Source organism: Xyrauchen texanus, chromosome 12 (genome assembly GCF_025860055.1).
Source record: "Xyrauchen texanus isolate HMW12.3.18 chromosome 12, RBS_HiC_50CHRs, whole genome shotgun sequence".
Classification (NCBI taxonomy): Eukaryota; Metazoa; Chordata; class Actinopteri; order Cypriniformes; family Catostomidae; genus Xyrauchen; species Xyrauchen texanus.
In genome coordinates this window covers 9,330,730-9,402,818 of record NC_068287.1, presented here as the reverse complement: position 1 = coordinate 9,402,818, position 72,089 = coordinate 9,330,730, and the positions used below count along the sequence as shown (strand labels likewise).

The following is a 72,089-nucleotide window of genomic DNA, read 5'->3' as shown; positions in this document are numbered from 1 at the left end:
GACTGAGCAACTGATCCTGTTGATAGATTGAATTTATTGTTCTTGTATAGGAAATAACAATGAATTAGCAGCCACACAATAGACTGTACTGTACAAAAAGAACTACATGCAATACATATAAACATATTTATTTGGACATACATTATAAACAATGTGCACAAAAGTTAAATGTTCTCTGTAAAGCAACTATAAAACAGTATGTATTATTAAAAGCACTGTACAAACACATTCAATTGATACTCAATTAATGTCCACACTGTTTTCCAAATCACCTTTTCCCCTTAAGAGAAGACAAGCAGATTCTGCAAAGGCACTCTAAAGAAAGTGAATTGCAGGCAGGAAAAATGCAGGAAAGAGGAAAATCAAAATGCCATTTCAAAGCACATGAATCATTCACACAAAAAAAAGATGCTATCAATATTATAAAATAGATTTAATAATTAAATAAAAATGTGAGTCTTTAATCATCTCTGTGTTTTATAAAAGTTATAAGGCAGCTTTTGAACTTCACTCTTGAAGTGAAGTTCAAGAGTGAAATCTTTGTCCTTAAATGTGTTGTTGTTCTAATTCTGAATTAGATCCACCTGTTAGCATACTTTGATATGCATTGTCAGATACAGAGAAGATGTGTGGTGGGGCTTCAATACGCTTTTTGCCTCTGTAAGCCACCACCACTTCTGAATTATACACCGGGTGTCACTTGCAAGGGGTAACAGTCACACAGACACAATCCTGAGTAGGACTGCAGAGAGAAATCACAGAGATTCGCTAAAGTGATATTGAGCGTTCCTGCCAGATCATTTTTAAAGAACTAGCAATTACTTACATAACTCATCCATGCCGCTTAGCAATCTTTGAGGTTAAACAGCACCAAGGGCTCATTGTTCATCATGGCCATGTCCTCAATTTGATCATACTTGGGTGGATTCATGGAGTGACAGTCCTCATCCTTCACTGTCACTATATGTAGAAAACAATGTCATGTCACTCTTTAGAGCAGTAGTTCTCGACTGGTTTAACTTCAGGGTCTACATAGATTATAATTAAAAAATAAACAAAATGTCCTTGCAATCAAACATAAAAATGTGTTAATATGACCATGAACTGCACTGGCCGAACAATTATTAACAAATTATTATTCTTTGAGAAAAATTGGTTTCCATTCCACAGTGTAATGCTGTAATGAAGTATTTTTCTGCCATCTGATCAATTCAAGCTTAAAGTTCATGTAACTTCATGTTTAACAAGCCGAGTTAGCAGGGGGCAGTCAGAGCGTCTCTACAAATCTTTACAAGCAGCGCTGCAACAGAAAGAGAGCCGCTCACACCAAGTAGGTATTGCTGCAGCCCAGAGATCTCCAAATGGGGGTGCAATCTCAAAAAGAAGGCAGGGTTACTCCATAAGGGGGCTGGGCCAGCTCCAAAAGTGGGTGACACTTCCATACATGGTTAGGGTTAGGGAAAGAGTAAGGTTAAGGGCTCTTTATATCTTTGCTAGCGATTTGGAGCTCAGCCTGCAGCTATCCTTCTCGCTCAATCAGGAAGCATTCTTGATAGGTAGACCAAGCACAACAGAATGCAGGGATCTCGAGACGTGACTTGACACAGTGTCATTTCTGATGCCCAAAAACACTGAGAGCCTCCAAAAGTATCCGTCTGACTAAATGTACCTACAGAGACATGTAACAATGGTGCAGATTGAAAGCAAGAACGCATCCTGTAAGAACAAGACAGATTGTTAATTTGTAAAATGGATTGCTGTTGACTCTAGGCTTATGTTCAATGATATAAGAATAAAACAAACAATATACTGACTTCTAAAGCCACTTTTTGTTTTGTCTAATCAATGCTTTACTCATTTGCCACATCAATGCAACATTAATGCAACATATTTCAATTATGAATATTTAAATATTTAAAATATTATGGATTATTTGTATTGAATTATCTTTTTTGGGGGGGCCTTTTTCAGCAAATATTGCTATATGATTAATTGTAATTAATCTGATTAATAAATAAGCATGTCATGTAGTTCATTTTATAAAAAATTTGGATCGACTGACAGCTGTGCAAATTATTTAATGGGTCTCACCTCATCAGTTTCAGTCTCCACTGTGACCTTGCCTTGCCTTCTCTACACTGGATGACACTTTTAATGTACAGTTCTTTTGCGTCAGGAACAAAGAAGGTTGTTTTTTGCTTCAAAATGAAGATTTTGAGCCTCAATTCGCTCCTTCTCAGGTTTGTGGAGGTAGATCGCAGCTGGGTAGACCCAATACTGGGCCATCTCTACATCACTTCACATGACGTCACAAAACTGTAAAACAATATTGGCAATATGAAAATGTTATGATACAAATTAAATAAAAATAAAGAGGAAAAACAGAACAGAATGTCAGTGGGAAAAGAGTTGGTGCTGAATTGCCTGAAGTAATTCAGGCGGAGGACAGCGGTTCCACCAAAACACTTTCAGAGGTTCCTAGGGCATATCAAGTCAAGTCAAGTCAAGCTTTATTAAGATCCCTTATGGGCAATTTGGGTGCAGCACAGATAAACAGACACAAACTGACACATACAATACATCATAATAGCAATAACAATACACATTAAGAATTTCAAATACAATAAATACATAAAATATAGAATAAAAAATATAAAAACCCTTAATAAATACCTTTAAGACTTATTTAGTAGTCTAATTGCACTCGGAACAAAGGAGAATTTATATCGATTATTTTTAATCTTTGGTAATCGATAACGACGAACTGAGGGCAGCATGGAGAACTCTGGGTATAAGAAGTGTTCACTGTCTAAAATCACAGAGTGTGCTCGACTCAAAACATTTCTGTTGAACAGACCTGTCAAGCATCTTTGCTCTTTGCCTATGATCTTCCCACTGTTTCTGACTAATTTATTTAGTGCATTTTTGTATTTCACACTAAGATTTCCAAACCAGCAGCTAATGGAAAAGGACAACACTGGCTCTATATAAGACTTATAGAACAGTTCCATCAGTGTCTTGTCTATATTAAATTATCTCAATTTTCTAAGACAATAAATGCGCTGCTGTCCCTTTTTACACAGGGCTTCTGTGTTCAAGTCAAACCGCAATCTTTTATCAATAATTGTCCCCAGATATTTATAGCTTTCCACACATTCCACCTTCTTGTTCTTAATAAATGTGTCTTGGGAAGGATGTGTTTGTGTTCTGAAGTCAATACTCATGTCTTTTGTCTTGGATACATTGAGCTGCAAACAGGCATCATCACACCATTTTACGAAATCATCAACCACTGGACCATGGCAGATTTCATTGTCTTCTAGAAGACTCACAATGACTGTGTCGTCTGCGAATTTTAAAAAATGCCTATTTTTATGTTTACTTATACAATCATTTGTATATAAAATATACAATAAAGGAGACAAGACACATCCTTGAGGAGAACCTGTAGATGTTATCAGGGGGGCTGAGAGACTACCATTTACTCGCACTCTTTGAGTTCGTTCAGTTAAAAAATCTAAGACCCAACCTACCAAGTTAAGATCAAGACCAAAATTAGTAATTAACTTATCTGCTAAAATATGTGGTTGTAGAGAATTAAAAGCAGATGAGAAATCAATAAATAAGAGCTTGGCGTGTGTTTTACTACCCTCTAGATGCTGCAATACTATATTTAGTAGAGTTGCTGTTGCGTCCTCAACACCTCGCTTAGTTCTGTAGGCAAACTGAAGAGGGTCTAACAGATTCTTAGTTTTACCTAACAATTCTTCTTTTACTAATTTCTCAAAGCATTTCATTATAAGGGATGTTAATGCTATTGGCCTAAGGTCATTTAATGTTACAGCATGTGTAATTTTCGGCACTGGCACTACAGTGGCTTCCTTCCAAAGTTTTGGAACTCTCTGGAGGGCAAGTGATATTTGAAAGATATTACAAAACACTGGTGCCAATTGTTCTGCACAGACCTTAATCAAACGCCCTCCAATTTTATCTGGACCAGGGCTTTTTCTCACATTACAACCCTTGAAGACTTCCATCACAGACAATTCATCAAAAAAGTTATAAGCACAACCATAACTCATTTTAGATTTCATAGACTCTGTCACAGGACCAAATTCAGGCACATCAAATCGTAAATAAAACTTATTTAAGTCCTCTGCCAACTGACTACTAGAGTCATACCCAGGTAATTGAACTTTCTTGATCTCACACCCTTTAATTCCGGTTATGAGCGTCATCCCCTTCCAGACAGACCCCAAATTGTTCATGCTTAACTTTTTCTCAAGATTTATTTTGTAATTTAACTTTGCTTTTCTCGTTTCTATTTTTATTTCCTTCTGCAGTTCAAGTTTTTTGTCCAGATTACCCTCATGAAATGCTCTACATCTTTCATTCATAAGTACTTTGAGGGAATTTGTGAACCATGGCTTATTGTTTGAGAATATTTTAACAGTCTTACGGGGATAAGCATCTCTTCACAAAAGGAGATATAATTACTAATGACATCTGTAAGCTCATCTATATTCAAGCAAGAGTCATAAAAAACATCCCAGTCCGTACACTCCAAACATCCCTGCAAGGATGCAGTAGACTCCTCAGACCACAAGCTGATGTTCTTAGTCTGTGGCCGTACTCTTTTTAAAACAGTTTTATACACAGGAACAAGTAGGACAGTATTATGGTCCGATATGGCTTCCATATGGCAGTCACGCCGCTTGGGTTGATGCATATGAGACCGCTTCAGCACTGGCTTCAGACTCGAGTCCCGAGATGGGCATGGCACCGTGGTACACATCGCGTAGCTATCACGGTGCTCTGCCACCACTTTTTCACCCCTTGGACAGACCTTGCATTTCTACTGGCAGGAAATCCCCTATAGCCAAGTGTCAAGACGTGTCGTGGTTGAGTTGCTGGCTGTACTACTCGCCCTGCGGAGGCTATTGCCATTGATCCAGGGCAAGCATGTGTTGGTCCGGTCTGACAACGCAGTGGCAGTAGCACATATAAATTGCCAAGGCGATGTGCGCTGTCATCGCATGTCGCAAATCTCCTCTGGAGTCAGCAGCAGCTGCGATCATTGCAGACAACTCATATCCCCGGCAGCCACAACGCTGCAGCAGATGCACTGTCATGGCAGGCAATGCTCAGCGGAGAGTGGAGACTCCACCCCAGGTGGTCCAGCTGATTTGGAGTCAATTCGGCAAAGCACAGGTAGACCTGTTCGCTTTCCGGGATCCTCCCACTGCCAGCACTGGTATATCCTGATGGGAGCCCTCCTCGGAACAGATGCGCTGGCACACAGCTGACCCCGGGGGCTGCGCGAATACGCATTCCCCCCAGTGAGCCTTCTTGCACAGACCCTGTGCAATGTCAGGGAGGACGAGGAACAAGTCACCCTCGTGGCCCCATACTGGCCCATTCACACTTGGTTCTCGGACCTCACGCTCCTCGCGGCAGCACCTCCCTGGCAGATTCCTCTGAGGAAGGACCTTCTTTCTCAGGGATGGGGTAATATCTGGCACCTGCATCCAGACATCTGGAACCCCCATATCTGGCCCTTGGACCTAAGATCTAAGTAGCCTACCACCAGCAGTCATAGACATGATCACGCAAGCCAGAGCTCCCTCTACCAAGCAGCTTTATGCCCTGAAGTGGTGTTTGTTCACAAATTGGTTTTCTTCCCAAGCCGAAGACCCCCAGAGATGCACAGTTGGATCAGTGCTTTCCTTCCTGCAGGAGAGGCTGTAGGGGTGGCTGTCCCACCTGGAAGGTATACGTAGCCGCAATAGCCGCACACCACGACACAGTGGATGGTAAGTCCCTAGGGAAACACAACCTGATCATCAGGTTCCTCAGAGGTTCCCGGAGGCTGAATCCTACCAGTCCATCCCTCTTCCCCTCATGGAATCTCACCGTGGTCCTCTTGGGCCTTCAGAGAGTCCCATTTGAGCCACTAGAGTCAGTCCAGCTGAAAGCCCTCTCCTTAAAGACGGCCCTCCTGATTGCACCCACCTCCATCAAGAGGGTAGGAGACCTCTGTCATCGACTCTTGCCTGGAGTTTGGTCCGGCAGATTCTCACGTGATCCTGAGACCCCGACAGGGCCATGTGCCCAAGGTTACCACGACCACCTTCAGGGATTAGGTGGTGAATCTGCAAGCTCTGCCCCGGGAGGAGGCAGACCCAGCCCTGTCATTGCTGTGTCCGGTGCATGCATTGCACACCTACTTGGATCTCACGCAGAGCTTTAGACGCTCTGAACAGCTCTTTGTCTGCTTTGGTAGACAGCGGAAAGGGAACACTGTCTCTAAACAGAGGCTTGCCCACTGGATCGTGGACACAATTGCATTGGCCTACCAGACCCAGGCCGTGCCCACCCCCTTGCTGGTTTGAGCACACTCTACAAGGAATGTGGCATCCTCGTGGGCACTTGCCAATGCACCTCTCTAGCAGACATCTGCAGAGCAGCGGGCTGGGTAACACCTGTGATGTATGTTCCGTGGTACAGTCTCCCAGTCAGCGGGCCTCTTCCACGTGTCGAGCCCATGTGTTGTATTGCCAAATATTGAGCTCTCCTTTTGGGCAAGATGTGGTCTCCGCGGTGTCTTTTCCCCCTGGAAAAAGGAAAGGAAAAGAACACCTTCCCTGATAAGTATGATAGTGTTAGATGACCCCAGCCGAGACCCCAGTTGTTACTCGTGCGGTTGCCAGTCTCCAGTTGGACTGGCCACGCAAAAAAGAGACCCCCAAACCCTCCAAATTAGGGGATAGATTTTATCTTCCAGTCTAAGAAAGGGAACACGTCATAAGTCCCTTCCCTTCTTTGATAACCTCCATGAAGAGCTTTCTCACTCATGGAGGAACCCCTAAAAAAAATGTCTTCCCGTGTTCACATACCCTTGACGTCATTATATTCGACTATCGTGGGTGCTGAGGCACGGGGGTATTCAGTGATGCCGCCGGTCGGAGAGACGCTTGCTGGCTATCTCTTGCCGGGCTCGGCATCGTCACTTAAGATGCTCTCTCTCCCCTCAAAGCCTTGTAGGACAACCTCCACTTTAGTGGGAAGGGCTTATCAAGCAACAGGTCAGGCTGGTGCTGTTCTGCACACTATGCTGTTTTACAGGCGTCCTGGATGACCTGAGTGTGGGTTCTGTGCTTGACGAGCAAGCCTCAGACCCGCCTCGGTCCTGTCTGAAGGGAGGCTCAAAAGCAAAGCATGGCGAGTCGTGCACCTCCTCCCAGGGATTGGGGACAGTCTCGCCGCCCTCGCCAGCCCCCGAAGCAAGACCTCAGAACTATCATTTCTAGTAAGAGAAAACCCTGATGGTCTTGCGCCTAGATTAGGGGGATAGCTCCCCTCGGGACGGGGCGCGTGCTTCACTTCACCCCTCCCGGTACCCCCTCGAATCCCCTCTATTCCCTCCACCTCTTGGTGTTTCAGGTTGCAGAGGCTTCCGTCAAAATTGGGTGTTTACGCTGTTCCTGCATTTTATTCAGGACGCAAAACACTCGACAACCACTCAACAGGAAGTGTTAAAATCTAATACCCATCTCAGAGATCCTGGCAGCGTGGAAACTTCTGCCAAATATATTCTTTTCTGTGGGTCTTATAAGGGCGTCAGGATTTAATTCACTCACCGCTTTTCCGTGTTTCAACGGAGTGTTCTCACTACCGTAAACCGGATTTCTTTTTTATGTAAAAAAAATTAAATAAATTCAAATCTCCTGGTTAAAGGGGCCATGGTATGTGATCCCCTTCCAGAGAGAGAGTTAGGTTATTACACTAAATACTTCCCGTTTCCCATGGAGGGTGAGGGGTGGCGTCTGGCTTAGATCTTAAAGCTTGAACTGCCCGTGGGTGTTCAAGTCCTAGATGATGCCTATCAAGACGGTCGTGTCTCAAGCCCTACAACTCATTTGGCTGGTCACCATCGATCTTATGACGCACTTCTATACTTCATTTAGAAGTTCTGCCACAACATGGAAAGTTCCTGAGGTTCGCTTCCGGGGGCGAAGTCTTCCAGTGTCAGGTTCTTTCACTCGGCCTAGCCCTTTTTACCTGCACATTCACAATGCATGATGCAGCGCTGGCTCCTTGCGACTCCAGGGCATCTGCATTCTGAATTATGTTGACGACTGGCTGATCCTAGCGCAGTTCCAGGAACTGGCAGTTCAGCACAGGGTCATTGTCTTAGCTCATCTGTTTCTCTGGGGTTGAGGCTCAACGCCAAGAAAAGCGTCCTCTCTCCCACTCAGAACACTGTCTATCGGGGCATCATATGGAGTTCAATCACAATGCGGGCACAACTGTCTCCCGCTAGGATTGAGTCCATTAAGATCACCCTCAGCAAAGTCAGGCTAGGTCAAGGTTGTACTGTTATCAGTATCAACGATTTCCAGGTCTCAGGGCGACCGCGTCCTCTGTGATCCCTCTGGACCTTCTGCTCATGAGACCATTTATGTTGTGGCCCAAAGCCAGGGGATTTCTTTCAAGGGCCAAAACACCTAGGCTAATAAGGGTTATGCGCCTCAGGCTTCGTTCCCTTTCTATGTGGTTCAGACCCCGGTTTTCTGCCTTGGGTCCCACTCTAGGTGCGTCTTGTTGTTGCAGGCTGCTAACGACAGACGCCTCCCTGACGGGCGGGGTAGCGGCCTTAAGTGGTCGTCCAGCTTAAGGGGATAGGAGGGTCATCAGCTCGGTTGTCACAGTCACTGTCTCGGGTTGATGGCTGTATTTCTGGCCCTGAAATACCTCCTCTTGAGGCTGCCATGTCTTGGTGCGGGTGGACAATACAGCGGTAGCCTCTTACATAAATCATCAAGGAGACCCACGTTCTTGTCAGCTGTATTTCTGACGCATCGGATTCTCCTTCAGATTTACTCTCCAGACAGAAAATACCAATGGGGGGGTTAAGAACTCCACCCTAAGGTAGTAGTTGCCCAGAGTTTGCCAGCAAGGTTTTTTGCCTCTTACTGATAGCACCACGCTGGCCGAACAGGGCTTGGTTCTCAGAGCTAATCTCTTCCCTCGATGGCTCGCTTTGGGCGATTCCAAACAGGAAGGATCTTCTATCTCAGGCACAGGGCAATATTTCATCCCTGCCCCGAATTGTGGAAACTTTCATGTTTGGCCCCTAAGGGTACCAACTGAAGGACACAGGGCTTTCTCCTGAGGTTATCGAGACCTTTTTAAATGCCTGACTTTTTCCACTTGGAACGAGTTTGGGTGAGATCTTAGGGCAGAAGAGGACCTCTTTGCCTCTATGAATAGCGCAATGTCTCCTCTACTTCTCCCTGAAATCACCTATCCCCTTGGGTCTGGACGTTAAGACATATACATGACCCAGAATTTTCACTTGCCTCCTTTTAATGGCGCTGCGCTGGCCGAACAAGATATGTTTCTCGGAGTTAATACCTCTCCTCGATGGCTCGCCGAACAGGGAGGACCTTCTCATCCTTGGCCCTAATTGTGAAACCTTTCATGTCTGGCCTTTAAGGGTACCAAATGAGGTTCACAGGGTTTTATCTAGATTTTTCAGGGCAGAAGAGGTCCTCTTCGCCTCTGTTGATAGCGCAATGTCTCCTCTACTTCTCCCCGAGTCGCCCAGTCCCCCCCCCACCGATCGTGGTGATGCATACATAGCACAAATGCACCTGCATGTGTTTCCTTCTACTAAAGTTCATATTACAGAACCAGCTAACTGCCAGTTTGCTTCAGTTCTGGATTTTCTGTAGAAAGAACTGTCAACTTTCGGTTTGCCACGGCTTGGTGGGCGGGGTGCCCTCTAAGAGGCATCCTCATTATTGCCCGGGCCTACGAGGCGCGCGGTCAAGCTTCGCCAGTATGTTTTAGGGCGCACTCTACCAGAGGGCTCTCCACCTCTAAAACCTTGACTAGAGTCTCCCTCTGCAGCAAGTTTGTGATGCGGCAGGTTGTCCTCTCCGCACACATTCATTGGACTTTTATAGTTTGGATATTATGCACTCCGGGCTCTTATGCCCTTGAGTCGACATCTCAGCTCATGCCTGAACAAGATTGTGATGCGGCAGGCTGGTCCTCTCCGCACACATTCATCAAAATTTTATGGTTTAGATGTTTATGCTACTCCGGGCTCTTATGCCCTTGAGTCGACATCTCAAGGTCATGTCTGAGACCTCTTGCGTTTTTGTGAGTACACTGCACAACAGTAGGGGTCCGGACAGCCCAGGACTGCTCTTCAAAAAGAATTATCTGACGACACCTGGTGACACATCCATTTATAGCCTGGCCTCAGGTGCATCTAATGATTACATCAGCCGAGGCTATAAATTCCGGTCAATGTTCATTGACGTGTTACACACATTATTCACAGCTCGGTCACAACTAGGATTGTTCCCCATAGCGCTTAGCAGCGCAGCATCTCGTTTCGGCTAAAAAAACTGTTAGGCTCACAAAAAACATCTGGCAGACTATATATACATAGCCCCACAATATAATTTTAGGAACACAACCTGTGAGAAAGACTGATAAACTCAATTAGAAAATGTAATTGCTGTCAACTGTAGGTTTATGTTTAATGATATGTAAATAAAACCAACAATATTTTGACTTTTAAAGCCACTTTTTGCGTTCAATGCAAAAATAATGCAAAATATTTCAATTTAAATTGTGTGTATATATAAATTAATATACTGTATATTGTGTATATACATTCACTTTATTAGAAACACTATGGTCCTAATGAAGTTCCTGATGTGGTATTCTGCTGTTGTAGCCCATCCGTCTCAAGGTTTGACGTGTTGAGCATTCTTAAAGGCTATTTTGCTCACGACAGTGTTTATCTGCATTACCGTAGCCTTTCTGTCAGCTCGAAGCAGTCTGGGCAGCACAAAACCATTATAAGCCTTTTCAACAATCTACTTAGGCTTACGATGCTTTTGGGAGACACAGCCCTGGCCATTCTCCATTGACATCTCTCATCAACAAGGTATTTCTGTCTGCAGAACTGCTGCTCACTAGATGTTTTTTGCTTTTGGCACTATTCTTAGTAAATTCTAGAGACTGCTGTGTGTGAAAATCCCAGGAGATCTGCAGTTATAGAAATAATCAAACCAGTCCGTCTGGCACCAACTATCATGCTACAGTCAAAATCACTAAGATCAATGAGACAATTTTTCCCTATTCTGATGGTTGATGTGAAAAGTAACTGAAGTTTCTTACCCCTATCTGCATGATTTTATGCATTGCACTGCTGCAATACGAATGGCTGATTAGATAATTGCATAAATAAGCAGGTGTACAAGTGTTCGTAATAAAGTTATCTATATGCAAGCGTCTTCTAATTAACTAAATGTAAATGTAATTAATCAGCATGTCATGTAATTCATTATATTTATTTAAACAATAGGAAGCCCTACTGAAATAACATTATAGTGGGCTACAGTAAATGTACACAAGGTCAACAATTGTTTTTTTAATTGTTTACAATAATTCCATTATTGAATTAATATCCTCTCATCCTGATCTTTTTATCTTGATCGAAATCTTGATCCATAAGCCTTATAAATTACACCAAAAGCAGCACAAGATTACAATTGAGACCTTGATTGTGATTTGGTCACATGACATGGGACGCCTCAATCCATCTCTAAGTCATTCCTTTCTGCACCTAGGAACAAGTGCCTAAGTAAGTTGTTACCCCTGAACTTACCCCAGACCTAACAATACCACCTAAAAAGCTCAGTTTGACATAATATATATCATTCTTCATCTGTGTTAATCTGTGAGATCTTTTGTTTGACATTATGTGAAGAAGCCTAGGTGGAGGACACCAACTGTAAGTCCTCTAAACCTTTGAGTAGTCTACATTTGTACAATTTCACAGATATTTTAGATCTGTTAAACCTGCCCCAACCTCTAAATTTAACCTAATTTCCAAATTCAATCAACATAACTGGGAGATAAATGTATTCACAATAATTTATTATTTTTTTTCCCCTCTGTTTCGGCTGCTGGGACAGATGGAAATGAAGATAAATGAATAAAGGCTTAAATTTTGGTCTGTTCCTCATACAGATCCATCATACAGCTTCTGAAGACTTGAATTACAGTATAGCACACAAATAAAATAAATTACTGTAAAGAGGTTAAAATAGGCAGTACACGAGAAGCGGTTCAAAGTCTACGTGAGTCAACCTTTAATGTATGTGTCTTCAGATCTCAACAAAATATCTGCATTCAGCTTCATATTAACACATCATCTTCACAATATCAACCACCCAGGTAGCGACTCTAGACTCTCTCTACCTCTCCTGCTGCTGGTGTGGTCCCTTTAATACTGCTCTCCCCAAGCTTACTGCAAATGGAAACAGGTGTTAGTCATCATCTGGCTGGACCATGCCCCCGCAGCCACAATTACTTTTATGATTGTTTTATAGTGCTTTTGTGGTGTATTTTATGGTCAGGTTTTTGAGCATCATATTCTGAAAACTCTTTTGTTTTGTTTTTTATAAATGATTAAGTAATGATGAAATGATGACTAATTTTTATTCATTATAACATTTTAAAGTTTAGTCTTGGATAAAGTTAAATAATCCTTTGAAACAAGTAGAATACAGCACCATAAATCACACAGAACAAAAAAAAACTATTTTAATTTCAAATTAGGTAAATGCATCAATTGCTGGCATTGAACTTTTACTTAATCAAATGAATTATGAACAGGCTACAATAAAATCAACCGGTAAATTCCATGAATTCAATATTCATGGATTCAATAAGGATTCGAAAAAATTTGTACATCTCAATAGTTGTTCATACATAAAATGCTGTTAATATGTTAATATTTTATGTTTCAGTGCCTATGGAATTGTAAGAAAATGTATGAAATCCGAACCTGACCTAAACCCAACACTGCATGGCCCATCTCTACCCGGCCCGAACGATATGGTCAGAATTTAAGCCAAAACCGACCCCAACCTGAAATCACTTACTATCTCATTTTCTTCTTCTAGTATCTTCCCCTAGTGTATAGCTGTATTTTATGTAGGCATACAGTATAAGTAACATTCTTAACAGTACTCAAACAGTAAACATACACAGTTTTAACAAGGCACAGCAGCCTTAGTACACTAGAGCAGAAGGGGGAAAATGCATTGATTACCGTTTATTTACTGAAATTTCACTTGGTGCAGAACAATATGAAATAATATGAAACAATGCAACAGTCCCCTCTATGCAGCCTGAACTAGTTCAGATTGTTGAATCTTTGTGACAACTGCAATTAAAACTATCTAGACGCAATGAAAAAGAGCGCAGGTGTCTCGACATGAGTTTTTGACAGTCTGAAGTTCTTTTTAGCTTGACCTGGGGTTTACATGTGAGACACTGAAGAAAAAGTGGTGTATTTTATGGTCATGTTTTTGAGCATCATATTCTGATAGATCATCATATTCTAAAAAGAGACAGGGTGCAAATGTCAAAGACATTCGTCCAGCAAGTGTTTAAACAATGGGAAAACTGAACAGACATGTGCAAAAACACATTTGGTGTGAACGGCCCCTAATTTATCCGTTCGCATGTCTGTCAGCGAGAGCGTGTGCCCAAAACAAGATCGGTTGGCCTGTTTGTTTTTTCATTATTTACAAACCTGAACCTGACCCAAAACCTGCCCGGGCCGGGTAGCAGACCTCTAAATTTGCCTAATAAACCTTATATTTAGGGGGGTCTGAGGGCATGCTCCCCCGTGAGATTTCTTTGCCAAAAAACAACACCAAAGCATTCAATTCTGGTGACTTTGATATAAGCATTTATTAATTTTCTTGAGTATGAGCATTCATGTAACTATTGGCTAAAGCATATATTCCAGTAACCATTCAGACAGATGCATTTTCATGCTAAAAATCCAAAACACACTACAACTAATAGAGCAAAACTCAGGTGTCTCGAGATGCGTTTTTACTTTTTATCAATTGAAGAATTTCTTTTTAACTTGACACAGCATCTACAAATGCAGCGCTCCTTTGAGAGATGCTAAAAACCCAGTGAAACGTGCCGCAGTTGTCTAAAGACATCCAAATGATTGAAAAACAGCGTGAGCAGAGGCAAAATCACATTCAGTTTGAACAGCCTCTTGTTCACATGACACAGCATTAGCTGAAGTTTCTCAAAGTTACCTCTCATAAAGACAGACTTTTGTCTCAGTTGACTGTAAGTGAATGTACACTGTATCCAGCGCTGTATTCGTAAATATCCTGATACTGTTTTACTGTGTGAGAAACTGCTCCAAATGATTCAGCGACAGAGCGCTCTGAACGAATTGTACTGAATCACGAATCGATTCAGACCATTTTGCAAGCCCGTTTGGCCAATTCGCTGAAAAGAACCGACTCAAAAGAATTATTAATTCTCAAATTGGGCATTGCTAGTTCTTTTAAACAGCCAAAAGATATACAGGACACATTTCATGATTGGTGAAATATTCTGAGAGTAAATATTTCTGAGGTCAGTCAGAGCGCTCATGGTACACAGAGTGCGTATGGCCGTACAGCTGCAGGCGAGAATGGATAGCCCCACACTACTATATGTAAGAATATACTGTATATGAATACCCATGAGATCACATTGCACTATCATGTTCTTGCAAATATGGCGAAGAACTCTTTTTGTTCCATACTACAAAATTTCAGAGAAATTAAGATCTTGAACTGAAGTGTCCAATAACTTTCGTTCAGTCATGTCTAGTCTTGGAAAGATTTAGAATGTTAATGTGGGTATGATAAATTGATAGGATATTGGTCTTGGCGGACAATATCTGCTATGCTGCTGCTGCTGCTGAGCATGAACAGAGACTTGCTACTGCTAGAACAAACACAGTTATCATGTGGACATGCTGCTGCTGCACAATTAGGCAAAATCCAAGACATGCTGCATCGAGCATGTATGAAATGCTGCTGCACAAACAGACATACAAACAAATCTCCTTGTAGCAGAACTAGACCATGGAGCTGGGGAGGAGGAGGGTTGCTTATCTGCAAAACTGAGCAATTTAAATTTTAGACAAAGTGGCTGGCTACATGATTACATGTCAGAGGACCAATCAGCTTACACCATTCGAGCCACTGGCAAACAGATAACAAACTCAAGAACCTATCAGCTTGCACAACGTGGCATTTCATGGCTGAACTTGGGTCATTTAGTGCAATAATATTCTGTGAATGGTATGGTGACCTCAGTCTTCAAAATCTAACAAAATGTAAAAAAAATAAAAAAAAATGTATATATGTTGCTCTTCCTGCTTTTAATAGAGTTTGGCATTGAATAGAATTTTAAAACTTTTGAAAAGTAAAAAAAAAGACTACAAAGCAAAACAATATACAGTGAGGAAAATAAGTATTTCAACACCCTGCTATTTTGCAAGTTCTCCCACTTGGAAATCATGGAGGGGTCTGAAATTGTCATCGTAGGTGCATGTCCACTGTGAGAGACATAATCTAAAAAAAAAAATCCAGAAATCACAATGTATGATTTTTTAACTATTTATTTGTATGATACAGCTGCAAATAAGTATTTGAACACCTGTCTATCAGCTAGAATTCTGACCCTCAAAGACCTGTTAGTCTGCCTTTAAAATGTCCACCTCCACTCCATTTATTATCCTAAATTAGATGCACCTGTTTGAGGTCGTTAGCTGCATAAAGACACCTGTCCACCCCATACAATCAGTAAGAATCCAACTACTAACATGGCCAAGACCAAAACGCTGTCCAAAGACACTAGAGACAAAATTGTACACCTCCACAAGGCTGGAAAGGGCTACGGGGAAATTGCCAAGCAGCTTGGTGAAAAAAGGTCCTCTGTTGGAGCAATCATTAGAAAATGGAAGAAGCTAAACATGACTGTCAATCTCCCTCGGACTGGGGCTCCATGCAAGATCTCACCTCGTGTGGTCTCAATGATCCTAAGAAAGGTGAGAAATCAGCCCAGAACTACACGGGAGGAGCTGGTCAATGAACTGAAAAGAGCTGGGACCACCGTTTCCAAGGTTACTGTTGGTAATACACTAAGACGTCATGGTTTTAAATCATGCATGGCACGGAAGGTTCCCCTGCTTAAACCAGCACATGTCAAGGCCCGTCTTAAGTTTGCCAATGACCATTTGGATGATCCAGAGGAGTCATGGGAGAAAGTCATGTGGTCAGATGAGACCAAAATAGAACTTTTTGGTCATAATTCCACTAACCGTGTTTGGAGGAAGAAGAAAGATGAGTACCATCCCAAGAACACCATCCCTACTGTGAAGTATGGGGGTGGTAGCATCATGCTTTGGGGGTGTTTTTCTGCACATGGGACAGGGCAACTGCACTGTATTAAGGAGAGGATGACCGGGGCCATGTATTGCGAGATTTTGGGGAACAACCTCCTTCCCTCAGTTAGAGCATTGAAGATGGGTCGAGGCTGGGTCTTCCAACATGACAATGACCCGAAGCACACAGCCAGGATAACCAAGGAGTGGCTCTGTAAGAAGCATATCAAGGTTCTGGCGTGGCCTAGCCAGTCTCCAGACCTAAACCCAATAGAGAATCTTTGGAGGGAGCTCAAACTCCGTGTTTCTCAGCGACAGCCCAGAAACCTGACTGATCTAAAGAAGATCTGTGTGGAGGAGTGGGCCAAAATCCCTCCTGCAGTGTGTGCAAACCTGGTGAAAAACTACAGGAAACGTTTAATTGCAAACAAAGGCTACTGTACCAAATATTAACATTGATTTTCTCAGGTGTTCAAATACTTATTTGCAGCTGTATCATACAAATAAATAGTTAAAAAAATCATACATTGTGATTTCTGGATTTTTTTTTTTAGATTATGTCTCTCACAGTGGACATGCACCTACGATGACAATTTCAGACCCCTCCATGATTTCTAAGTGGGAGAACTTGCAAAATAGCAGGGTGTTCAAATACTTATTTTCCTCACTGTATATGAGAAAGGATGCATGCTTATGTATTATGAACAACGGTAATAGGTAAGCGTATATCAGTGTTGTAGAAATCATACTGTATGGTGATGTTCTGTCTTCTAATCATTATGGTTATCTTTGATGTATGATGACATCCCAGAAATAGACCCAAGAGAGGGAGCTTTGATCCTTTTTAACATGTTTATAAGTTTTGACTTTGATGATGTCATGCGAGTGTGTTTTGAAACAGGCTGCCAAAAGGATACTGTGACAGATGGCTTAGGAACCTGCAGCGCTGTTATTGATGTGGGAATTGAACAGAAATCAGGAGGGTTGTTCTTAACTGAAACAAAAACATACTTGTTTATTTTTTTTTACTCATTGATCTGTGCAGCGGTTTGACTCAAATAAAGTCATAAAACATTGTCAGACTTACAATTCTCAACTTTGTTATTCTTTTGGTTCAGCTGGCTTGTTTGGTTCATACGGAAAGAGTTTAGAGAATGCGGGAATTTTTTCATTACGCATATTTGAGAGCCTTGTTGGTGCGTAAAACTACTGTTGTGCCTACATATTGTTCACTGGGTGCATATATACATGCACTGTATATATACTGTTGAAGTCAAAAGTTTACATACACTTAAAGTGAAGTCATAAAAACACATTTTTTATTGACTCCACAGATTTCATATTATTATTAGCGAACTATAGTTTTGGCAAATCGTTAGGACATCTACTTTCCAACAATTGTTTACAGACAGATTGTTTCACTTTTAATTTACTATATCACAATTCCAGTGGGTCAGAAATGTACATACTCTAAGTTAACTGTGCCTTTAAGCAGCTTGGAAAATTCCAGAAATTATTTCAAGCCATTAGACAATCAGCCAATTAGCCTTTGATAGGCTAATTGGCTAATTGGAGTAAATTAGAGATGTAGCAGTGGATGTATTTTAAGGCATATCATCAGACTCAGTACCTCTTTGATCAAAAGAAATCAATCAGGATTGATAATTGTGGACCTCTGCAAGTGTGGTTCATCCTTGGGAGCAATTTCCAAATGCCTTATGGGACCACGTTCATCTGTACAAACAATAGTACTCAAGTATAAACACCATGGGAACACGCAGCCATCATAACGCTCAGGAAAGAGACACATTCTGTCTCCTAGAGATGAATGTAGTTTGGTACGAAAAGTGCAAATCAATACCAGAACAATAGCGAAGGACCTTGTGAAGATGCTGGAGGGAACAGGTAGAAAAGTATCTATATCCACAGTAAATCGAGTCCTATATCGACAGAACCTAAAAGGCTGCTCAGCAAGGAAGAAGCCACTGCTCCAAAACCGCCATAAACAAGCCAGACTACAGTTTGCAAGTGCACATGGGGACAATGATATTACTTTTTGGAGAAATGTCCAAACATCGTTATGTTTGGAGAAAAAAGAGTGAGGCTTGCAAGCCGAAGAACACCATCCCAACCGTGAAGCATGTGGGTGGCAGCATCATGTTGTGGGGGTGCTTTGCTGCAGGAGGGACTGGTGCACTTCACAAAATAAATGGCATCATGAAGAAGGAAAATTATGTTGATATATTGAAGCAACATCATAAGACATCAGCTGTGAATTTAAAGCTTGGTCGCAAATGGTTCTTCCAAATGGACAATGACTCCAAGCACACCTCCAAAGTTGTGGCAAAATGGCTTAAGGACAACAGAGTCAAGACAATGGAGTTGCCATCACAAAGCCCTAACCCACAATCCGATGAAAATGTGTGCGGGCCTACAAACCTGACTCAGTTCTTCTGTCTGGAGGAATGTGCCAAAATTCCAGCAACATGTTGAGAGAAGCTTGTGGAAGGTGACCCAAAATATTTGACCCAAGTGATCGTTTCCGGTAACTTGTGCATGTAAAATGGCTAGAAATAGCATTTTAGCTTAGCGTAAAGCTGACAATTTACACAAGTTTTATTTCTATTTCTTCTGTTCCAAACTTATTTCAAACGTACTTCTCTGTCTGCACGTATGAATGTAACACATTATAAGAAAGTGTTTCACCACTGTTCAAATGCACTTTGGATCACAACATTTATATGTATAAATGTTTTACATCTGATAGGACTAAATAGGACTGTTACATGTATTCCGTTACTCCCTAACCCTGTATATATGTGTGTGTGTGTGTGTGTGTGTGTGTGTACACACACACACACACACAGGCAGGGTTTTTGTTTTTTTTAACCAAATGAATAAAGTGCGCCATCTGCTGGTTAAATTGCAATAACTGCAAAATATACTAATGTTAAATGTATGGCTACACAAGACAGTAGACTACAAGCATAGAATCAGATTCATATAGACTACCTCAACACTTAAACACTTTTCTCTCTGTAAACATTGCCACAACTTCAACAAGTCTCAGTAGAGTACTATGTTCATATTTAATTATCAATAAGACAGATGACCTGAGCACCAACATAATCCAGCTGCCATTTACAAACCAAATACTGAAAGTGTCATTTATTTACAATAGATTACATGACACTGAAGTGGAAAAGGTCTGTACCTTTAAAAAGAGGCTCTTCACTGCTGATCTTAAGAGATCAGATAATTATTTGGACAAACACAAAAATAACAACAAATTTGATGTGATATTCACCATAAGTGAAATGTAACATTTATATAAGATCTCATAATGTTATCTGATGAAGATAATGTGATCAGACAATGTGGTCCTCTAAAGAATATTACCTAATGCGTAGCTATATTGATATACAATATTGTGATATTTGCACTGGCTATCCCCTCACACGTTTTTATATAAAAGCATGTGAGGGTAGTAACAGATTACATATAATCGTGATTAAATAAACAGATTTTAAAAAATCGAAAATAACATTTAAAAATTACTCTTAAAGACTATAGCCACTAGCGAAGTGGCTAGAATTATACTGTAGATGGGGAGCGGTCTCACTCAGGATTTAACAGCTGGATTTACAAAAATGTACTTCAAAATAGTCAAAATTAGCCAAAACATTATGACCACTCAAGTCAACGTGTTGAATGCAGGAGAAATGGGCAGGAGTAAAGAACTGAGTGACTTTGACAAGGGCCAATGATTATAGCCAGATGACTGAATCAGTACATCTCTGAAACGGCAAGGCTTGTCAGGTGCTCCCGTTCAGCAGTGGCGAGTACCTACAGACAGTGGTCTGAGGAGGGACAAACCACCAACTGGTGACAGGGTGTTGTGCGCCCAAGGCTCATCGATGCATGAGGCCAACAAAGGCTATCCAATCAGGTCTGAACTGACAGAAGGTCTACTGTGGTACTAGTCACAGAAAATGATGGTTACAGAAGGACTGTGTCACAACACACAGTGCGTCGCACCCTGCTGCATATGGGGCTGCATAGCCGCAGACCGGTCAGGGTGCCCATGATGACTCCTGTCCATGGTTGAAAGCGCCTACAATGGGCACACATTTACATTAACATTTATTCATTTGGCAGACGCTTTTATCCAAAGCGACTTACAAAAGAGGAAAACATAAGCGAATCATCTTAAGGAGACATTTCTACGAAAAGTGCCATATTACAAAGTTTCACTAGCATTAGAATAGCATTCAAAACAGTTTTGATCACAGATCACACGAGCATCAGAACTGACCATGGAGCAGTGGAAGAAGGTCACCTGTTCCAATGAGTCCTGTTTTCTTTTACATCACATGGACAGCCTTGTACGTGTGCTCTGTTTACCTGGGAAAGTGATGGCAGCAGTATACACTGTGGGAAGATGTGGGAGTGTGATGCTCTGGGCAATGTACTGCTGGGAATCCCTGGGTCCGGCCATTCATGTGGATGTCAATTTGACGTGCCACCTACCTAAACATAGATGCAGACCAGGTACATCCATTTATGGCAATGGTATTTCCTGATGGCAGGGGCTTCTTTCAGCAGGAAAATGCACCCTGACACACTGCAAACATTGTTCGGGAATGGTTTGAGGAACATGAAGAGTTCAAGGTGTTATCCTGGCCTCCAACTTCCCCAGATCTCAATCCGATTGAGCATCTGTGGGATGTCCGGACCAACAAGTCCAATCCACGGTGGCTCCACCTCACAACTTACAGGACATGAAGGATCTACTGCTAATGTCTTACACCTTCAGGGGTCTTGTAGAGTTCATGCCTTGGTGGGTCGGCGCTGTTTTGGTGGCATGCAGTGGTAGGATGAGGGAAGAGGTGACCCCAGTAACAGTGAAAACAAGTCAGATTAATTTTGGATCCAAACACAGGAAATAAACACTGGAGGGCAGTGATGTAGAGCTGATGGGAAGCTGATGGTTCCTCCACATGAAAAAGGACTGGGGAATCCTAGGAGGGTGGCTACTGGTTGCAGCCAGTCCCAGTGATGGACAGGGGCAGACACTCACAAGAAGATGGGTAAGTAGAGCACAGAGGACTATCTGGGAGAGCTGAGAGGGATCAGAGCAGATCACAGTGAGACTATAGACTGGATCTGAGGAGTAATGCCTGTGATGGCAGAAAGCAAGAAAGACCAACACGAGGACAGACAGACAGACAGACAGACACAGCTACACTGAAGGCACAAGACAGCATACGCACACACAGAGTTAAAAAGAGGGAGAAATTAACATCAAACAAGGAACAGGTAAAGCTAATAAAGCCCCTATGGGGAAACCCCACACCATGACAAGAACATGTCACACCAAAACAAAGAACAAAGGGAAATGCTGGGAACATGCAGAGACAAGACAGACTCAATAAATAGATCCTCCAGGAACCCTGACATGCGGAGGACCAACAGCATATTAGACAGATGGCCATAATGTTTTGGCTCATCAGTGTGTGTCATTCTCAACATGGTTAGTGATAATATAATATGCTACTGTTTAAAATAAGATGAGTAAGCAAAGGTTTGCTGTATTAGAAAAAGTCCTTCTGATGTTGTAAATGATCATAACTTATCATGGATCAGAGTTAGAAACAGAAACACTGTTGCTCTAGATCATGTATGTTATTATGGACTCTTAGTTAGATTATCAAGTACTGTGAAGAATGACTGTAACTGTTGTAACGGTCTTCACTGGTTGAATGAGCATAAGATATAAAAGAGAGCACAGAGAAACTTCATCATTTACATAAAGCTAAAATAATCAAGTGTTGTAACAGCAGGTGTATCCTGTGAGTCAGGGCAGAAAATCTCCACAGCTCACTGGATCTGCTAGAAGAGAAACTTCAACAATGATGAAGTTTTATACAATTTATGGAATATTTCAAGGGAGAATGCTGCTTTTTGTGTCATATTGTTTAGACTCTAATTAATAAGAGAACAAATCAAGCCATTGCAATAACACTCATTTACTGATCATGTCATCTCGTCTCTAAATGTAATACAGTTTCTGCTACCTATATTTAATATATATTTTAAAACTGAAGACAGTTTTTTAAATAGTGCTGCATAATAGGCCTTTAATGATTTCATTGGTAAAACATACATTAATATTTGTTAATACTCACAGAAAGCTAATAACCTTGAGATTTCTGTTCATTACTTCTCTAAACAAATACATCTGGAAGAACACATCTGACTTTAAATTGAAAGAATAACAGTAAACACTTCAACTATAATGCAGTTTATTTTAATTCATAAAGCACATTAATGCGCATAGATCTTTTAACAAAACAAAAGCCAAATTACACAAATCAAGTCACTAAGACCCTTAAACTATTTTGAATAATTTCCAGATTAATAATTTGAACAATTCTACATGTCAGAAACTCTCATTTACTATCACAGAAATCAAGAAAAGATAAAATCATCTTTGTTTTCAGTCACTGCAGTGAGATTTCTTGATGTTTCTGGTAGTGACTCTTGAGCCGACAGTCACTTCACATGTCAGATCTTTGTCTTTCTCCCACTCTGATCTCTCAATGGTGAAATAACTGCTCATTTTGAATTTCTCATTAGACTGTTGTTCAGCAGAGCTAGTGAAGACGCCATCAGTAACTGAGATCCCATTCACAAGCCAACGCACATCAGCAAAACCCATGGCCATATCATTGATCAGACACACCAGAGTGATTTTACTGGAGCTCTGATCTTCAGTGGATGGGAGGATGTTCACAACAGGAGGAGGAACAGCAGAATCTACACAATTACACAACAAGATTTACACTTTTATAAGAAATGAGGTTAACTTGACTGTGACACATTTGAAATATTAAACAATAATTCTGAATTACACGTTTCTCCATATAAACAATGAACATCAATCAGAACAGTATTATTTATTTTATTTAGTTTTAAATATGCTAAATATTATTATTTATATCTTACAAAATACAGAAAATAATCTTTTGCAATTTTAATATAAATGCACAGCATCTCCATCTCTTTGACAACAAATATAACTTGCAATTTAACAGCCAGTTAGTGCTGTAGAATATATAATATATAAATATACTTATTCACAGATTAATAAAACATCTTCAGAAATCAGAACCAGACCTTTTCTATCAAAAACATTCAACGGTACTTCTGCTTAATCGAAACCTCTAAATACAAATCAAATATTTTATAGAGCTGCATATAATATAAAAACAGTTATAAAACACATTTAATTGTAAGTTAAAGCTTTTTTAGTGTTTTTAATATCTTTTCAGGTTAGTTACTGGAGGATGGATAAAAATGACTAAATTGAAATTTACGTGTGGAGCATTTAACGGAAAATAAATGACAAGCTGGCTAAACTTTAAAAGGATTGTTTTTATATATTTACAAAGAAGTGTAGACATTTAATACAGTGAAAATATTACAAATGTAATAATAATACAAAGATTACTCACCAGTCACCATCAGTTTTGTTCCTTGTCCGAATACCACACTGATACATTTCATATGTTCAGCCGTACAAAAACCTCCTCAGTGTCTGAAGAGACACAAACAGAGAAACTCAAACTCAACTTCATCTGTGAATTAAAGTAAACTCATTATAATTGTGTGTTTGATAAACAAGTGAACACATTAAAAGCACACTGGTATACATTTTAATAATCATTTCATTACATTGAGAAATATTTTTGTTTGAAGTTTTAAATACAGATATACATATGTTATTCATTTTATTCTTAATGTATCTACAGTTTACTATATATATATATATATATATTTACAGTATATACACACAGTATCTATTTTTTTATTTATTTTTACCCTGAGTAATAATGCTGTAAATGTCCAATAACTTTATTGTAACAAAGCGATGTGCCTATACAGAAATAATCTTTCAAATGTCTTTGGTTTGTGGAGGTTTGAGGGTGAAATAATGCCACGACTAGTAGAATTTGACTCAACTAATTGGCTCGATTATTTGATAATTAAAAATCAGTAGTAATTTATGAGAATGAAATTGAACTCTGATTCCAGAATAATCTATTAAACACTGTTGGAGAAGTGTCGTGTAGACATCAGAAGAGCTGTGAGAATGATACAATCTACACAAACTGAAGAGTTGCACTTGACATTTCTTGATTTGTTTAGATATTTTTTATAATGGCCCCATCTTTTTAACATTATTACCGTGTGATACTTTTTCCCTGTTGTATTTTAGCAGTGAATGTGAGCAGTGAGGAGGTTTTTGTCATGATGTGATTCACTGTGATACCTGCTCTTTAACAGAATCATCCCAAGTGTGACAGTAATAAACTGCTGAATCTCCGATCTCAACATTATTAATGATCAAACTATAATCTGATTTAGATGAATATGTTGATGTGAATTTAGGAGCAGAGAAACCAGATCCAAAATAAACTGAGCTCCAGTCATGACGAAATCTTAACACATATTGAGGAATTCCTCCTGGAGTCTGTTTATACCAGCTAGTAGACTGAACCAGTAACTGTTCCCAGATTACAGCTGAGAGTGACTTTCTGTCCTTTATTCACTGTGAGAACTGGAGGATCCTGAGTCACTACAGTCACACCACTGACACCTGCAGAATAAAAACAACCTTTATATGAGACAGTTTAAAGATGCCATTAAAAGTGAGATGAGATATTGTGAACACTTACAGGTGAGAAGAGTGCAGAAAGTGCAGAATATTTTCATCATCTTGTGATTTGGTGTGTGTTGAGTGTAAAGATGAGCAGTGCTGTAGAATAATGCTGAGATGAACAGAGAGAGAAACTTTAAGACAGTAAAGAGCTCTGGGAGGGAGGAGCCACTAAAACACAAAACACTAAAGACCCGCCTACATCACAACAATATACTGCACACCAGTGTTATTATAGTAAACGACAACTGATAAAAATCTAATTCTTTTACTAAAATACAATGAAATTATTGGAAAAAACTGAAGCTAAACTTAAATAACCCCAAAAACTGACTAAAATAAAATGAAAAATATCTTGAATTAATTTTACTTTTTGACATAATATGGTGAATTTGGGCAAAGTGGGACAATTGTGGAAATATTTATTTTCTTGACTCTTTGAATTATGATCCAGATGACACAACCTAACATTATACCTCTGAAGAAAGCTTTGGATGTATTTTACCTTTGTCAAAAGCAAAAATGAAGAAATATTCAATACTGGGAAGTAAAACCTTTGAACATCCAAAAAGCTCATAAAGTCATCCATAAGACTCCAGTGGTTTAATCCATGTCTTCTGAAGTGATCTACTCAGTTTTGGGTGATAACAGACCAAAATGTGACTCCTTTTTCACTGTACATCTTGCAATTGCAGTCTAGAGGAACGATCATGATTTCAAGCTCGATTACACTTCCTAGTGCAGTTCTCAGAGTGCCAGATGGTGCTGGGAAATATAATCAAGCTTGAAATCATGATTGCCAAGGAGATCTTGACATGATTGCTGATGTCAAGATTTACAGTAAAAATGGACGTAAATATTGATCTGTTTCTGACTCACACCTATCATATCACTTCTAAAGACATGGATTTAACCACTGGAATCTTATGGATTACTTTTATGCTGCCTTTATGCGCTTTTTGGAGCTTCAGTGATTTGGCCCCTATTGACTTGCATTGTATGAACCTACAGAGCTGAAATTCTCTTCTAAAAATCTTCATTTGTGTTCAGCAGAAGAAAAAGAAAATTTGGGATGGCATGAGGGTGAGTAAATGATTAGAGATCTTAAATTTTTTGGGTGAACTGTTCCTTTAATTGTTAACTCTACAAAGTTTAGTTTAGTAATGTTTTATAATCATTTAATGAAATACACATGGATCCAATGTGGATCAAGCTTGAATGTCTTCGCAACTTTTACAATCCACATTAAACATGAAAATGCCACTAGATAGAGTTAACACACAACAGCCCAGAGAAATATAATGATGTTTGACTTTTTAAATTTCACCACTAAATGTTCAGCTTTAGCAGCCATAAAAAATATTAAAACAAAAATTAAAATATACAAAACTGAAAATAAAAAATACTGAAAAAAAATTAAAACTAAACAAAAATAATGACAAAATGAATAGAAAATAGAAATAAAAAACTATGAATCCAAAACTATAATAACACTGCTGCACACATCTCAACTGCACTTTCACATGTCAAACTGCATATTTATTTGGCATTTGAGTATAATGCATGAAGCAAATAACATTAATTTGGTCCGTTCTATTAAATATAATTTTATCCTGTTGAAAAAGATTAATAAAAAGGTTTAAAATGTCAATATGGTGATCACTGATTAATACAAATATATAATAACAGCAACATATGTTTACTGTTTCACTGTACTTCACTATTTCAAATAAAATTATAATTTCAGTCTCAAAATATATGAAATCCTTTTTGTTTTCTGCAACTATGTGTGAGGTATGGGACTATCTCTAGTGGGCAGCAGGGGTTGTGATTACATGTTGAGCTGCTGGTTGTGTGTTGGGGAGGCATGTTCACAGAGGTTCAGCTCTCTCTTCTGCACTTATATATATAATAACTTTTATTTTATTCACATTATATAATGGAACTGAAATGATTCAAACAGACATTCATCAAGATGTTTACATTTTGTCTAGATGTAAAGTGCATTTATTTGGACTGGCTGAATTTAAACCGTCCATCAAAACATGAATTTTAAGAATCCTGGCTATTATATGAATGAAACAAAGATTTAATTCAATAATTATAAACATTGTGCATATCTTACATTGAATATGAATGAAAGAACTTGAGATGAAGAGGTTTTTCATGTTGTGTAAAAGCAGAAGTGAATGTGAGCAGTGAGGAGGTTTTTGTCATGGTGTGAATCACTGTGATACCTCCTCTTTAACAGAATCATCCCATGTGTTACAATAATACACTGCCGAATCTCCAATCTCAACATCAGATAATGAATAATTTTAAAGCATCACATTAATAATTTCAAACTATGTGCTGCTGAATATTAAATAAAAATCATTCAATCAATCAAAATTAGCACCAGGATTTCGAGACACATACAAATGTACACCTTCAACCTATTCGAGTGTACTTGTTCCTTTAAGTATTTATGAATATGTTTTCTAGAAACGCTCTTCACTATATCTGTCAGATAAAGAGATGAAGGCTTTGTTAAGACTAATGGATGTCTGGAGCATCATATATTCATACAGTTCTTCAGGTGTGTGCTTTATGATATCTTGACATTTCTATTATTTATTGTATGTTAATGAAGAAGTTATAACTATCTATAACTATAAGACTGTTTGAGTTTTTCCATTCTGAGTGAGAACAGAGAAAAATCATTTACATACAGTTAAATAAAGAATGGAGATTTGTGGCAGGTGTATCCTGAGCGAGAAGAAATGAACAGAAATATTTCACTGTTAATTCAATGTTGTTTTTACAATATCTGAAGATGACTTCTGTGACAATGTGGTTTCTGCCACAAAATACATATTTTCTAGTTAAAAATGAATCGTGAGATTTCATTAAAATAACGATTCGATGAATGTGAAAAATTCTACTTTATTGATCTGTCAGATTGAGAAAAATAAAACCATTCAAAATGCCAAAGATTTTTAATTCAAATAATAAGACACAAAATGAAACATAATCATATCATGTGAATGTAACAATCAATTATAACAGCTCATTTCAAAAACACAATTCTGAAAATGTATTGAAGACAGAAAAATGTTTAAGTTACGTAACCTCCATTCCCCGATGGAGGGAACGAGACGTTGTGTCAATGAAGCGACACTAGGGGTCTCTCTTGAGTGCCAAAATATGCCTCTGACTTATGAAAAAAGGCCAATGAGAAGTTGGCAGACGGTATTTGCATACCCCGCCCCCGGACATACGGGTATTTAGGCAGGCAAATATGGGAGTTCATTCAGGATTTTTCTGAGGAGCCGGAAATGGTCCGGCCACAACAGTGGCTCGGTGCAGCGACGTGGTGGGGAGGACACAGCATCTCGTTCCCTCCATTGGGGAACGGAGGTTACATACGTAACCTAGACATTCCCCTTTTGTCGCTCTCTAGACGTTGTGTTGGAGAAGTGACACTAGGGGTCCCACTTAAATCATGCCATGCGTTGAGCCGTGTATGTGAACTGCTGACACAGAAGCGGGCAGGTATTGTTACATGCAAACGCGACCAGCTGTATCAGGCTGCACGTACCCTTCCCCAATGCCCCATTAAAGTCATCAGAATCCTTCTGGTTACCCTAGTGAGGGGAACAAGGTGATGCTTGCCAACCTGGGAATGGGCCAGCCTGGCTAGGCCTCTTTTCTCTCTATGTTTCTCGCATGGAGCAATCACGGCCAGGGCCCTTACATGCATTAAGGGAAGGGGGTCTTACCCAGTTTCCTATTCTTTCAGGGGGAGAAAACCCTGCGGAGGCCACACCATCCCCAGGCATGCGGAGTTGCATGCCTGGGGATATCGCTCTTATCACTGCATCTACTATCTCCAGTTCAGGAAACCCCTTGCTTAAGCCATGTTCAATTTGACATGCTAAGCTTGAAAAAGTCAGCTTGTCTTTCTGACCGGGCTCACCGATTTGGCCAGCTATCTTAAAGTCCTTGTGCCATAGGTTAGGTGCAGGACTGTGGACTACACTCTGTGGTGACTGTCTGGTGGGGGTGATGCTTTTAATTCCCCTTGTCTCTGGCGTATTATTCTCATTCTGTTTCTGTGCGCTTGCTAACTGAAGCTGCAAGGCCTCAATTCCCTCCAGTATTTTTTTCTCCTCCCCGTCCTGTTGCTTGCCTACTTGTTTTGATGTGCCATCTTTACCAGCTACCTGGAGCTCAGAAATTTTGTCTTGAAGATGGAGTAAGTCAGCCATACCTTTATCCTCAAGCTCTTCTAGCTCTTCTCTCTGTATGTGGTTTGAAATAAGTGTGATGAGAGCAGTTCGGCCCTTGTTGGTAACATGTTCAAACTCTGCTCCCGTGATGATTAGATAGTCACACAGCTCCACCAAACTTTCTCGGGGCAACAGACACAACGCCCCTATCACTTCAAGCTGTAACTCCTTTCCAGCTGAGTGCGTGTGCTAGCAGTGAAGTGGTACCTTTCAATCTTTGGGTAGTAGTAGCAGCCCTCCTGGTATGCAGAAATACCTCAGATCACATGCATGCTGCCCAAGTCGATCGTAATCCCACTGTCGCTGATTCGCCACGTGTTTCTGATGTTCTGGGTTGTTTAAAAGGGATGTGCGATGGCTGGGGACATCTCTGGTAGACGCTGAACCATGCTGCACACTATCCCAAGCGGTGCCTCCAAATGTTACGTCCCTGTAAAAGGGGGAATAGAAATTATAACACGGACACGATGTAGCTTCAGTCAAGTCCAATGTTGTAATGGACGAACGTAAGCCACACGTTCCGTACACAGGTTGAACGAGGCATTAGCAATCGTACACAGATCCTCCAATCACAAACTGGTACTTAAACTTACGGCAAAATAAAGTTAAACTTATGTAAACAAGCAAACACTGCATATTGTAATTTAAAGTGCATATCCCCAAAATGTTCTAGAGGTTAAATAAGACAGCATTTTAAACACAGATCCTCTTTTTATCCTATTAATCTCTTTAGCCTCTTTTACCCAAAAAGCTATGGATTACTGATCAATAGACCATAAGTGTATTTCAACTTTCTCCTGTTTTATAAAGAAATGAATGATCAGTTTCTTAACCAAACATAAAGCATTTTAACTTAACAGTTTTTACTTTACCCTTTTTATGGACAATTTTAAGTATCTTTTAACTTATATCAACCCATTCAATGTAACAGTATTACATAATTTTTATCATCCTTACACTGGCATACAAAACAGTCACTGGGTCTGCTCCAACATACCTATAATCATTTCTGCAGAGCTATGTTCCCACTAGAATGCGGTCGGCTAAGGAACATTGCCTTGTCGTACCAACACAAAGAGGCACCAAAACACTTTCCCGGACTTTCAGCTTCTTCATACCACGTTGGTGGAATGACCTTCCCAACTCTATCCATGAAGCTGACGCACTTTCTGTCTTCAAAAAATTACTTAAAAAGCATCTTTACCAAGAGCATTTAACTAGTCACTAAAAAAAACTTGGATATGTTTTGAATACTATTCTGATGCCAGTGAAACTTTGTAATATGGCACTTTTGTACCACTGTCTCCTTAAGATGATTGGCTTGTGTCTTCCTCTTTTGTAAGTTGCTTTGGATAAAAGCGTCTGCCAAATGAATAAATGTAAATGTACAAATGTTATTAGAAGAATATCTATAACAACAAATTAAAAGCTGGCAACAGATATTTACACAGTATATTTTAACACACATGTACTGTATATAAGGAGCACAAATCGCACCCTCTTTTGAAGAATGACCCTCATGCTGTAACTTGTTGTAAAGATATTTAGTAATATTTTTTTATATTTTGAATAGGGCTGTCAATCAATTAACATTTTTAAATCAAATTAATTACATGGTGTCCCGATTAATTAATCGCGATTAATCGCATATACAAATATTTGCTGAGAAAGCCCCTCATATAACAACAATTCAATATATAATGATTATACATATTTATATCAATATATAATTATACATAGTTATCTTTAAATATTTAAACATTATATACAGTATATATATATCAGATAATTAAAATGCATTACATTCTTGTGGCAGAAGAGTTCATCATTGATAAGACAATACAAAAAGCAGCTTTAGAATACAATGTATTGTTTACTACCATATTATTGATCATAAGTCAATCATTGAAACACAGTTCACAGCAATCATTACACAAGTGAATTTGTCAATCAGAGATTTATTATGAGGGCTTGTTTAAGGATCCGTCAATTTACACCTGCGTCAGACATTTTTTTTTACATTTTGTAGTAATGCTTACAAAACTTTTACATCTAGAGCCAAGTGGTATATTAAAACAAACAACAACAAAAAGGAAAATAAATAAATAAGCAGTTTAATAAAAATATCTAATTGTTTACATATTTCAATACACTTTACAGCTTTCTTGTTACTAAAAGTAAAACTAATGGTTTATAACCAGCATACTTACATTTATGAATACTAAACTTTGCCAACAAAAGCAAAACATTAATCATATAATATTCCTTATGAAGAGACATGTCATAGCTAAAAAAAACAAATAAAACTTTTTCAAAACAAAGTTGAAAGCTGGGAATAATATGATCTCTAACAATATTGCAGAAATCAGATCAAAAACAAGTCGAGTAGGGACAACTCCAAAATAAATGAAAAAATGTTTCTTCCTGCAGACCACTAAATGTACAGAATATATCGACATCACAATTCAATCTCTCTACAAGAAAATAATTAGTGAGGTAGTACTTATAAATAAGTTTGAAGGAAATTTCATTGATTTTATTCGTGATTAATTATTTAAGGGTAACTTCCAAATTTTGCACCATCTCAATCCAGCCACACCCTGCATCAGACATGCTTGTGTCGCTTCTTGGGTGTGTTTAGGTCACTGTGTGAAGTTAAATATAGTTTAATACTCAATCTTTAAACTCATCTTGAGATCCCTTAGATCGCATTTGCACTCCTTCGAGTGTTTTGAATGCAAGAACGTAACGCATGTTTGTGTTGTTCTGCTACTGAAGTGTTTTCTTCACTGTATAAACTGCGTGTTGCTCATACAGCTGAAGTTTCACTTACTGCCCTCCGGAGTAAACAGGTGGTACTACAAGCTTGCATTTCTCAGGACTCTTCCTTATTATGGTCCGGGGGCATTGCGATTAATAGCGTACATTTTTTTAACACATTTTTTTTGTAAAATGAATCGCACTGAATTAACGCATTAAATCGACAGCCCTAATTTTGAAATATCGTTTATTTAGGTCGGCACCAACCTGACAGATCTCACATTTCAGAAGAACAGCATAACTGTATGAGATTTGGGAGACTGTATGAGGCCAATTTGGCCAAAATACTAAGATTGCACCTCTGTCATTGTGAGCATCAATAAGTTATTCTAATCAGTAACAATCACTGCATTTTATGATAGTAACAATCTGTTTCTTAACAGATTGAGTTTGTGTCTTTCCATTCTGAGTGAGAACAGAGAAAAATCATTTAAACACAGCTAAATAAAGACTCGGGTGTTGAAGCTGAGTTAGAAGAGATGAACAGGGATATTACACTGTTAAATCACTGTTGGATATGTGTAGATGATTTCGGTGACAATGTGGTTTCTGGCACAAAATACATATTTTCTGTTATAAATAAAACATAAAATTCAAATAAAATAATGATTCAATGAATGTGAAATTTCTCACTGTAAGTGCTCCGTTAGATAAAGAAAACAAAAACAAATGTCATTCAAAATGAATGAAAATAAAATATGCATGTTAGTAAATTGTGTCGTGGTAATTTGAACATATAGGGTTGACCCCAACCTTGAATTATTTAACCCTAACCTTAACAAATAAACCTAACCTTTAGATAAAAAAAACAATAAAGCAAAATAAAATACATTTGTTCACTCCTACCAAAAAAAAGATTTCAAATGATAATAAAATATTTAAAAGGCAGAAAAATCAAGAGAGCCTCAATTAAATGACAAGAATCGAGTTTTTAATCAAATTAATGAATAGTTATCAAAAGGTCAATCTTACTTACCAATCACATTCAGTTTTGTTCCTTGGCTGAATATTAATGTGATTCATGATGTATCTTCACTTGTTGAACATTGGTGACCTTGAATGTGCTCTTATTATGACTGTTGACTAAGGGGGTGAGTCTAAGGGGTGTGGTTCGTTCATTATGTTTTTTCAGGTGTTGCAATTTAATAAACGACTGCATGCTCCTGTGTGTGTGGACACGACAGTCAAACGAAACTCAATGGCTAGGTGAGTTTATTCCTCCGTCATGTTTTAGCCGGTTTTCTACCCTTTATGTTATGATGGCAAAGTCAACAGTTTATGGGCCCAGGAAGGAGTTTGGAAGCCGGTGGAACCGTTTATGTTTTGACGGGGATGAGAAAAATTATGAACTGTGGGAAACTAAGTTTCTGGCGCACCTGCGTCTGCTCAGTTTGAAGAGCACCATACTGAGCGAACCACCTAATGATGACGGTGTAGAAGAAGACGCGGAGAAAAATGAGGACGCGTATGCAGAACTGATTCAGCTGTTGGATGATAAAAGCCTTTCCCTTGTGATGAGAGATGCAGCGGATGATGGAAGAAAGGCGCTAGAGATTCTGAGAGAACACTATGCTGGTAAAGGGAAACCACGAGTGATCAGCTTATATACAGAGCTTACGTCTCTTCAGAAAGCTGTCAATGAGAGCGTCACAGATAATGTCATTCGCACAGAGACCGCTATTACAGCTTTGAGAAATGCGGAAGAGACTTTAAGTGATGGCTTGTTGATTGCAATGGTTCTGAAGGGCTTACCGGACTCTTTTAAATTATTTTCCATCCACATAACCCAAAGTGATGAAACGATAACTTTCACGGAGTTCAAAACAAAGCTGAGGAGTTATGAGAGCACAGAAAAGTTTAGTGCTGCCTGCTCAGAGGATGACAGCGTGATGAAGGTGAAAGCAAGAGACGGGTGGAAGATGAAATTGACCTGTTTTAACTGCGGACAGAAGGGACATAAGGCTGTGGAGTGCATTTCTACTACGAGTGAGCATAGAGAACAGCGACAGTGGTGTAATTTTTGTAAAAGTTCCACGCACAGGGATGTGAATTGCAAGTGGAGAAAGCGGGACAACGTGAAGCAGGTGATGGATGAGGAGGAACACACCTTTGTTTTTAAGGTGGGCCAAGTGGATGCCGTCCTGGCCAGCGGGGTGAGGGAAAAAGGTCTCATGGTTGATACAGGAGCCACATCGCATATCATCCGGGACATTACACAGTTCAAGGACTTTGATAAAAGTTTTGAGCCACATAAGCACATCTTAGAGCTGGCTGATGGAGAGAGGACCAGCGGTATCGCCCTGAGGAAAGGTACGGCCAAAGTTCGCCTGAGAGACAACAATGGTCAAGTGGTGGAAACGATGCTGATGGGGGCGCTGTACGTCCCATCTTTTCCACAGGACATCTTCTCAGTCAAGGCAGCGACGTCCCAGGGAGCGACGGTCATTTTCAAAGAAGGTCAGAACAGACTTGTTCATAAGAACGGTGTAACATTTGACATTCAGGTGTATGATAGACTGTTCTATTTAAGCACGGTTACAAATGATGTTGATCAATGTCATGTATGTTACGATATCCACACATGGCATGAAATTCTTGGTCACTGTAATTATGAGGATGTGTTGAAGTTGGAAAATGTTACAAAGGGGATGAAAATTAAAGGTAGAACTGAAATGTCTAATTTAAAATGTGAAGTGTGCATACAGGGAAATTTTGTTCAGAGCAGGAACAGGGAGGCAGATGAAAAAGCAAAAGTTCCTCTTGGACTTGTGCACACAGACTTAGCTGGACCTATGGAGCCGGTAGCAAAAGATGGTTTCAGATATATCTTGGCATTTACTGATGACTATTCAGGTGCAATCTTTACATATTTTTTGAGAGTAAAGAGTGATACAGTCAAAGGAACAGAGAAGTTCATTGCTGATGTTTCACCTTACGGTAAAATTAAATGTATGAGATCTGATAATGGCACCGAGTTTACATCCAGGGAATTTCAGTCCCTGCTCAGTAAAAATGCAATTAGACACGAAACCTCAGCTCCCTATTCATCCCATCAGAATGGGACAGCTGAGAGGAGCTGGAGAACTTTGCTTGACATGGCAAGGTGTATGTTAATCGAGAGTAGCTTACCAAAAATGTTATGAACGTATGCAATCCAGACTGCAGCTGTTATTCGCAACAGATGTTATAACAGACGTGTAGAACAGACCCCATACTATATGTTGACTGGAAAGAAGCCTGATCTTTCGAGAATGAGAATATTTGGGTCAGAGTGCTATGCATACAAACAGAACAAGAAAAAGTTAGACTCTCGATGTGAAAAAGGGATTTTCATTGGTTATGACAAGAATAGCCCTGCATATCTAGTTTTCTATCCAGACTTCGGGAAAGTGAACAAAAGTAGGTTGGTGGAGTTTATCACAAAGAGTGGGACAGAATACCACACTCAGACAGATCAGTTAACGTGTGAAGATGATGTGCGTAGGGAGAGCGCCGAAACTCACCTACCAAAACCTGAGAAAATAGAATTAATAAATCCCCAGGACATAAGATCTGAAATGTGTGACCCAAGCCCCAACACAGGTGAAAGGGAAAGTGTTGAGAGCAGGCGTTATCCACAGAGAGAGAAGAGGCCTCCACAGTATTTGAGGGATTATGAGTGTGGAATAAAATGTGATGATGACCATGCACTAGCCAGTATTGATTATTGATATAGAGTTGCATGTGATGTACCCCACACTCTAAAGGAGGCTATAAGTTCACCAGAGTCAGAATTGTGGAGTAAGGCCATGCAGGATGAGATGAATTCTCTTAAGGAGAATGATACGTTTACCCTTACAACATTACCGGAAGGTAAAAATATAGTGGGGGGCAGATGGGTCTACACATTGAAGGAAAACCCAGTTGGGACAACATACAAAGCTCGGTATGTGGCGAAGGGGTATAGTCAAGTTGCAGGCATTGATTATAATGAAAATTTTTCTCCAACTGCTGACATGACATCAATACGTAGTTTAATGCAAATTGCAGCTCAATATGGTTTAGAACTGCATCAAATTGATGTAAAGACTGCATATTTGCACGCCCCTATTGATACTGAATTATATATGGAACAGCCAGAAGGATTTGAGGTCAAGTCAGAAACAAGTGAGAGGCTTGTCTGTAGACTTAACAAATCACTCTATGGTTTGAAACAGTCAGGGCGGAATTGGAATAAAATGCTAGGAGATTTTCTGATTCAAAATGATTTTATTCAAAATCCTGCTGATCATTGTGTATACAATAAACAAATTGGAGGTGAGAGAATCATACTGATAGTCTGGGTTGATGATCTTCTTATTGCAGCAAGTGATAGTCAGATACTCAGAAATGTGAAAAGAATGTTGGAGGAAAGATTTAAAATGAAAGATCTTGGTAAACTTACACATTTCCTGGGTATTGATTTTGCACAAGGAGATGGTGAGATAAAAATGAACCAGAAAAGGTTCATTATTAAGATTTTGGAGAGGTTTGATATGATTAATTGTAAACCAAGGTCAACTCCATGCGAAAACAGAATGCAATTTGATAATGAAGGTGAACGTGTTGATCTAAAGCGGTATCGAGAAGTGGTTGGTAGCTTGATCTATCTAATGACTTGTACTAGACCAGATCTAGGTTTCATTGTCAGTAAGCTGTCACAACACTTTTCTGAACCAAAGAACCAACACTGGGTAGCTGCTAAGCATGTATTGCGATATTTAAAGGGAACTGTGAACAAGGAATTGTGTTATAGGAGAAATGATGTAAATCTTAATCTCTTTGCATTTAGTGATGCTGATTGGGCAGCAGACCAGAATGATAGAAGTACAACTGGTTACTGCTTTAGTTTGTCTGCCACTGGTCCTGTTATTTCTTGGAGATCCAAGAAACAATCCACAGTTGCTCTTTCCACATGTGAGGCGGAGTATATGGCTTTGGCAGCTACTGCACAGGAAAGCTTATATCTTGTCCAGTTATTAAACAAAATGGACAATGAATGTATTTACACACCAGCGACAATTTATGAGGACAATCAAGGGGCAATTGCTTTGTCAAAGAACCCTATATGCCGTCAAAGGTGTAAACATGTTGATATTAAGTATCATTTTGTTCGATCTGCACTTGAAGATGGAAAGATAACTATTGAATATTGTCCTACAGCAGCCATGGTTGCAGATATTCTGACCAAACCTGTAACCAAAGCCATACTTGATAGATTTGTGTGTTTTATTTTTGGTGTGATGTAAATGTACATGATAATTGTATGTTATTCATCCTAAGAGCAAATGGGGGTGTTGAACATTGGTGACCTTGAATGTGCTCTTATTATGACTGTTGACTAAGGGGGTGAGTCTAAGGGGTGTGGTTCGTTCATTATGTTTTTTCAGGTGTTGCAATTTAATAAACGACTGCATGCTCCTGTGTGTGTGGGCACGACAGTCAAACGAAACTCGATGGCTACGTGAGTTTATTCCTCCGTCATGTTTTAGCCGGTTTTCTACCCTTTATGTTATGATGGCAAAGTCAACATCACTCATACAAATATCTTCTGAATTTCAGAGACACAGAACAGAAACATCTACTTGCAGCTTGACCAGATCTCTCGTCATTAGATCTTTCAGTGATTAAGTATCATTTCAAGAGAAAACTTCATTGTTTGCTATATATAGCATAGTGTCTCATTTTGCTAACTTTTATTTGTTTGCTGAAAATACACTGACAAACTCTTCATTGAGGGATCTGTATAGTTTATCATTTAATAGACTAATCCTTGACCCCTAACTACAATCTGTTAAAAGTCACTGTCATTATTTTTCTCATTTACAATTTTCTTAAAAATGTTCACTAATTTGATCATATGTTCATGTCTTTTCTTCTGTTTGTTAAAGCAGAAGTGAATATAAACAGTGTTGATGTTTTTGTCATGGTGTGAATCACTGTGATACGTGCTGTTTGAGACTGTCGTCCCATATATTACAGTAATACACTGCAGAATCTCCCACATCCACATTATTGATTATCAAACCATATTTTTTGTTAGATGACTTTGTTGTAAATGTGAATTTAGAAGAAGAAACTTTAGATCCGTACCAATGCTCGCTCCAGTCAAACTTCACAGTTAGAATGTGGTGAGTAATTCCTCCTGGAGTCTGTTTATACCATTTAATAGCGTCAGTACTTATTCCCAGAATACAGTTGAGAGTGACTTTCTGTCCTTTATTCACTGTGAGAACTGGAGGATCCTGAGTCACTACAGTCACACCACTGACACCTGCAGAATAAAAACAACCTTTATATGAGACAGTTTAAAGATGCCATTAAAAGTGAGATGAGATATTGTGAACACTTACAGGTGAGAAGAGTGCAGAAAGTGCAGAATATTTTCATCATCTTGTGATTTGGTGTGTGTTGAGTGTAAAGATGAGCAGTGCTGTAGAATAATGCTGAGATGAACAGAGAGAGAAACTTTAAAAGAGCTCTGGGAGGGAGGAGCCACTAAAACACTAAAGACCCGCCTACATCACAACAACATACTGCACACCAGTGTTATTATAGTAAACGACAACTGATAAAAATCTAATTCTTTTACTAAAATACAATGAAATTATTGGAAAAAACTGAAGCTAAACTTAAATAACCCCAAAAACTGACTAAAATAAAATAAAAAATATCTTGAATTAATTTTACTTTTTGACATAATATGGTGAATTTGGGCAAAGTGGGACAATTGTGGAAATATTTATTTTCTTGACTCTTTGAATTATGATCCAGATGACACAACCTAACATTATACCTCTGAAGAAAGCTTTGGATGTATTTTACCTTTGTCAAAAGCAAAAATGAAGAAATATTCAATAATGGGAAGTAAAACCTTTGAACATCCAAAAAGCTCATAAAGTCATCCATAAGACTCCAGTGGTTTAATCCATGTCTTCTGAAGTGATCTACTCAGTTTTGGGTGATAACAGACCAAAATGTGACTCCTTTTTCACTGTACATCTTGCAATTGCAGTCTAGAGGAACGATCATGATTTCAAGCTCGATTACACTTCCTAGTGCAGTTCTCAGAGTGCCAGATGGTGCTGGGAAATATAATCAAGCTTGAAATCATGATTGCCAAGGAGACTGCTGATGTCAAGATTTACAGTAAAAATGGACGTAAATATTGATCTGTTTCTGACTCACACCTATCATATCACTTCTAAAGACATGGATTTAACCACTGGAATCTTATGGATTACTTTTATGCTGCCTTTATGTGTTTTTTGGAGCTTCAGTGATTTGGCCCCTATTGACTTGCATTGTATGAACCTACAGAGCTGAAATTCTCTTCTAAAAATCTTCATTTGTGTTCAGCAGAAGAAAAAGAAAATCTGGGATGGCATGAGGGTGAGTAAATGATTAGAGAACTTAAATTTTTTGGGTGAACTGTTCCTTTAATTGTTAACTCTACAAAGTTTAGTTTAGTAATGTTTTATAATCATTTAATGAAATACACATGGATCCAATGTGGATCAAGCTTGAATGTCTTCGCAACTTTTACAATCCACATTAAACATGAAAATGCCACTAGATAGAGTTAACACACAACAGCCCAGAGAAATATAATGATGTTTGACTTTTTAAATTTCACCACTAAATGTTCAGCTTTAGCTAGCCATAAAAAATATTAAAACAAAAATTAAAATGAACTGAACTGAAAATAAAAAATACTGAAAAAAAATTAAAACTAAACAAAAATAATGACAAAATGAATAGAAAATAGAAATAAAAAACTATGAATCCAAAACTATAATAACACTGCTGCACACATCTCAACTGCACTTTCACATGTCAAACTGCATATTTATTTGGCATTTGAGTATAATGCATGAAGCAAATAACATAAATTTGGTCCGTTCTATTAAATATAATTTTATCCTGTTGAAAAAGATTAATAAAAAGGTTTAAAATGTCAATATGGTGATCACTGATTAATACAAATATATAATAACAGCAACATATGTTTACTGTTTCACTGTACTTCACTATTTCAAATAAAATTATAATTTCAGTCTCAAAATATATGAAATCCTTTTTGTTTTCTGCAACTATGTGTGAGGTATGGGACTATCTCTAGTGGGCAGCAGGGGTTGTGATTACATGTTGAGCTGCTGGTTGTGTGTTGGGGAGGCATGTTCACAGAGGTTCAGCTCTCTCTTCTGCACTTATATATATAATAACTTTTATTTTATTCACATTTATATAATGGAACTGAAATGATTCAAACAGACATTCATCAAGATGTTTACATTTTGTCTGGATGTAAAGTGCATTTATTTGGACTGGCTGAATTTAAACCGTCCATCAAAACATGAATTTTAAGAATCCTGGCTATTATATGAATGAAACAATAATTATAAACATTGTGCATATCTTACATTGAATATGAATGAAAGAACTTGAGATGAAGAGGTTTTTCATGTTGTGTAAAAGCAGAAGTGAATGTGAGCAGTGAGGAGGTTTTTGTCATGGTGTGAATCACTGTGATACCCCCTCACTAACAGAGCTGTCCCATGTGCCACAGTAATACACTGCCGAATCTCCAATCTCAACATTATTGATTATCAGCTGATAGTCAATATTTGATTTGGTTTTAGATGTGAAGCGGTTGGAGGGAAAACTGTCACCGTACAGGTCAGGAGAACTGTGTGAATGATAGAATCTCAACACAAACTGAGGAGTTGCATTTGGAAGCTGTTTATACCAGTAGACATATCTGCCTTCATCTTTTGCAATATTACAGTCCATGATGACAGAGTTTCCCTTTTGTTCTGTCAGTACTGAAGGTTTTTGTGTGAGTACTTTAACAGAACTGACACCTGCAAATTGATAAGAAATGTGAAAAATCTTCATTTCATCCCCGTGACTCTGAGAGAAGAACATGTGAAGAGTGAAATGTGTAACTTACATGACAGAACAGTGAGGAGAGTGTAGAATATGATCAGCATCTTGTCTGTATGATGAGCAGTTTGAGTTTAGTGGAGAGATGAAGAGAATAAGAGACGATCACATGAGACTCATAAAGACAACATGAGGAAGAGAAACTCTGAAAGAGGAGGGGTCATCACAATTCAGCCAATCATTTCATCCTTCTAATAAAATTATAATATTTGTTAATATAAAATATTAACATTCTTTCTGCTAAAAATAGATACAAGACGTTCAAAAATATAAAAATGAATAATTTTAAAGCATCACATTAATAATTTCAAACTATGAGCTGCTGAATATTAAATAAAAATAATTCAATCAATCAAAATTAGCACCAGGATTTCGAGACACATACAAATGTACACCTTCAACCTATTCGAGTGTACTTGTTCCTTTAAGTATTTATGAATATGTTTTCTAGAAACGCTCTTCACTATATCTGTCAGATAAAGAGATGAAGGCTTTGTTAAGACTAATGGATGTCTGGAGCATCATATATTCATACAGTTCTTCAGGTGTGTGCTTTATGATATCTTGATATTTCTATTATTTATTGTATGTTAACCTGTTAACCTGCACCCCCACTCAGGGGCTCACAGCTGAAAATGATATACCTGAATTAAAATAAATACAGCTCCTGAGAACAGTATACCACAGGCACAATTAAGGTCTCTTTGGAAAGAAGACACTTGGCACTCTACTAACAATCAATCAGAGTTGATAATGCTCAAACAAATAAAAAATTATAAAAGTTGAAGTGCCTCATAAATAATGTGAACTTCAAAAAATGTTTTATTATTTCATGTATAAATATATAAAAATAGACCTGGAGGAATCCAATTAGGTAAATAATTGAAAGCCACAAGTCTCAACAGTTTATATTTCAAACTTGAGGAAGATATAATGAAAAATGGGGTTCCTGCAAGCTTTTTTCCAAGACTATGTCAGTTCCCTTTCTCCCTCCCCCTGCCCGAGGCACATCCCCAGAAATGACATCCCCAAACTAAAATAATTGTAGTTACTGAACAATTTGCTCTACATGCACAATTTAGACATATTTAAAAAGAAGACACTTTGGAGTTTATTACCCAAATGTAAAAGTTGAAAAAACTTACACAGACAAAAATTTATAGAATTTAAAGTGTCTTGAAGATCATTTGTACTGCAAGTAACATTTCATTATTTTATGAAAAAATAAATGAAAACAAACCTGGAGGAATCCAGTTAGGTAATTGATTGAAAGCCACAAGTCTCATCAGTTTATATTTCACATTTGAGGAAGATATTATGAAAAATGAGATTTCTGCAATATTTTTCCAAGACTATGTCCAGGTACCAAGAAGCCTCCTTGGATACCTCAAAAAGCAACCTAATGACCAAATGTTATGAAGGGTACTGCAAGCTATTTTAGTCATCATATACACTGTTCCATGCTTTTTCAATTATAAAATAATCCACACAACCATAAGACTTTATATAAGTGATTTATTTGCACAACAGAACAATAAAAATATAAGTAAAATATTATGAAATATTAAAAACAATAAATGTATAAAAATAACTGAATTTCTTTGCAACAGAAAAGGCAAAGAAAAAAAATTCAAAAATGCTGTTGTCTCTGGCAAAATGCTAAGTCCTGTTTAGTCAGTGCTGGTCATGCCAAACGTCCTCGTCAGTTGAACAGTTCCACTTTTCTTTAGGGGTGCTTGGGGACACAGCGGGTATGGACTTGGTTTTTCTGCTGCTCTTTTGCCTCTCCCTTTTACTGGTCGATTCAGGTCTAAAACAGCAAGTGCAGATCTTGAAGAATTTGAGAGCTTGCATCTCTTTTCTACTGGTTGGCTGGTGCTTGGATGCCACTCTTCATCTGAAGATTCAACTTGATGGCTGTTGCATGGGAAAGAATAGAAAGATAATTAGCACCGCATGTCAAGTAATTCTGTATAGTTTTTATGTGGCTGGCCATTCAATCAACAATCAAACTGATGGGCAGTCGTTTAGACAGCATGGCCAGTGATACAGACAGCATTCGTATGGATGGTCAGACATAGAACCAACAATCACACTGATGGCCAGCCATCAGACAGGCCATTTGTTTTATAAGGTAAATGCACTGTGGTCTGAAAAGATGATGCTACTTTATTTCTATTTATTTCTATTTGTATATATTGGACAATTGTAACGTTGTTTAGTTATTTCTGTAATTTTTCCTAGCACAAACACACTATATATATATATATATATATATATATATATATATATATATATATATATATATATATATATATATATATATAGTGTGTGTGTGCTAGGAAAAAATACAGAAAAAATGTCAAGTCTATTTATATTTATACTGTATAGGACAATTGTACAGGTGTTTATTTGTTTCTGTTTTTTTTTTCCTAGCACACATACATTATATAGATATATAGTGTGTGTGTGCTAGGACAAAATGACAGAAACAACTAAACAACTGTACAATTATCCAATAAATACAAATATAAATAGATAAATAAATAAATACATATAAAGTAGCATTATCTTTTCAGACCACAATGCATTTACCTCATAAATCAAATGGGAAAACAAACACACTCACACTCACACTCACACTCACACTCACACTCACACTCACACTCACACACACACACACACACACTCACACACACACTCACACACACACTCACACACACACTCACACACACACTCACACACACACTCACACTCACACACACACACACACACACACACACGTATAATGTGTGCATGTTACATAGCAACTCACCGATGTAAAATTGGACCATCTTTTCCATCCTCAAGCATATCACCCTCGGCGCTGTCTTCACTCTCCTCAATTTCGTCATCGCTGCTTCGAGTGATCTCAAATAAAACATCTTCAGCAGAAAAAAAACTTCTTTTGACGATCCATTTGATGAGATAATCCGTCCAGTAAGTAAGACGCGAAAACAGATGTTTTCCGTCTTTTTACTATGGCTTGTTTGTTGTCAAATGAAGGGGTGTGGTCACAGCCTACGTCGCAGGTTAGCTCCTCAATAGAGAGTGGCTGATTCAAATAAATAAAAAACATCTTGTTCGCGAGGAATTTAATCTACCCGGTTATCGTTGGAATCGTGCACTGCTTGGCTACATTTTCTATCAGTCATATAATTTCAATTCTTTCATTGGCTTTCGTTGTAAAGACAAAATAATAGAATCAGCATATCATGACGTCAAAAAAACTGACCGCAGTGTTTGGATATTTTGACCTATATATTGCCTATCTTTGTATTTGTGTGTGTGCGTGCGGTCTTAATTTGTTCATTACACTCTAAGCAACACACACATATAACGTTCGGCTACCGGGAGTCTGTTTTTATGCATAATTTTATTGCATAACCGACAAGTATGATACTTCACCCTGAAGAAACTCGATGTAAACAAAGGAACAACCATCGATGTTACAACGTTATTGTTTCTTTGGACTAAAAATGCTCTATGGGATGTTATTCAGTGGACCCTCACCTTTCCATTCAATCTGGAACTTTTAGCAGTGGATGCGTGTGTGGCTCGTTATTACGACACTACTGGTATGTACTCTGTTTTTGATTACGTGTGTTTTGATCTGTACTGCTTACATAAATGCAAGAAATACATTCGTTATAAGCTTTTCATCGAAAAACAGAGCTCTATCATCGATGCTTGAGGCTTACACCTTTAAAATTATATATAGTTTGCCAAGATTAATGATGTTCTTTCACGTTAAATCTATTCATAAACATGAAACTAGTGGGGGAAAAAAACTCTTCAGTGCGCTGGCGCACTGGCAAAGGTTAACAGGTTAATGAAGAAGTTATAACTATCTATAACTATAAGACTGAGTTTGTGTTTAGTGAGAACAGAGAAAAATCATTTACATACAGCTAAATAAAGAATGGAGATTTGTGGCAGGTGTATCCTGAGCGAGAAGAGATGAACAGAAATATTTCACTGTTAATTCAATGTTGTTTTTACAATATCTGAAGATGACTTCTGTGACAATGTGGTTTCTGCCGCAAAATACATATTTTCTAGTTAAAAATGAATCGTGAGATTTCATTAAAATAACTATTCGATGAATGTGAAAAAGTTGATAGTATTTCAAGAACACTCAGACTTTTAAATAGTTTTCTTGGAGAATTTTGATCCCACTGACACTTCACATGAGAAATGGGGCTGAAACAGGCTGAATCCTAGAGCATGGGATCACACAGCAATAGTGACAATAGCTTGTCTCATTAGTAAAACTAAAAATGCAATTTCATGACATCATAAAAATTTATAGAATGTGAAATTTGTACATTTTTAAAAATCTAAAATGTGATTAAAATCATAAAGCAAAATCAAATAAAAATTACAATATACTATATTGTGTGAATATACTGTATATGAAGAGGCCCCCTCTCTCAGTTTGCTTGATATATTTTTTTAGTTACATTGTGCTTACATGAGGTCAAACGTCTGGCAAGTAAAAACTAAAATTTACAATCCAAAGATGATCGTAGAGGGTTGTTAACTAACATTAAATGTATCCACTGCATTTATACACTACTCGACACATAATTTATCATCATCAGTGTACAAGAGCAAACAGATAATATTACTGCTGCAGTTACAATCATGATGATTAACATAAATTAACATTAGCATTACTAGGTTAATTGGCATAACATTACACTACTTACACCTTCGCTAGTTAGCTATCGTTAGCAGTCTGAGGTAATGTTAAAAGATAAAAAGCTGAAACTGACATCCCTAGTTTGTACCCTGCTTTTCAGAATGGTTAGAGCATGAAATTGTTAAAGCTACAGTAGGTAGTATTTATTCATTGAAAAAAACAATTCTATATAAACATGGTGTCTTGTTCAATGAGGCCCAATTAGAGATTAGTTAGCACCACAGACTCTAGCTCCGAGTGAAAAATGTGGGTCGGGTAGAGTCAATCCAGCAAGTTTTAGTCAATCGCTTTTGGCAAGGCAGGCCTTGGCTCTGTTTGGGAACAGCTGTCAATTAAACCCTGGCTGGGGGTGAAGAGCATCATGTATATGGGAAAGAATTGGGGGCGCTGTTTCTCAATTACATTTATTTCAAAGTTGCCTACTGCAGAAACACTCTGTCAAACTCTAGAGAATTAAAGTATTTCATAGAGGAAGATTTTCTGTAATTATGACTTTGGTCTGTTTCTCACAATAAGCTATCCAATGACTTCAGAAAACTCAGTATGTAACGCACAACTCATATGAACTACTTTTACGTCCTTTTTGGAGTTTGATAATCACTGGTCACCATATTCTTTCATTATACAGCATAGCTTAGACATTCTGCTAAACATCTCCTCTTGTGTTTTACAGAAGACAGAAAGTCTTACTGGTGACACAATTTTAATTCTTTGAAAAATATTTGTTTAAACTATTCCATAAAAAACAGAAAACTAGAAAGTAATCTCTGTATCGTGCCAATGAACAATCTTTTTTAATTGTTCATTTCACGTAAATCTTATATGCTATGCAGTGCTCTTACTCTTCTTATGTTGTGTAAAAGCAGAAGTGAATGTGAGCAGTGAGGAGGTTTTTGTCATGGTGTGAATCACTGTGATACCCCCTCACTAACAGAGCTGTCCCATGTGTAACAGTAATAAACTGCTGAATCTCCAATCTCAACATTATTAATTATCAAACTATAATCTGATTTAGATTTGTGATTTGAGTTGAATTTAGGGGAGGAGAAGCCAGATCCATAAGTAGGAGAACTGTTTGGATGGTAAAAAAACAAGACAAATTGTGGAATTCCTCCTGGAGTCTGTTTATACCATATAGATTTATCAGTAACTGTTCCCAGATTACAGCTGAGAGTGACTTTCTGTCCTTTATTCACTGTGAGAACTGGAGGATCCTGAGTCACTACAGTCACACCACTGAAAAATGGAAAGTCAGAAACCTTTTTGTTAAAGTAACCTGAAACACAATTCTAGAAAATTATTTAAAAAAATAAGAATTTCATACATGTGCAAGCAGTGACGAGAATGCAGAGTTTCATCAGCATGTTTGTATGTGTGAATAGATCTGATCTCACAGTTTAACTACGAGTTGAATAGAGGTACAGAGAAGACAGAGATTATTTAAAGGAGTTTTGTGGGAGGGGTTTCTACCAGCCAATCACTGTCAATCGCATCATGTCCTGGGAAAGAAACATTGTTCTAAGTAAATGAAAGTTACTCACTTTTTTGTAACCAAAGGCTGTTCTGTGATGTTTGATAACTTAACTTGAGCATAACCAATAACTAGATATTTACAGATACAAAACCAGATACAACACCACCATGTTTTCTACCATTATTTGGTTATATGCTGATTAAACGAAGCCAATTGTATTAGGGCAAAATAATATCATGCTTGAACTATCACTGTCACTGTTTTTGCACTCCACAGTCAGCAGCGGGTGGTGAGTTTAGCATCAAGCCTTGCTCTCATCAAACCACATCTTGTAGGATGCATTCTTGCACTGTTTAATACATGGGTCTTGAGAAATTTTAAACGACATTTAAAGGTTCACTCAGTATTTATTTTTTTTATAAGAAATTAATAGTAATTTTTTAATGCATGTATAAAATCACGACCACTCATGTGAGATGAAGTGTTCAGTCATATCAGTAACCTTATAAAAGCTGTTTTATTCTATATTTGGCAAGGACGCCTCATCAGGTCAGCCATGATAGAGTCGCACGACCAGCTGAATACTACTCGCTTAATCTCAGTAACTGCCCTGTTATTGGACACTTTATTTCATGGATAAAAATTAATCCTGTTTTACTGTGCATTGTGAATTTCTACAAAGGCTTTGGTAACTGAAAACTACTGTGTTTGAATGATGCAGCATCCAGGCCACTAGGTGACATTGTAAGCCAATGTAATCCACTTCGACATACTTAAAGAAATGAATGAGCGCACCTTTAAAGGGTAACTAAACACCTGCTCAGAGTCTGACTCCACCCACTAGAAATATTTGAAAATGCTGGAAAAGTGGGCAGACCCCGGCGGGGATAGAGGGAACGAACCGAGTGCGGGGCTGAGCGGGGGGGGGGGTCACCTGAGACTCGTAGTGACGGATTAATTGACAGCTGCTGTCAGACTCTATGTTATTATTATTCCTCACACGGTCGCAAGACGACATGTACATGAATCTGGCACGGTGAGCTGGAACCTGCTTACGTCAGCTGTCACCGCTGACGTCACGAAGTACCGCAACAGCCAATAGGAAAATTCAACTGCAGTAGCCACCGTTCAACCTGAAGAGGGCAGCACTTTTTTTACACCATATATTGTAGAATTAAAACACTTTATACACAAATGTCAAAAAAATTACTTGAATCAATGACCAGTACTAATAAAGCCCCATTCTTACAGATCATTAACTAAAAAAAGTTGGTTTAGGGTTTAGTTACCCTTTAACTTGACACAATGTCTTAAAACATGCCATTAAAGAAAAAAGACACAGAAAACAATGTGACACAACTAGGATTGCAAATTTTAAGAAATGTCCTTAATCAACAATCACTAGCGTAAAGGAATGAAAATCGATTAATCAATAACAAAAAATTATAATAAACTGTGCGTGGTATACAGCTTGAAAAAAAAATACAAAACACTTTCTTTAATTAAAGTTTTATTTATTCAAAGTTTGATTTTTGACTGACCAACGATTGTAATGCAAACGTCAACATCAGAGAAAAATTCCTTACTGTATAAGGAAACTAAAAACATGAAACAGCCACCGAATATGTGCATGTAGCCTACTGTTTAAATATAATTTAAATAAATACACTTAAAGAATAGTTCACCCAAAAATGAAAATTCTCTGGTAATTTACTCACCCTCGTGCCATCTGAGATGTGTATGACTTTCTTTCTTCTGCAAAACACTTTTAAAGGTTTTTAAATTCAGCCATTTGTCATCACCTGAGTGGAAGCAAACTTTTATGGTTAAAAAGTGCTTAAATATCATTCTTTTTCACACACAAAGTGATCGATTCACTTTAGAGGACATTAATGTCACCGCTGGAGATAGGATGGATTACTCTAATGCTGACTATCTGTGCTTTTTGGACCTACAAATTTCTAATCCCATCCTCTCACATTCTAAGGACCTGCTGAGCTTGGATCTATTTCTACAAATCTTCAAAAGTTTTTTGCAGAAGACAGAAAGCACATCTCAGATGGCTTGAGGGTGAGTAACTTGTCAGAATATTTTTGGGGGAACTATCCCTTTAAGAAATGTGAGTATTGGTATTTTCCTCTTAATATATTTATATGTTTTCAGTTCAGTGTATTTTAATATATTCAGGCTGTTTTTAGTATGAATTTGTGAATTGTAATTTACTGTTAATGTATTACTGTTAATAATAACTTTTATTGAAGAGATAGAGTCAATATCATTTAACCGTCACATTGTGGATCGTGGGATATTTCAGACCTCACACTAATCAAAAGGTAATGAACAACTTCTAAAACATTTTAATTTGTTATAATTATGAATGTTCAATGCCATTTGTTTATTTGGCTTCTGAGGGGCGACTGAGTATGTCCTGACTATGTCAGGAATGCAGTAACAGTGCTTGTTCATTTAGCCTAGCTCCCAGAGAACGGATACGAGTAGTAATTAATGAATTGATCATTGATCAAAGTAAGAATTTTATTGTGTTTGTGTTTGACCCTTATCTGCTGACCAACTGAGACTTAGTGATTCCAAATAATCAGTGTGATGTCTCTCAATTACATCTTTGGCATAGATCAACAGTTCACCATGTTTGGATAGTTCCATAAATATCTGAATGGCAAACCGATCATAAGCTTGTAAACCTGTAAAGATGATACCAATTCATTTGCATATGCCTATAATTACTGTTGTTTCGGTAATCTGAGTTAGTTTAAGGTTAGATCCTCATCTTATTTTCGGTTTCTCTCATATGTCTTTGGAAATATGGAGAACTTTGTCTGTAGTAAACGCTCTCTCAACTGATTGAAACTCAAACAACAGTTAATAACATGCCTCTTCAGTGCTGATGATGAGATTTCCTGTGAATGTACCTGCATGCTCTCCTGACGAGAACTGACGTGACTGTTGGTGTGGATGAAACAGGGAGACTGGCGGATCAACACTGTTGGTGTCATGTATGAAAGTTTTATTTTGTATTTTTTACAGGAATTGACATGCAGCACAGAAGTGACAATGTGCCCTCTAGCTGCAGATAACCGTATCTACAATTTTTTGAGCAATCACTGGGCGGCGCCATGATGATTCTGATTGTCTGTTTACTGTTTCTGATCTCAGTATGAAGTAATGTAATGATGTAACGAGTTATCCAGATGGAGAACCAAAACCATTTACGTGTTAGAGTAAAAAAGAAGTAAAGTAAACATGTGTATGCTTCTCATTTCAAAAATTTGCCTTTCCTTTCCTTGCATCCTTTTTTTGTTTCCTAGCTCTACCTTCTAAGGCAATAAGAAAATGATGCAATTAAAGGAAACAAGGATGGAGGAATCAAAGCAAAATGTGTTTGTAAATTGGAATGTCCTGCTCATACAAGCATCACTTAAAAACACCATCTTTGCACAGATGAATACCTTAGAATGCTTAATGTTATTTTGTTGAACCTTGATTATTTAATATATTCATAACAAATCCTAATAATTCAAGATGCACTGTTGAAATATGTGCCAAATATGGTTTCCTTGAACTGCAAAGTTAAAACATAAATTAAAACTTTTGCATCAGATGTGAAGGAGAGGAGAATTTATGCATGCATCAGGTGCATCGACACAAAAGGCTTCGCTCGAGCCTCCTCGGGAAGCTTCCTCTGTCTCGAGCCTCCTCACAGTGCATTTAGAGATTTGATATGTCCTTCCTGATGGCAGACTTTGATCGGTTTTCAACGTCACAGGCTCGAGAACGGAGGAGCGAAATGGAATGAGAAACACCCTAAACAGATGAAAATGAATAATGAAAGCTCGTCTCCCCTTGGAAACCAAATGTAGATAGGTGCAAAAGCACTGATTGCAGATGTAAATCTTGTGCTAACTTATGATACTCATATTTTGTGGGAGTCTGCAATAACTTATCAATGTTTTATCTTCAAAGTGCAGAACATCAACTGGGTCTTTCAAAAGTCTTTCCAACATCAAACATCACTGTTCTTCATTTTGTATCACTAATAAAAGTAAAGCCATTCGGGGACAGTGCTATAGTGATGATACATATACTAATAAAGATCCTAATAAAGTGCAAGATGTGGTCTTCTACTTTTGTAGCCAATCCGCCTCAAGGTTCGACATGTTGTGCATTAGGAGATGCTATTCTCACTACAAGACTGGTTATCCGAGTTACCATAGCTTTTCTGTCAGCTCGAACCAGTCTGGCCATTGTCGGTTGACCTCTCTCATCAACAAGTCCATCCGCAGAAATGCCACTCACTGGATGTTTCTTGTGTTTGGCACCATTTTTAGTAATCTCTAGAGACTCTTGTGTGTGAAAATCCCAGGAGATCAGCAGTTACAAAAATACTCAAACCAGACCATCTGGCACCAACAATCATGCCGAAATTAATGAGATCGTAAGGTTACATTGAAACCTTGGTTTTCTGAGTGTGAGACTATCTCCATCAGAATACATATGTATGGGACTATGACACCACCCCATGTCATGTGACATAGATTCTCTGTAAGACACTAATTTAATAGCTGATGCACAGATCATACACACCTGGCTATAAAAGGCATGCTCACTGCACAGCTATCCCTCTAAATAAACGTGGCTCTGAGCGACAGTCAGGTGGAGAGATAATATCTCACTCAGAAAACCAAGGTTACCATGTAACCCTATTGTATTGACACTACTTTATATCTCCACCAGAATACATACGTATGGGATAGGCTGTAAGACACGTCACTCCTAAGAAAGTCCAGCACAGTCTCGGAAAAAAATGTGGGGCAATATCTTTGGCAAAAAGGCAGGATTAGGATGAAGGGCCTAATGCTGCGTTCACACCGGACGCGAATAGCGCGTCAGGCGCGAGTGATTTCAATGTTAAGTCAATGCAAAGACGCGTTACGCGCGTAAAAAATTCCTGTGGCGCGAATGAGGCGTAGAGCGCGGCGCGGTAGACGCGAATGGCGAGAATTCAGCGTCTGGCGCGTTACCCGCGAATGGTGCATTTTGTGCATTCACGCCCCTGCTGGAAAAACCAGCATAGACCAGCATAATTTCCATGCTGGTCTATGCTGGTTTAGCTGGTGGACCAGCAAGACAATGCTGGTCTACCAGCATGGTCTTGCTGGTGATGCTGGTCTATGCTGGTTTTTCCAGCAGGGGCGTTTGACGCGAATTCGCGTCTGCCGCCTGTCACGAACCCCTTTCCTCTGCCCCATCTCAGCTTCCTCACACGCACATACACTTCCGCCTCCTCGCCCCTTGAGCTCAGCGTTTTTTCCTCCTCAGCACTCGCTTTATGCAATTACAGCTCGCCGAACTCTCCCCTCTGACTCATGTTAGATACGCCCGTGCAGAACATTATGACCACCGCACTTCTCAATCACCCTTTATTATGTTCACCTGCACCGCGTTGTTCCCCTATATATCACAACCCTTCGTTTCACTCGGGTTGGTTATTGTAGTTTCCGTGCTTTGCCCCTAGTCTCGCCTAGTTCTGAACTCTCTTGTCTTTCTTAGCTTGCCAACTCCTCTTGTTCCCTGTCTTAGCTCCTCAGTCCCGTCTTGTTTATATATATACATCCTGTTTACCCAGCTTTGACCTCGCCCCTCGACTACTCTCGGATTGCCCCTTACTCTCCTGATTCCCGGCTTTGACCCCACGCCTCGACAACGCTTCACTGGATTGCCCTTGATTGTACTTTGCCTGCCTGCAATAAACGCAGTTTGACTTACATTGTGACTGTCTCAACTTGTGTGCTACAAATAACCAACCTCACGTTGACAGTCACAATGCCCGCTAGAGTCGCGAGCTCACTGAGCGAGGTGCACGTCACATCGGCGGAGCTACAGTGTGGAGAGATGACCACGCGCTCACGACCCAGGGGCAGCAGGTATGCGCTATTTCTGATTTTTTTTACCCGGTTTCACCTGTGTCTGCCCCTGAGCCCGTTTACGCATGTCTGAGCGCCGTGAACTCTCCACCCCCGGAGAGGTTTTATGGCTCTTCGGACGCAGACCAAGGGTTTTCTATGCAAGGCAGCGGTTATGTAACGCATAACCCCGCCCTTGACATTATGGAGCCAGCGGCCCGACTATTGGTGTTGCGTCAGGGGAGTCAACCCTTGGAGGTTTTTGTGACTGACTTTTGTGCCCTGGCTGACCAGGTGAATTTTGATGAGGTGGCTCTGAAGGACATTTTTCAATGTGGACTGAATGAGCCAACCTCATCATTAATGCCTGGTGGTCGTTGCTCTCTGAACCTGGCTCAGTTTATTGACCTCGCCCTACTGTACGCTGGTTCCTCGTTTACTGTGGGGGAGGCAGACACTGAACCAGCGCTCCACACCAAGGCCCCCGTCTCGAAGCCTACTACGGCCCCCGTCTCGAAGCCTTACACGGCCCCCGTCTCGAAGCCTTACACGGCCCCCGTCTTGAAGCCTACTACGGCCCCCGTCTTGAAGCCTGACACGGCCCCCGTCTTGAAGCCTGACACGGCCCCCGTCTCGAAGCCTGACACGGCCCCCGTCTCGAAGCCTTACACGGCCCCCGTCTCGAAGCCTTACACGGCCCCCGTCTTGAAGCCTGGCACGGCCAGCGAGCCAACGCCCATGCCCGCCACGGCCAACGAGCCAACGCCCATGCCCGCCACGGCCAACGAGCCAGCGCCCATGCCCGCCACGGCCAACATGCCAGCGCCCATGCCCGCCACGGCCAACGAGCCAGCGCCCATGTCCGCCACGGTCAGCGAGCCAGCGCCTGTAGCCTCTACCACCCCAGAGCCAGCGCCTGTAGCCTCGACCGTCCCCATGGCCACATCCCCTATGGGCCGAAGACGTAAGAGAAGGAAGAGGGCCCCTTCTCCCCAGTCTCGTCTTGTGCTCAAGACCGCAGAGGTTCCCCCAGAGTCTTCCACGGCTCTGCCGGGTTCTGCTCCGCCCCCAGAATCTTCCACGGCTCTGCCGGGTTCTGCTCTGCCCTCAGAGTCCTCCACGGCTCTGCCGGGTTCTGCTCCGCCCTCAGAGTCCTCCACGGCTCTGCCGGGTTCTGCTCCGCCCTCAGAGTCCTCCACGGCTCTGCCGGGTTCTGCTCCGCCCTCAGAGTCCTCCACGGCTCTGCCGGGTTCTGCTCCGCCCTCAGAGTCCTCCACGGCTCTGCCGGGTTCTGCTCCGCCCTCAGAGTCCTCCACGGCTCTGCCGGGTTCTGCTCCGCCCTCAGAGTCCTCCACGGCTCTGCCGGGTTCTGCTCCGCACTCAGAGTCCTCCACGGCTCTGCCGGGTTCTGCTCCGCCCTCAGAGTCCTCCACGGCTCTGCCGGGTTCTGCTCCGCCCTCAGAGTCCTCCACGGCTCTGTCAGCCTCTGCTCGCCCCTCAGAGCCCTCCCGGGCTCCTCCTCTCGAGCCTCCCAGGGCTCCTCCTCATGAGCCTCCCAGGGCTCCTCCTCACGAGCCTCCCAGGGCTCCTCTTCACGAGCCTCCCAGGGCTCCTCCTCTCGAGCCTCCCAGGGCTGCTCCTCTCGAGCCTCCCAGGGCTCCTCCTCTCGAGCCTCCGAGGGCCCCTCCTCACGAGCCTCCTAGGGCTCCTCCTCACGAGCCTCCCAGAGTTCTACCCCTCAAGTCCCTCAGGGCTCCGCCCCTAGAGTCTTTCATGGCTCCACCCCTCCAGCCTCTCACGGCTTCGCCTCTCGAGTCTTTCAAGACTCCACCCCTCAAGCCTCTTACGGCTTCGCCTCTCGAGTCTCTCAGGGCTCCTCCGCCTCTCAGGGCTCCGCCCCTGGAGTCTCTCAGGGCTCCTCCCCCTCTCAAGCCTCTCAGGGCTCCCCCTCTCGAGTCTTTCAGGGCTCCTCCTCCTCTCAAGCCTCTCAGGGCTTCGTCTCTCGAGTCTTGCAAGGCTCCCCCCCTCAAGCCTCTCGAGCCTCCCAGGGCTCGGCCACTAGAGGCTCCTATGGCTCTGCCTCCCGAGCCTCCTACGGCTCCCCCTCCAGAGCCTCCTACGGCTCCACCTCCCGAGCCTCTCATGGCTCTGCTCCCAAAGACTCCAGAGCTTCCCAGGGCTCCGCCTCTCGAGCCTTCCACGGCTCCACCACCCGAGCCTCCTACGGCTCTGCTCCCTAAGATGCCAGAGCCTTCTAGAGATTTGCCTCCCGAGCCTCCTGCGGCTCCGCCTCCCAAGCCTCCTACGGCACCACCTCCCCCGGCTCCGCCTCCAGAGCCTACCAGGGCTTCACTCCTGGAGCCTTCTACGGCGCCACCTCCCACGGCGTCACCTCCCCCGGCTCTGCCTCTAGAGCCTACCCGGGCTTCGCTCCTGGAGCCTTCTACGGCGCCACCTCCCACGGCGTCACCTCCCTCGGCTCTGCCTCCAGAGCCTTCCAGGACCTCACCTCTGGAGCCTCCTACGGCGCCACCTCCATGGGCTCCACTTCCTGAGCCTTCCAGGCCTTCGCCGCTAAAGCCTCCTTCGGCTCCACCTCCAGAGCCTTCCAGGCCTTCGCCCCTAAAGCCTCCTTCGGCTCCACCTCCAGAGCCTTCCAGGCCTTCGCCCCTAAAGCCTCCGTCGGCTCCATCTCCAGAGCCTTCCAGGCCTTCGCCCCTAAAGCCTCCGTCGGCTCCACCTCCAGAGCCAACTACGGGGCCGCCTCTGACGACTCCGCCTTTCACGGCTCAGCCCGGACTTCCTGACCCTATTCCTGTCCTGTGGTCACCTTCCAGACCCCCGGACCCAGTCCCTGTCCTCCAGTGTCCTTCCAGACCTCCTGACCCAGTCTCTGCCCTATGGCTGCCCCCTAGATCTCCCGACCACCTGCCTGTCCGCTATGTTCCCCTTGACCTTGCATTGAACTGCCCATTTGACCCCCATGGACTGTTTCATTTTTCCTTTATGCCTTCTGTCCCCATATGGTTTGTGTGTTTTGTGTGTTTCTGTTCCCCGCGAGCTCACACGCTCGTTCTGTCCCCTCGAGCTCACACGCTCGTTCTGTCCCCGCGAGCTCACACGCTCGTTCTGTTCCCCGCGAGCTCACACGCTCGTTCTGTTCCCCTCGGGCTCACACGCTCGTTCTGTCCCCTCGGGCTCACACACTCGTTCCGTCCCCTCGGGCTCACACGCTCGTTCCGTTCCCTCACGCTCCTCGCAGCCGAGCGCGGCCGTCAGGAGCCGTCCTATTCAGAGGGGGGAGTACTGTCACGAACCCCTTTCCTCTGCCCCATCTCAGCTTCCTCACACACGCACACATACACTTCCCGCTCCCTCGCTCCGCCCCTTGAGCTCGTACGCTCTTTTTTCCTCCCTCGAGCACTCGCGCTCTTTATGCAATTACGAGCTCTCGCTCGTAACTCTCTCCCCCCTCTGACTCATGTTCGCATGCACGCTCCGGTGGCCAGAACATTATGACCACCGGCACTTTCTCAATCACCCCTTTATTATGTTCACCTGCACCGCTCGTTTGTTCCCCTATATATATCACAACCCTTTCGTTTCACTCGGGTTGGTTATTGTATTTAGTTTCCCGTGCTTTGCCCCCCGCTAGTCTCGCCTAGTTCTGAACTCCTCTTGTCTTTCTCTTAGCTTGCCAACTCCTCTTGTTCCCCTGTCTTTAGCTCCCTCTAGTCCCCGTCTTGTTTATATATATACATCCTGTTTACCCCAGCTTTGACCCTCGCTCCCCTCGACTACTCTCCCGGATTTGCCCCCTTTACTCTCCTTGATTCCCCGGCTTTTGACCCTACGCTTCCCTCGACAACGCTTCACTGGATTTGCCCCTTGATTGTACTTTTGCCTGCCTGCAATAAAACGCAGTTTGACTTACATTGTGACTGTCTCAACTTGTGTGCGTTACACCGCCCGAGTTGAAAAATCTGAACTTTGGCGTCAATTCGCGCCGCGTTAACCAATCAGGAGCCTAGCTGCCTGCTGTCACTCAGGAGGTAAAGTGACGTAAACTCCCGCTCGGAATCTTTCATTATTATTGTAATGTAAAGACAACCAACATTAGTGTCTGGACAGTGTTGAATAAGGTAAAAACACAGGACAGTTTAATTACTTTTGGAGGCTGGCTCCATTTATCATCAAAACAAAAATAAATAAATAATTTAACCTGATATACTACCATGGAAAACCTGACATTTTTAAAAAGTCTCAACTTAATAAATGTGCATGTTGTGGACCTGACATCCTGGAACTGGGGCTGACAACCTGGGAAAAAAAATACAAAATATAATAATAATGGACTATTTTTATAGGTTTGTGGGTGGCTCTTAAAAGAGCCGTTGTGGGGAAGTCATGAGGAGGACTTCAAACGCTACTCCGTCGGCTGCCATGGTACTGCTCCCTCCGCCGAGAAGTGTGCCATGAAGACATCCCTCACCCGGAGTGCCTCTCTGGAGGAGTTGTTGGCCTCAACCCGACCCAGACCTGGCAGTGGCTCCTCTCCAGCATGTCCCGCGCCCCTCGCTGGTGGACCCAAGTACGGCGACGACGACCCATACGCCGCTGTTCTGCTCTCCAGAGCAAATACAGAGCGGTGACTCTCTCCACGAATGCTCGATCAACATCAGCCATCTTGTAAAAAGATGGCCGTCAACGGGTTTCGCCTCCGGAGTTTCATCGGATTTCGCCTCCGACGCGCGTCACGCGCGTAAATTTCGCTTCAAACTTTTGTTTTTTACGCGCGTCAATTTCACTCTTGACGCGCGAATGGATTCAAAGTGGTCAAGCGTATAACTAAAAGTAAAGTACAAGATGGCGGCGCGGTAGCACGCAGCGGCCACTCCGGATCCACAATGGTGCTATTTTTGTTGAAAAAGCCCGACTTTTGCAACACATGGACATCGGAGCAACCAGTGTTCGTGTCTACCATCGCCAGACACTACTCAAATATAAGACTCATGCAAAAACCAAGCTGCATGATGACCTGCAGGAGGCGCTACGCGTACTCGGCTTGCTGCGGAGACCAGGCCTCCAGCCCTCGGCGTCGCCTGATGCCGGTGGCCGGGAGAGGATGTCGATAGCGGTGTGCGAGAAGCGGAAGCGCGGAAAGAGGGCGGGGGTCCATGCTAGGCTAAAACAAACCCTAGCCGGCCGGCTCTCCCGTCTATCCTGCTCTCAAATGTTTGCTCCCTGGACAATAAACTGGACTATATCCGACTCCAGCAGGCTACGCAGCGTGAGTTTAGAGACTGCTGCGTCTTTGTTTTCACGGAGACGTGGCTCAGCGACAGAGTTCGGATGCCGCCATTCAGCTAGACGGGCTCGCCTCGTTTCGTGCCGACAGAAATACAGCTCTCTGCGGTAAGACTCGCGGTGGTGGCTTGTGTGTTTACATCAACACGGAATGGTGCAAGAACTCTATGCTAGTCTCTAGTTACTGTTCATCGCTGTTGGAGCTTGTGACTGTTAGATGCAGACCTTTTTATCTACCACGGGAATTCACCACTGTTTGCATAACCGGAGTTTACATTCCCCCAGCGCTAACGCTAAGGAAGCGCTCTGTGAACTGTATGGGGCTATGAGCTGAACTGCAGAACGCTCACCCCGACGGACTGTTTATTGTCGCCGGAGATTTCAACCATGCAAATCTCAAGACAGTGCTCCCTAAATTCCATCAGTATGTGGACTTTGCAACGAGAGGGGCTAACGCGCTTGATCTTGTTTACACAAACATCCCAGGCGCGTGCCGGGCGGAGCCCCGCCCCCACCTCGGCTACTCAGACCACATCTCTGTTATGTTAATTCCAGCATACAGACCGCTCGTCAGACGCACAAAACCGCTTCAGAAGCAGGTGAAAACCTGGCCAGCAGGAGCCATCTCTGCTCTTCAGGACTGTTTTGAGTGTACTGACTGGCACATGTTCAGGGAGGCTGCAACATATGGCGATTCTACCAACTTGGAGGAATACACAGCATCAGTGACCAGCTACATCAGCAAGTGCATTGATGATGTCACTTTCTCCAAGACCATCACCACACGCTCCAACCAGAAGCCGTGGATGACTGCGGAGGTGCGCACGCTGCTGAGGTCCCGAGACTCCGCCTTCAGAGCAGGCGATAAGGCAGCCCTAAGAACAGCTAGGGCCAAACTGTCACGGGCAATCAGAGAGGCAAAGCGCGCACACGCCCAGAGAATCCACAGTCACTTCCAGGACAGCGGTGACACGCGGCGCATGTGGCAGGGCATCCAGGCCATCACCAACTACAGGACAACATCAGTTGCCTGTGACAAAGATGCCTCCCTTCCAGATGCGCTGAACGACTTCTACGCTCGGTTTGAAGTGCAGAACGACGTGATGGCGAGGAAGTCCACCCCTCCTCCCAACGACCAGGTGCTCTGTCTTACCACGGCAGATGTGAGGAAAACTCTACGTAGAGTCAACCCACGGAAGGCTGCTGGACCAGACAACATTCCTGGCAGAGTGCTCAGAGGATGTGCAGACCAGCTAGCAGATGTTCTTACCGACATCTTCAACATCTCTCTGAGCAGCGCCGTCGTTCCAACGTGCTTCAAGGCCACCACCATCATCCCCATGCCAAAGAAGTCTTCAGTGTCCTGCCTCAACGACTACCGTCCCGTCGCACTTACACCCATCATCATGAAGTGCTTCGAGAGGCTCGTCATGAGGCAGATTAAGACCCAGCTGCCCCCTCACTAGACCCACTGCAGTTTGCGTATCGTTCAAACCGTTCAACGGATGATGCCATCACCACAACCCTCCATCTGGCCCTCACCCACCTAGACAATAAGAACTCATACGTTCGAATGCTGTTCATAGATTTCAGCTCAGCATTCAACACAATCATTCCCCAGCACCTGATTGGAAAGCTGAACCTGCTGGGCCTGGACACCTCCCTCTGCAACTGGATCCTGGACTTCCTGACTGGGAGACCTCAGTCAGTCCGGATCGGGAACAGCATCTCCACCACCACCACACTGAGCACTGGGGCCCCCAGGGCTGTGTGCTCAGTCCACTGCTGTTCACTCTGCTGACTCACGACTGTGCAGCAATGCACAGCTCGAATCACATCATCAAGTTCGCCGATGACACGACCGTGGTGGGTCTCATCAGCAAGAACAACGAGTCAGCATACAGAGAGGAGGTGCAGCGGCTGACGAACTGGTGTAGAGCCAACAACCTGTCTCTGAATGTCGACAAAACAAAAGAGATGGTTGTTGACTTTAGGAGAGCACAAGGTGAACACACTCCGCTGAACATCGACGGCTCCTCTGTGGAGATCGTCAAGAGCACCAAATTTCTTGGTGTTCACCTGGCGGAGAACCTCACCTGGTCCCTCAACACCAGCTCAATCACCAAGAAAGCCCAGCAGCGTCTCTACTTTCTTCGAAGGCTGAGGAAAGCACATCTCCCAACCCCCATCCTCACTACATTCTATAGAGGGACTATTGAGAGCATCCTGAGCAGCTGCATCACTGCTTGGTTTGGGACTTGCACCGTTTCGGACCGCAAAGCCCTGCAGAGGATAGTGAGGACAGCTGAGAAGATCATTGGGGTCTCTCTTCCCTCCATCAAAGACATTTACAAAAAACACTGTATCCGCAAAGCAACCAGCATTGTGGACGACCCCACACACCCCTCACACAAACTCTTTACCCTCCTTCCGTCTGGCAAGAGGTACCGAAGCATTCGGGCCCTCACGGCCAGACTGTGTAACAGCTTCTTCCCCAAGCCATCAGACTTCTCAATACTCAGAGACTGGTTTGACACACACGTGTCCTGAGTTGCACTTTAATAACTGTCGCTTTATAACTGTCTGCTACCTCAATAACTGCTATGTGCATAGAACACTATCTCATAGTATGTTATGTTTACATTTTTAGAAACTGTCATCTTTTTGCACTACTGAGTACTGGTCGGCGCTGCACTGTCTATTGTCCTGTTCTTTGTCAGTAATTTGTTGTACTGTCCTGTACTTTTTGCACATGTTTGCACGTGCACTTTATATAGGTATATATAGGTAGTTTATATAGGTATTTTATTTCGTTGTGTTGTCTCATGTGGTCCTATGTTGGTCCTTTGTTTTTATGTAGCACCATGGTCCTGGAGGAACGTTGTCTCGTTTTGCTGTGTACTGTACTAACTGTATATGGTTGAAACGACAATAAAAACCACTTGACTTGACTTGACTTGAACTAGACGCGGTAGGCGCAAATTTGACGCGCTATTCGCGTCCGGTGTGAACGTAGCATAAGGCACCCAGCACCCCTAAGAAATTGGCTTATCAACCTGCCATTATAGGGAGAATGACCTAACCTATTACCCAGTGCCGCAGCAATAGCTGCCACACTCTAAGAGTAGTAGGTGACTTCCCTGCATCAAAGCATTCCTGCAACAAAGCTAGAATAGCGGGAGCTGAACATTCCATTGGGTCAAGCTCAAGTGAAGTACACCAGGCAGAAAACATACACGATCTATAGGAGTATAAAGGAGTGCCCGACCGATTTATCAGCCAATATTAGCCTTTCGCATATATATCGTAAAAGTCATTTTTTATCAAATCTATCACTCCAGCAATCACTTCAACGCCTTATCCTTGAGTAATCATGCTAAATTGCTAATTTGGTACTAGAAAATCACTTGCCAATATATCAAATACAGCTGAAAGCTATTTTGCTTAACATTGTACTTGTGTTTGTTTTTGAGTTGCCACAGTATGCAATTGACTGGCATGTCTTACGGTCAATAATAGGTCAAAAATAGCATAAAAGAAACAGCTTTCTCTAGAAACTCACCAGTCAATCATTGTTTTGATGAATGAAGGCTATACGATGCTTGAAATGGACAAAAAACTGAAGATTACATACAAAAGGTGTACACTGCAGTCTTCAAAGACAAAGGACAACTGGTTCTAACAAGGACAGAAAGAGATGTGGAAGACCAGATGTACAACTAAACAAGAGGAGGATCTCTAGTTTGAGAACATGTCATCAGCTGACAGCTTAATTGAGTTCTACCCGCTCAACACCCGTTTCATGTACAACAGTAAAGAGAAGACTCAGGGGTGCAGCCTTATGGGAAGAATTGCAAAGAAAAAGACACTTTTGAAACAGAAAAATAAAAATACATTTTTAGAGTGGGCAAAGAAACACAGACATTGGACAACAGATACTTGGAAAAGAGTGTTATGGATCCTAAACCCATTGAGCATTTGTAGGATTAGCTAGACTTTAAGGTGCGTGAGAAGTGCCCAACAAGACAGCCACATCTATGGCAAGTGCTACAGGGAGTGTGGGGTGAAATGTCACCTGAGTATCTGGACAAACTTGACAGCTAGAATGCCAAGTATCTGCAAAGTTGTCATTGCGGCATGTGGAGGAATTTCTGATAAGAACTTTTTAAAGTAGTTTATGAAGTTCTGAACTTTTTTCAAATTGTAATAGCAATTTTTCACATTATTATTGTCCTGACTATACATTGTGATCAGTTGAATGCCACTTTGGTAAATAAAAGTACCAATTTCTTTCCATAAGAGCAAAATCTGTACATTTGTCACGATTCCCCGTTGTCTACTCTGTGTTTCTCCCCTGTCACCTGTCCCGACCTACACTTCCCATAATCCCCTGCCCTCATCACTGCCAGTGTCATTGTTTCCACCTGTGTTTAATTTACTCATCCCATGTATTTAAGCCCTGTTGTTTGTTCTTTCATTGTCGGTTGTTGAATGTTATGGTTGTCCTCGATGTTTCTCCTGCCCTTGTTCTCCGTGGATGTTTCTCATGTTTATACTTTGTTTTCCCCTCGTGGATGTTTTGTTTGTTCCCTGTATTGTTTTGTTATTTTGTGTTATCCAGTTCACATTTTTCATTAAAAAGCTGCATTTAGATCCTCACTCCTCGTCTGCCCTCGTCTGATTCATAACAGAACTACCGACCGCAAAATGGATCTAGCATCATTCTTCGCAGAACTAACCCAGGCGGATTTATCAATTCGTGAATACTCCTACTTCTTCTCCAGCGTGTCAATCCACTCCGGTTTTGATGACAAGGGCCTGAAGAGCGTATACCGGATCGGTGTACCAAAACACAGATGGTGGAAATTGCCGGAGATCGGATCTTACACCTGGCAGGAGTATGTGGAACTCATCTTGGAGAGATTCGCCGCAGAGGAACCACCTCTCTCAATCCCGTGTTCAGCCAATGAGCCAACGCCCAAGCCTGCCACGGCCAACGCCCACGCCTGCCACGGCCAACAAAGCCAACGCCCACGCCTGCCACGGCCAACGAACCAACGGCCACGCCTGCCACGGCCGATGCGCTGGAAGTCTCGTCCATCCCAGAGCCAGCGTTGCCAGCCTCATCCGTCCCAGAGCCAGCGTTCACAGCCTCGTCCGCCCGGAGGAGGAGGAGAAGAGGAAAGGCTTCTGCTCTCCAGCCTCCGCCTTCCATGGCCCCGTCCACAGAACCTCCCATGGCTCTGCCTTCCACGTTCAGCGAACCAGAGCTCACGCATGCGACCGTCAACGAACCAGCGCCTGCAGCCTCGACCGTCCCAGAGCCAGCAGCCTCGAATATCCCAGAGCCAGAGCCTGCAGCCTCGACCGTCCCAGAGCCAGCGCCTGCAGCCTACAGCCAGAATGTATACAAGACCTCAAATATATACAGATGGTTCAAGAGAGCAAATCTAGGGATTACAGGAGTGTGAGTATAAATTGCAGGTGTTGATATACTATATCAAAGAGACTAACATCATAATTGTCAATATATGCAGTAGAAATGGTTGCTATTATTATAGGATTAATGTGGGTAGAGGAGATAAGACCAGACAGAGTGGTGGTGTGGTCTGATTCTGCATCTGTTTTAATAACACTTTCTACCCAGCAGTCACCAAGGAAAGATCTGATGAATTAAATATTGCAATTAAAGTATTGCTGTGGCAACTACATAGGAAAGGAGTGAAAGTAGGATTATGTGGGGTATCAGCACATGTAGGGATATCTGGTAACAAAATGGCAGATGAGCTAGCTAAAAATGCTTTAAAAAAGAAAGAAGTGGATGTTAGTGTTCCTTTGGGAAAAGGTGATATTAAATGCATTATAAGGAAAATAAATTGTTAAAGAATGGCAAGAGGTTTGGAATAATGTTTGCAAGGTTAGGCATTTATATAAGACCAAAAAAAATGGTAGATATTAAAAGGAATATTTGTGGAAGAAATTGGAAAGAATAGGTTATAATTACCAGGTTAAGACTTGGGCATTCAGGTTTGAATTCATCACTGTATTGGAGTGCATGAAAAGAAGCAGTTGAGCATGTAATATTTGAATGTAGTAGGTATGAAGAGGAGAGAAGAGAGTTAATATTATATTTAAATGAAAACGTCAAAAAAATTTATTCGGTTGGGAGTATAATAGGGACCAAGTAGGGTACAGGATTTTTATGCAGTACTTAAATAGTACTGCATAAAATATTATTTGAATAAAATAATTGAATATACATGAATTATGCTATTCCAAATTTGTAGGATCATGAGGGGTTCTGTGTGGAGGATGGAGGAGATGAACACGCAGCACCATCTGAATCATGGGTTCTTGATTGAACTAGAGTGGGGACAAAGTATCTTTTTTTATTTATTTATTTATTTTATTAAGGGAGTTGTGTACGAAAGCAGGGAGAGAATTGCCCTGCATTCTCTCATCAGGAAAACGAAAGAATGGAAGGTTAAAGTAAAAGATGAACTAAATAAATCATGATTACATTACAGTTCAGTAGGTGGCGATATACACATAGACTGTGAATCACCAAAAAAACTAAAAAGATGAACATTGCTGGATTTGTCTTTTGGAGAAAAACCAACAAAACTACATCTGGTAAAAAACCTAATTAAGTTTCATCTGATATGCCGTTTTTGAAATGTATTGATTTATCACGAAACGCCACACTGCTAAATACAATTTACACTAATGTTTACAATAGCACAACATTTTCATTAGAAATCCCATATTTACAGTGCATACAGAAAGTATTCTCAGCGCTTCATTTTTTCCACATTTTGTTATGTTACAGCCTTAACATTCTCTCACAAGCCCAGTCCTCGGCCCCAGCGTAGAGCCCCCCGCAGGAAGTGGACACCCCCCGCCTCACGCCTGGCACTAGGACCCGGAGGAAGGTTCCTAAGAGCCCCTGAGACGGACGACCCAGGGAGCTAGATGTCCGCCAGAAACCTGGAGCTGGTATCTAGACCACTCCATCCCCTACTGGAGGGCCGGGAGGTTAATCTTATGTTCCCTTTTGTTTTGTGTTCACCACACCCCGAAAGGGCTGTGGTACCACCATTTTCAAAGGGCAGTATCTTCACTCTTTGAGTCACACAGCCGGTGTTTATGATCGGAGTTATCACAGCAACCGGACACAGAGCGCCTGCAGCCTGGATGCCACTAACGCGGGCCCCCCGCCTTTGTGCGCCCGGCCCAGCCACAACACACTCACACCCACAGCCAGGTGGTTGTGACGAGCTATGAGGATGGTCAAAAAGCTCTCCTTACCCGTCGCCGACCCCCACTACGCTAGATATATGGAACAAGATAAATGCTTCAAGGTTCCCCTCAGCACAGCCATCTCTGGACGAAGCGAGACTCCTCGACGTGGCATTTCCTTCGAGTCAACTGGGAAAAGAGCAATCTCTCCCCGGTTCATCTCTTTTCTCGGTAAGGGGTTAGAGTCAGGCTCCATGGTCGCTTGTCTTACAAGTGGGTGCACACAGTCTGTGCTGAACTGCCTGAGATCATTCAGGTGGAGTACGGAGGTCCCACTGAAACGGTTTCAGAGGCTCCTGTGGAATATTACGTCCTCGATGATAGCCGCACCGCTCGAGTTGATGCATATGAGACTGCACCAGCACTGGCTTCAGAGTCGTGTCACGAGACGGTACTGCTCGCCCTGCGGAGGATTTTGCTGTTGACAACATGGAGACTCCACCTCTAGGTGGTCCAGCTGATTTGGAGTTGATTCGGCAAAGCAGGTGGACCTGTTGCTTACCGAGAATACTCCCACTGCACGCTCTGGTATTTCCTGACGGGAGACCCACTTGGGACAGATGCGCTGGCACACAGCTGGCCCCAGGGGCTGTGCAAATACAAATGAGCCTACTTGTACAGACCCTGCAAAAAAGTTCCAACTGACTCCAATTTTAAATCTATTTCTTCTCAGAGGCCCCTTAGACATTGTGCGAAGTTTGAAGTCTGTTTGAAACGATTAAGTGCTTGACATGATTAAGTGCTTTATTGGCTGACTTGTGAGTGTGATGTGACAATAAATTTGTCAAATATTTTTCTTAATTTTTTTTTAGCACTTGCCTAACACTGAGGGACATGATGTTTTTTCGATTCAATTTTCGACTTCCTCGGATCTTTTTGAAATTCACACCATAGAAAGAGGGAGCTGAATGTAGTGTTACTTTTAATATGTATTCAACTACAGAATACATGCTGCAAAATTTTGTTTGTAATGTATTCTGTCAGATTACTTATTGTCAGTAACATACTCTAAATACTTTGGATTACTTATTTCAGATTTTTTTAACTTGTTTTTTGTAGCACGCCCGCCGTCCGACTGGCATTGCTGCAGTGAATGAATTCTGTTTGGTAAAACAATGAGACAGACAAAGTTGTGCTGTTATCAGTAACGAGTCGCTCTTGTAATCCTTTATTACAATAATTCAAAGATTATTAGTATATCTTTTGTATAATTAAATCACAATATCTTGTGTCACCTTACATGTGACTCACTCAAACAAAACACCAATAAACATGTTACATCACTCTTATAAGTGTCTTTCTTCTTATACTCAGGTAGTATTTTTCTCAAATAACTCAATCCTCTTTCCCGTAAAACACATTTTGGAGTCTCTGTTGTCTGTGCAAATGTATCCTACTAAATACTGTATACCTAAATAGTTGAGCGAACCATTTAAACTGAATTACAATACCATAGATATACTCAATCAAAAGATAATTAGAACAACCAAATATCAGCAGTAACCCATATAATAGTATGCAAAAATTATATATATATTCAAAAATTAACGTTACATATGTATGTATCTACATATATACTTCAGTCTTATAACTAGGGATGTCCCGATCCGATCCACGGCATCGGTATCTTGCCGATACTGGCCCAGAACGCTAGATCGGAGAGGAGAAAAAAATATGAGCCGATATCCAGTTAAGCGGCGCAGCTTGTCACGTGATGACAGTAGTAGCCAATTATAGTCGCATGAGTATGAGAGTTAGCTACGGTATTTTACAGAATAGCCATGTCAGCGGTGTGGAATTATTTCAACCTTAAAGAGGAAAAAAGTCCAACGGTCGAATGCAAAATTTGCACTGCAAATGTTTCGAGGGGTGGCAGTGCTGTTGCTCGGTTTAACACCACTAACTTAATTAAGCATTTGGAAAAACACCACACGGAACAATATCAGGAATTTCTGCAAGCAACGGCTGCAAAGAAGAGCAAAACGCCCCGACAGCAGACATTGCTGGAATCAATACAAAGTCGAGAGAAACTCCCCCCGTGCAGCAACAAGGCGAAATTGATAACGGAGAAACTAGTTCAGTTTATTGTCCTGGACGACCAACCCCTTTCAGTGGTAGAAAATGTGGGGTTTCGACGCTTAATTGAGCATCTCGAGCCTCGCTACACTTTGCCCAGTCGGCATTATATAACGGAAAATGTAATCCCTCAGATGTACAACGAAGTTTGCGATGTCCTCTCCAAACTTTTGGAGAATGTAAGTGCGATTAGTCTTACAACAGACATCTGGAGCTCAGACGTGAGTCCAATGTCCTTGTTGAGTCTGACCGCGCAATGGATAGACTCTGATTTTAGTTTGAAAAAAGCGGTGTTGCAAGCGCGAGAGTTTCGTGGCTCGCACACAGGGGATTTTATTATGGCAGCAATTGAGGAGATGTTGCGTGAATGGAAGATTAATAAAAACAAAGTCCATGTAATTTTAAGGGACAATGCACAAAACATGAAGAAGGCCATGGATCAACTTGGCATGGCGAGTTTAGGATGCTTCGCGCACACACTGCAGCTAATTGTACATGAGGGACTGTTGTCGCAGCGCAGTGTAAGTGACGCATTGGCCAATGCGAGAAAAATTGTAGGCCACTTTAAACACTCACCGCTTGCCTATGCACGGTTAGAAGACATCCAAGTGGAGCTAAATATGCAGCCTAAGCGTCTGCAGCAGGACGTCCGAACTAGATGGAACAGCACCCAGTACATGATTGAAAGCCTCATTGCGCAAAAACGGACACTATCTGCATATACAGCTGAATACGACCTGCCAGCCACACTGACAGCAAACCAGTGGGGGCTGTTGGAGAAGGCTTCCACGGTTCTGGCCCCTTTTGAGGAGATGACACGGGCGGTGAGTGCCTCCTCCGCATCTGTAGCTGATGTCATCCCCATTGTGTGTGTCCTGAAACGTGTTCTCAGTCGGGAAAACGAGGATGATCAGGGGATTAAGACAATGAAAAGTACCCTCCTTGACGCAGTCAACAGACGATTTAATGACGTGGAATCTGAGCCATTATACTCGGTTGCTACTCTGCTGGATCCACGTTACAAAGACAGGTAAGGGAATTTCTGTTAACTTTATTTAGTGTGTGTGTGTGTGTGTGAGAGAGAGAGAGAGAGAGAGAGAAATCCCTCATACCTCTGTATGGAATTGTGTGTGTGTGACTGTGTGTGTGTGTGAGAGAGAGAGAGAGAGAGAAACAAATCCCTCATACCTCTGTATGGAATTGTGTGTGTGTGTGTGTGTGTGTGTGTGTGTGTGTGAGAGAGGGGGAAACAAATCCCTCATACCTGTGTGTGTGTGTGTGTGTGTGTGTGTGTGTGTGTGTGTGTGTGTGTGTGAGACGGAAACAAATCCCTCATACCTGTGTGTGTGTGTGTGTGAGAGGGAAACAAATCCCTCATACCTGTGTGTGTGTGTGAGAGAGATAGAGTAACAAATCCCTCATACCTCTGTATGGAATTTGCACTACCATTTCATTATTTTCACGTCAAGTACTGTATAAGTCTTCCAAGCAGACAAATAACTTGATATTAAGAAAATACTAGACTATTAATATTTTATATATTTTATCATACCAGGTACTTCACAAATGCAGACACTTTGAGACTTGGAAAGGAAGCATTACTGGCGGAGGTAGGAAAGATGGAGGAAGTGTTGAAGACTACATCTGAAACTACAGCCTCTGAGCCAGCAGACAAAACTCCACGGATGGAGGCGTTAGGCACAAGTACCAGCAGCCTTGGCAGCATCTTTAATGAAATCCTGGAGGAGAGCCAAGTATTACCTGTTCCAAAGAAAACCACAAGTGCACAAATTCAAGTGAAGACCTACCTAAGTGAGGCAAATATTCCACGGTCGGACAATCCCTTACTTTACTGGAAAGTAAACGAACCTCGACTGCCCTCCCTGGCAGCCACAGCAGTTAAGTTTATCTGTGCTCCCTGCACAAGTGTAGAGAGTGAGAGGCTCTTTAGCACAGCCTCAAATGTGATTAATGAAAGAAGGAGCAGGCTGACGTCGGAGACCGCTGAAAAAATAATCTTCCTAAAGAAGAATCTGCCCCTCATGGTTATGTGAGCAAACGTAAAACATGTTCAAGAACTTTGTTACAGGGAAACTGCACCCGTGAAAGTGATTTTTTATTTTTATAATTGTTAATAAAGCAGCTAGGTCAGTAAGTTTGTTAAGGTTTAAACCGTTTAAGGTTAGGGTAAGGTTTAAACTGTTTGTTAATGTTATACATGTCTTTCAGGGCCTTTTTGTTATTACTGTGATTTGCACATAGCTGCACTGTGAGGGATAGTTTTGCATTTATTTGGTTATTTACAATGTAGATTGCTGCTGTTTAAATTGTTTTAACTTTAAACGTGTTTGAATAAAGGGTGGCAATCTTTCATAATCAACTGTTGTTGTGGACTATATACTGGAGGTATATTTTAGGTGGCTAATTGAGAAAAGTGCTATATATTTTATTAGTTTAAGAATAAAATAAAAATATCGGATCGATATCAGCAAAAGCCAAAGCTGCGGCATCGGTATCGGAAGTGAAAAAGTGGTATCGGGACATCCCTAATTATAACCCATGGCGATTGCTTAATACATCGCTTTTTATACTATGAACACCATTATAAAGCTATAAACGCTATAAACATAACATTCCTTTGGGTATGCAGTGTTCTGGAGCCTCTATCCATTTAGCTTAGATAATACTAATACCAGGCCTAACGCGGCACGTCCGCGAATGAAACGTAATTTTCATAAACACAACACCGTCTCTATTAAACATCTTTACTTTACTCAGGAAATGTATAACCCTCTTAAAACCGTGTACACACGGTATCAACATATTGTTTCATGTTTCTGGTGATTGATTTCACCCACCTGTTTGGTAAAACAATGAGACTGACAAAGTTGTGCCGTTATCAGTAACGAGTCGCTCTTGTAATGGCGGCTTCTTCTCCGCGACTCAAAGTTACTCAGATAATCTCCGATCAGCACACTGTCTCCCCCTACTGTCCACTGAGTGTATTACTCATCACAAATCCAGCATAATAACAGTAATTGAAACAATATCATAAACATAATAAAATAAATCAAATACATAAAGAAAAATAGAATTATTCCTGTGACTATACATACAGGGTGTCACATTTTGACTTTAAACAAATAAAAAATGTGAAAAAACTGTCAGTACAGTAAAACAAAATACACTTAAATAAAAAATGCATGTTTTGAAAATGTCTAAATATCTTGTGCCATGTAGCTTGTCAAGTAAATTTATTTTAAGGATTTATTAGATTATTTTTACAGGACAAAAATACAAAAAGACATTATATCTTTGCACTAATATCAAAGGTCTTACTAAAGGAAAAGAAAAGTTCTAACATGGATTTTCTTGATATAATTCATTATAAAATATAATTGAGACCATATCCATCTATTAACTAGAAATACCATTTTATCTTGACACAAAGCTAAATGTTCACATGGCAATTTACACAAGGAACTATTTCTGATATTTCAAACTTACTTCAAACCCCCACAGATTGTACAGGTCAACACTTTCTTCAGATTGTTTTGTGGATTCTGCTCATAGAATGAGCCAGAAAATCTGTTATTTGTAGCTTTCTATATGATGCTACAGGTTAGTATTTCTCATATATCTCAATACCCAAACCGCATAAAAATCGTCACATCATATAGCTGTCACGAACTGCTCTCTTTTTGTAAGCAGAACAGACAACCTTCAGTAATGTCAGAATTTATCAAAGAAACAAAAGCATTGACAGCAATGGCACCACGTAACACTCTCCACTGTAAATCTCCAGTTTTTTTGACTAATGGTGATTTATATAATGCTCTCTGTTGTGTCTACATAAACTGTTATTACAAGAACTGAACACTAGAGGGCGATTGATCAGTGTAGCTACAAGAGAGACTGTGAGATGTACATGTGAGTTCGATCTGGATTAAAAGGAGTGAGCATCTAAGAATTCTTGTGCCATCGCATCTTTTATTGTTTTGTAAAATTAAGTAACAATACAACAAATTGGTGACGAGGATGGGATGCATCTATATTGCGCTGACGATGGCTGCACTGAACGCTCCATTTCCAGAGTTATTTCTGCCTTGTCCGGGTGAGCCCAGCATTCCATTCACAACGTGGACCAGGATGTTCCGCAACTATCTTCTCGTCGTGGGAGCTACAGGTGATGCTTGGCCAGAGGCA

At 41.2% G+C, this 72,089-nt stretch overlaps 1 protein-coding gene and 1 pseudogene across 1 annotated transcript; both read right to left on the bottom strand.

The window, feature by feature from the left end:
* Positions 1-2,286, bottom strand: part of LOC127652988 (myosin heavy chain, fast skeletal muscle-like) — a 14,894-nt pseudogene extending 12,608 nt beyond the window's left edge.
* Positions 2,287-22,591: 20,305 nt separating this feature from the next.
* Positions 22,592-70,812, bottom strand: LOC127653411 (immunoglobulin kappa light chain-like). Its single transcript, XM_052140094.1, has 6 exons — positions 70,742-70,812; positions 69,436-69,644; positions 41,070-41,114; positions 40,653-40,980; positions 23,803-23,837; positions 22,592-23,104 (listed from the first exon to the last, which is right to left on the bottom strand). Exons 3-6 carry the CDS (start codon positions 41,107-41,109, stop codon positions 22,785-22,787), a joined length of 723 nt encoding a protein of 240 aa, XP_051996054.1. The 5' UTR covers positions 41,110-41,114; positions 69,436-69,644; positions 70,742-70,812; the 3' UTR covers positions 22,592-22,784.
* Positions 70,813-72,089: the final 1,277 nt, after the last annotated feature.

Bases quoted from the DNA above. Each gene is read 5' to 3' on its own strand.
- LOC127653411 (XM_052140094.1), bottom strand. From the start codon at position 41,109: ATGCTGATCATATTCTACACTCTCCTCACTGTTCTGTCAT. The intron at 40,981-41,069 runs GTAAGTTACACA...ATCAATTTGCAG, and splicing joins TCTCCTCACTGTTCTGTCAT to GTGTCAGTTCTGTTAAAGTA. The intron at 23,838-40,652 runs GGTATCACAGTG...ATGTATCAGTGT, and splicing joins GACAGCTCTGTTAGTGAGGG to GGTATTCGGACAAGGAACAA.